Source organism: Rutidosis leptorrhynchoides, unplaced genomic scaffold, assembly GCF_046630445.1.
Source record: "Rutidosis leptorrhynchoides isolate AG116_Rl617_1_P2 unplaced genomic scaffold, CSIRO_AGI_Rlap_v1 contig161, whole genome shotgun sequence".
Taxonomy (NCBI): domain Eukaryota; kingdom Viridiplantae; phylum Streptophyta; class Magnoliopsida; order Asterales; family Asteraceae; genus Rutidosis; species Rutidosis leptorrhynchoides.
Window position 1 is genome coordinate 15210 of NW_027266411.1, and position 72089 is coordinate 87298.

General features: G+C 34.8%; 3 protein-coding genes across 3 annotated transcripts; all 3 read right to left on the reverse strand.

Moving 5' to 3' along the window:
• Positions 1-25945: 25945 nt before the first annotated feature.
• LOC139881471 (uncharacterized) lies at positions 25946-26557 on the reverse strand. The gene has a single exon (XM_071865941.1). The coding sequence runs from the start codon at positions 26555-26557 to the stop codon at positions 25946-25948; it is 612 nt and encodes a 203-aa protein (XP_071722042.1).
• A 732-nt stretch (positions 26558-27289) lies between these two features.
• Positions 27290-27859, reverse strand: LOC139881472 (uncharacterized mitochondrial protein AtMg00310-like). The gene has a single exon (XM_071865943.1). It carries the CDS (start codon positions 27857-27859, stop codon positions 27290-27292), a length of 570 nt encoding a protein of 189 aa, XP_071722044.1.
• A 2836-nt stretch (positions 27860-30695) lies between these two features.
• Positions 30696-31337, reverse strand: LOC139881473 (uncharacterized). Its single transcript, XM_071865944.1, has one exon. The coding sequence runs from the start codon at positions 31335-31337 to the stop codon at positions 30696-30698; it is 642 nt and encodes a 213-aa protein (XP_071722045.1).
• Between the last annotated feature and the right edge of the window lie 40752 nt (positions 31338-72089).

A 72089-nucleotide genomic window follows, 5' to 3' on the forward strand; every position in this document is an offset into this window, starting at 1 on the left:
ACCGCGTTGTCCATCACGCCTCTCTAACTATTGTGTCGACAGGCCCTAGGTCTTAGGCTGTCTAGAGAACACAGCCCTGGATTTAGCACTTAAGGTATACTTCCACTATTAGATGAGACAATTAAGGAGAAAGTCTCGTTCGGTGATAATTCCAAAATTCTTACCAAAAGCAAAGGTATAATTCCGACTCGTTTTAAAGAATGGTGCACATCAGCTTACTACTAATGTTTATTATGTTCCAAAAATGTCAAGTAATATCTCGAGTTTGGGATAATACTAGAGAAAGGCTATATTGTTTGCATGAAAGCTTTGTTCTAAGAGATCAAAATAATAAACTAATTGCAAATGCGAAGATGTCGAAGAACAAGATTTTTATTCTCAATATAAAAAATGAAATGACTTGATGTTTTGAAGGCATCCATGATGAAGGAATTTGAAATGACGTATAATGATCTCATAAATTATTATTTTGGCATAAAAGTGAAGCAAAGTGCAAGTGGGATTCTTATTTCCCAAAAAGGTTATGCAGAAAGCATACTTGAAAAATGAGATGCAAACACCATGAGTGCCAAAACTTAGTACACGGGGACATTTAAGTGTCAAAAAGTCCAAAAGATACAATTAAATGCCAAAATCAGAGAAAAAAATGAATACTTAAATGTCAACGGCAAGAAATTCGATCAAATTGTTGACATGGCATTTTTTCGGCAAGATAAATGCAAAACAACGTCGTTTTTGGTGTTGATGTGGCTGAATCAGTCCAAAGTCGTTTTTGGTGCCAATGTTGTCTTAAAATTTAATATTAATATAAATATTAATTAAAATAAATTTAAAGAAGAAAAGATCTATAGCAGCATTCAACAAGGGCTTGCATGGCCCTCGTTGCCATTGACGACAATGGGGCAAGGTTTGGCCAAGATCACTAGCCCCTAGGCAATGGCTAGTGACCTTGGCCGACCACCGGCGACCTCAGTCGACCATCCCCAATGTCGGTGGCAAGGGTTAAGACCCTCATTGAACGTGTTTGCCATTTTATATTATTATATTATCTTTATTTTTATTTAAATAATTTAGTTTTTAACTTATTTTTAATTAATATTAAATTCATAAATTTAGGACTAAAACGATTTCGTTTTGCACCTTCATTGTAGAGTTGGCTTTCGATGAGCCGCGTAGACCACATATATCATTAAAAAAAAAAAAATTCCACGTCAAATTTCTTGCTACTCTCGCCAGACTTAACACTAAAGTGTCTTAATTTTCAAAAAAAAGTGGTAATTAAGTGTGTTCATACCTGATTTTTAGTCGACACGTCATTAAATTTCTCGACCAAAAAGTGTCATTTTTCATTTCTTTCTTTTCATTGTCGTTTTTAAGGAGTTTTTAGCTCATTTCAAGAAAAACCAGAATAGTCAAATGGTTAACTTTCGGGTTGACTTTTTACCCAAAAAAAAAATTCACTTAACTTTAATTTCACTTTTTTCAAATCAATTTCTTGAAAATTCAAAGATTTGACCAAAAAAATGACATTTTAGGAAAAGTCAACTAAATGATTGACTTTTGATCAAACTTTTGACCCAAAAAAATAAAAAATAAAAAATGCACAAATACATTTCTTTTAATGCCAATTTAACTTTTGTGTCAAAAAATTCACAAAATTCGATTAAGAACCTTGATTTTTCAATTTTTCAATTTTAGGTTCTAAATACAAAAAATTCACAAAATTCGATTAAGAACCTTGATTTTTCAATTTTTCAATTTTAGGTTCTAAATCGACAAAAAATAAAATTACTTTTATTCTAGTCATAATTAGGTGCAGTTTCTTTGTCGATATTCGGTTATGGGACTGTTTGAAATCTGCGTGCACGTCCAATTTCACAATTTATTGAATTGAAATGCGAATTGTCATTTTGAACCCTAATTAGGGGATCGAAATCAATTCTTCATGACTTCTGAACGGACGATTGCATTTCACTCATTTTTTTAGATAAGTCTAATTCCGGGGTCAATTTTGAGAGATTCACTCGGCACATTCTAGTTAGGAAAACTAGCTAAGATGCTTCAATTGATAGAATTTGACTTGGCCCATTCTAGACGGATGTAATTGAAATAATTGAGCTTCAATTTGGCCAATTGAGGTTCAATTAAAAATATGAGTTTAGCTTGTGACCTCACTTCAATAGGAATTCGATGGATTTAAATATTTTGTGCATAAATAGTCGATTTGAGATAGCCCAATTGCATCTCATTTGATCCGATTCATGTAGAAATATTTGATTTTGTTTAAATTGGGTAAAACCAGAAAAATCATAACAAAATTCAAACAAAAATTCAACCAGGTCAACCCAATGTTGACCATTGTTGACCGTCGTTGACCATATTTGACAAGTGTTGACCGGCAAATTTCTCTAGGTCATTTGTTGGCCGGAAACCACCCTCAGCTAACCCACTTCATGGTCAATGCATTTATGCCCTTAATTTTCAAGTTTCAAAATTTTCCCCAGAATTATGAAATTTGCAAATTTGCCCCCCAAGTTTGATTAAATTACAAAAGGACCCCAACTAATCCCTTACCTCAAGATTAGATCATCACCATCCATTGAGAATGCCTCATGACCATTCAATTTAGACATGTGATGGATTTGGGTGTCATCATAGAGCTATTAAATTTATTAAGAAGAAATATAGCATCATAACCCTTGGATCGATCCAAGGGCTAAGATGGCCTCTCTCATGCACATATAAATATCATTTTCCTTCGAAAAAATTTGAGAGGGGACATTTTTTTCAGATTTGTTTTCTCTCACTAAAAACACCTCTCCCCATCCACATTCTCCCTCTCATCTTTGCACGTAATTTTTTTTCCTTTGGTGCACCACCCCTCGCCGGCATTCAACCTCTCGCCGGCGATCTCTCTGGCGCTGCCAACCACCACAACGTTCCTCTGCCCTTCCTCGAGTTCCAAGTAGTCGCCGGTGGTCTTTTGGTGCCCAATCTAATGGCTGTTTTGTCCAGCAGCAAATTAGAGCAAATTTGGCATTGTCTTCAGCATCTCTAGCGATCTCAGTCCCTCTAAGACAGTCATTGACATTCCCAGGTGTCACGGTGGCTCGGTGATAGTACACAGGAGTTTGTTTCATGCGAAAACATTAAGAGGTAAGCTCTTTGGCCTCGAGCTCAATGAAGCAAGGTCTCAATAGGAGATCGGGGCTAGAGTTCATCTTAAGGATTGATTTGTGAGGTCTATGATGACTTGATGATATTTAGGATATATTGGGAAGGAAGTAGATAGGCTGCGATGATGATAATATGTTTGATTGCTTGGATATCATTGTTCTGCAATTTTGGATCCATGCCGGATCTCTTTGTGCATATGCTTGGAAACAAGCTAGTAGATGTGCTTTTTTGTGCTCGATGCTTTTGTGAGAGTCAAAGATGACTTGATTACCTTTCCAATGAGCTATAGCACATCCCGATATGATGTCGTTTGCTATCTGAAATCTGTTCCGTTTGGATTTCTAATTTTTATATATTTTTTTTATAATTGATTTTTGGGTTGAGTTTTGGAATAACTTTTCTTCATTAAAGTTTCTCGTCCAAGTGTTGTGCATGTCTTGTATTTTTTTTTTTCAAAATTTTTAGACATGTTTAGCTAGGTCAAAATTGCTTAAATCTGAACATAGGTCAGTCTATCTTGCATTTGTCGGAGATTTGTTTTGATGAAATTGAGTCCATAAATGCACATATTTGGTCACAAATCCTTCATAAAAGTTGAAATACATGATATATATATATATTATATATGTTCAATTGATGCATGACATTGGCAAAGTGAGTTAATTGTGTGCACTAAAATAAAAGGTACTGTAGCAACATGTGCTGGACATATAGTTTGTTTGTTTTTCCATTTTTGCCATGACTCATCATCGTAATTGAGTTTTGACATCTTAATGAGAAATCTTCATCATCGTATGCTCTGTATGTGAGATTTTTGGTAGGATTTATGCATGTTTTGAGGATGGCTAAAATCATGTTTGTTCTGTAAACTTAATGCTGAAATAAAACATTGTCATATACACACTTTTCCATGCTTGTTTGAGTCATCTTGGATCAAATCTTATGATCATGCCTCCTTGATGCTTGAACTACATGTTGCAAGGTTTCAATACATGTTTAAGTCATGTCATTTGAGTTGCATCTTGCACATTAAATTTGTCTTACAAAAAGTGTTCATCACACTTTGAATTCTCAAGCATACCATTAGGAATCATGAATCATCTCATAATTTCATTTAAATTGTAAGACATTTTGCATACCGATTTAGGATTAGATGACTATCCAAACTTTCCGTCGCATCCAATCCTATGTCCCATGTGATTTTTTCATGCTGTTTGTGCATTCTTTGAGTAATTTTAAGGTTTTCTAATAAATGATTATGTTCTGTTTTCTTTGTTACTGATGCGCACACTTTTAGAGATCTCAATTTTAGGATACCAAATTGACATAGTTTGGACTTGAGCTCTGCTAGGAAGACATAGGACACACTAAGAAGTTTCTAATGCCATTGCTTTCATGCCATTTGCTTATCGTTTAGACTATTTTCCATTTTTTTCAAAGCCAAAATACAATCCAGACAAGGGATCAAATTCGGACCCTTGTTCCAACCCATGTTAGGACAGACCGTTGATATTTTTGTTTCATTTTTTTTATTTGGAATTTGAACTTGACATCTTAATGAAACTCTCTTGTTATCATGTGATGACATGATCATCCTTTCTCGAATCATTTGGAAAGATAGTTATATTACCAGATGCATATTCTTAGTTGTTTTAGAAAGTATTAAACAAGAATTACTCGTGAGTCGTCCATACGAATGTCAATTCCAACAACCAGAAAATATCCACAACGATATTTATAGTTTATCATTTGATAATGAAATAGTGAACTGCGAATAGTAACGATACCAATTAAAAGAAATAAGTTCTTGTACATTGATAATGTTAACCATTACAGAATCAACCATCTAAATAATTACAAAAGCTAATTAATTACCTAAAAGTGAATATAACTGGTAATAGTGCCTACAGTTGGAGAAAGATACTGCAAGTTAGGCCTATTCTTAAGCCTCATGTTGGATGCTCGATTGGTAATGGCCAATAAGCGTGCCTTTGGCACGATAACTGACACTCATATGGCTGTCTCTTCTGATCAGTATCCTAAAAGAATAGCCTATGATGCTGGTCTAAGCCTCCATGCAAAGGTTAGCGAGATGTCCGCGACTCTGATTGGGCATGGTCTCATACCAAATGAGAACCTGATGGGAATTTAAGCTGCTATTTGAGATACTCATCCTAATCACCTAGCCGAGTTCCATGTCACGGAAAATGAATCCATAAATGGTTCGTTTTCTAATGTGACAATTCCAGGAAAATATGGCAGCAGATACTTGAATAGTGGGAGACAAATGCCCCCACTACGTTCCCGATTTCGTTATCTCGACTCACCGGCTCCTATACTAATGACAACAATTTGAAGAGTCTTTATTCTCAATAAAGATTACAAGCCACCAAAAACAAATGGAAAGAAAACATAGGCTTTATTCCCATTCCACTTTCTCTATCCCCGGCTGACAAACAAGGCTTGATGATTCATAGTTCAATTTACAAAAGTTTCAAGAATAGATATCATCCAACAAGTTTGCTGTATGAAATGTAAATAAACTCAGTTGCACTCATTGGATAAACCAAGTCAGATATTTGTGAAGAAACATTCAAACTAATGCATGTCATTTTATGCTCTTCCTTAAATCATGGATGCATGAGCTGGTGCAAAGTGATGGCTCTCTTTCTCAACTAATCAAAGCAATCCTCCCCTCAAGCAGATTTGCCTCTTGTAGGAGTCTCTTCATCACTCACTAAATGCATCATCTTTGTTCTCACTGCTTGACTGCAAGGATTTCTCCCCTCCAAGTTTGCCTTCTATAAAATAAAAATAATAATAATAATAATCAAATAATTATCATATGTAAGGAGCTCATTTTTTCTCTTAAGTTGTAAGATTTGCTTCAATGGAATAACCTTGTGCCCCTGATCCACTACAGAAGAAGTTTGTGAAGTTGTTGCGCGATTCCTCCAAAAAAAGTTTAATGGTGGTTTCTGAATTTGCGTTTTCAACACTGGTATAGTCAACACTTCTGCTAATTTCAGGTTGAGCATTCGGAAACTTCTCTGCATTAGAGATCTTAAATAACTTGGATGGAGGAATTTCTTCTTTCTTGGAAGACATATTTCTCTTCGATGAACCTTTTGCTTCAGTACTAGGACCTTGCTCCTAAATTGACACCCAAATGAAGTGTCACTAAATAAAAAATAACTAGTTCACATTTTTACTTATTTAGGGTTTTAATAACTCACTTGTATAGAATGATTCCTTGTTGTCTCCTTAGCAATGAAAGCCTCCATTATAAACTCAACAACCTCAATAGTTGAGCGAAACATCCTACTTAATTGTCCATGAAGATAGAACTGCAAAGATAGTAGATTTTGTTAGCTTCGTTAGCATCGGATAAATTCCCAAAAATCATCTGCAAAGCTATTACTCATGAAAAGGTGTAAAGAAAGTTACTACACTTAATAATAAAATAGGTGATAAAGTAAAAATAAGATTTTTTTCAATCCTTTATGCCAACATACATTGCTAGATAATTCATTTGATCTCCTTGCAATGTCTAAAAGATAACAAAGAACTCGAATATACAGTACTTCTTTCGAAACTTTGATACTATTAAGGAAAGTAGAATTAACAAAAGTTTTGAATATGCAATTACCAAATCTAATTTTCCATTTGCAAGTCGTCTACATTCAATATGCCACTCTTGAAGCCTCTCTTCAAATGAAGATTGATGCTGGATATTTTGCAACCAATAGTTAATAGTGGCATCACAAAAATGAATGAACTCTAAAGATTTATGCATATATAAATTGAGATATTGATGTGAATTTAAATGTAAAAACATAGAGAAGAAATTCTAGAAGACACCTTGCTCGAGTCTGTCCCAATTTAACAATCTGAGGGTAGTACGAAAGATACAATCTCTTCCCCAACTAGTGTGCTTTTAGCCCTAGTTTTGGCTTTGGATGAAGATGGATTTGATTGTGCCTAGGATTTAATCATATGTCATTTATCAATCAATATTCACTCCAACTCGGAAATGTTGTCAAAATCTTCACAATGCATATGTGAACAATGTATAAAAAATCATCGAAATAAAAATTACCTTGATATTCAAGGCATTTATCCCGCCATAGTCCGGTATACAATACGATATTTGATCCGGGTCAAGGACCTCATCTGAACTTTTTCTTAATTGTGAAGCAACTTCCTATGATCAAGAATCATCGATATTATACCTTATTATCAGAGAATGAAATATTTATGACTTATAGTCAAAGTCAAACAATTGTGAACATATGTACTATATTTATACATAGATCATGTAGTTGTAGCTTTTTGCAATGAAATCAAGTTGCGCACTTCATGTATACATTCGGGTTTATCAAATATACTTCAAAAATCAAGATGGAGTCATGTGCACCACAATGCTATGCTATGTCAATCTTTTTGTGAAGACTTCAGCATTCAAAAACTAAGTATTGAAAATTATTGCATTTGTGTCATAGTCTATCTCACAAAATATCAAAGAACAAAATAAACCTTACAAGATATTTATATCCAAAAAATAACTTTATAGAAAGTTATAACTTACATTGACTATTGCTCTAAGAGAAGTATAAACTCCGTCATGTTCTCCTCCTTGATTTCGAATGCCTTGTTTCTTTGAACCACATGCTTCATTCGATCCAATCATAACATGAGACTTGTTTATAGTGGAGACTGACCAATTAACCTGTAAGGATGAAAGAGGTAGAAAAGTATAGGATATGAGTAAAAAAATTATCAAAGCATATACAACTATGTTAGTCATTAAATGCTACCCAATGATTCAAAATGGAAAAAAAATATATGCTGCAAAATAGGATCTTGAACTATATTCATTATATTACCCTAATAATAGGATTCTCACTATTTGAGCATTATCATGTAATTGTAATTATGCATTTAGATATCTTTCTATATGATGGGACTAAATCTCTATGCACTAGAAGAATATACACTAATGTTCAAGGTTCTAGTTTGACTGTACACATTAGTAATGTATATGGAACTCATTTCCTTTAACCAGTATTATTCTTTCTATATTAATAATGTTTACCATGACAAACTTTATTGTGCGATTAATTACAAAATCTAATAAAGATTTGGCATTTCAAAGAACTGTCATTTGTGTTATTGTCCAACGAATAACGAATAACATTCATTAATCGAACTATGTAAAGGGTTGTACATTCAAACCACCAAAACCTAGAACAAGATTATCTATCCTTCCAATGTATATAAGCAAAAGCAACCTATTGGCCATTTTAATTCTATCATATGCAAAATCATATTCTGGTATACATGCATTTTATAAATCTGCATACTCATAAAAAAATATGGACGCACCAAAGACATATGAACGTATTGATATTGATACATATAAATATATATGTAATTTTTTTTGTCAATAAAAGATTTAAACATTTTTTAATCATTTTATACTATAAAGAAATTGAAAAATTGTCCAAAATGTCTCAAATCCAATGGTCGATTCAATCATAAACCTTTAAATTTTACCAATTTAGTCAGAAAATATTTGGACAATATGCTAATGTAATTTTTCCAATCAATTTTAAGTAGAAATCGCAAACATGGACACCGCCATCTTATGTGACTCAGCCAATACTGACGTAAACAACTCTTTCGATTCTTTAAAAAAATTTCTACAATTTTCTTTTTTTTCCTTTTTCTTTTCTTTTCTTTTTTCCTTCACTAGCTAATTGGGGCCCCGGCAACATCAAATGGGCAAGGATCGTGATGCCCTTGCCTATGGCTAACAAACCCGCCAAGTAGAAATTCAATGAAGGAAAAAAAAAAAGAACAAAAAAGCAAAAATCATCCACATAAACAATTTTGCAAATCCTCAAAAGATTTAGGACTAAATTGAAAAAATTGAAAAGTTTATAACTGAACTAGCCATCATATAATAGGTTTAGGACTTTTTGGACAATTTTTCAAAATAAAATTCAACCAAAAATTAATCGTAGAATAAATATTTAGATTTGCATGCACTTAAAAAATAGAATTAGATTCTAACTTGATAGAAGTTAAGTTTGTAGAATCAATTCACAGATCTAAATGATGGAGTTGTGGTCAATCAAATCTTAACTCTATCATAAACCAAATGAGGTTGCTTGAGAGCATAGGAATTATTTTTTAATTATCTATTTTCAATCATAAAATTTGGTTTATTTTCCATAAAAAAAAATCCATTTCTTTGAATTTGAAAAACGAATACCTGGTCAATAACCTAGTACAAAGGTCAATTGAGACATACCTCAATCATTTTCAATTGATCTGCACTTGTCTTTGGAGATGATACCCCAGATAATCCATCATGGAACTTCTCTTGCGGTGAGGTTGGTGGGGTTGAAATTCTAGGGTCTTCCATTTGAAAGAGAGGAGACAGTAGATGTAGAGAATAAAATGGTCAATATTTCAAAGAACGCAGTTAAATAGAGCCAAACAATTTTGCCTATTTACTATGTTCAACTAGTACATTTACATCAATGCAATCTCATGAAATTTAATTTACCTAAATTGGCAGTCAAAAAGATCATAAAAGCTAAATTGAATATGACCCTACTAAATTATAACCTTTTTCATAAATGCAAAGCCAAATATAATCATTAGGTACACGAACCTACGTCATGTGTATTGCTTTTTACAAAGGAAACTTCAAATGAGTTGGGGCAAGTGAAAATTGGAAAAACATATCCACTTTCGTGACTTTTAATTGATTTATGGAAAATACGATTATTTGAAATTATTTAGGTGGCTTTTGCGGTAGAGAGAGAGAGAGAGAGAGAGAGAGAGAGCCAAAGGAATTTTAGGAATGTAAAACTAGCACCAGTTGATGTGTGATTAGAAATACTATAATCAGAATTAACATTTAAGAGATTACCAAATTTTATGGATGTAAGTGGTCAAATGTAAAGAGGTCTCAGGACACGCATTGATCCTTATCTCTTATGCATTTCAAATTCAAACCTCGAATGCTCATTAGACTAAAGAATTAAACGCCAGATTTTGCATTTTTGACTTCCATGAATGGCCTTGGCCTTTTGTAGGGATCATTAAAACCGTAATCAGATCACATTAACTACAACGAACGATGAATTTAGCCCGATCGTTTCAAATATCTAGCTGCATCTTATTAGCAAATGAACTCCATTTTCGGTGCGACGAAAGGAGCATACCCTTACTCCTACGAGTTTGGAATAAAATTTTATTATATGCTTGATAAGAGTGAAGGAGATCACATGTTCGCTTGAAAAGCTAGTATGTATCTTGTTAATATTGGGATAATTGTCTAAAAATTCCTAAACCTAGGCCTTGTTTGGTTCAGCATTTCTAAGGGGCTTTGAGCCCCCAAAGCCCCTTGGAAATATTTTTGGTGTTTGGTTCAACATTTGGAGGTCTCCTTGGCCAAATGCTTGCCTTTGAAATGTTGAAAGCCTAGAGCAGGTGGGGACCTTCTACTTCCTCTGGCTAGCCGGCGAGGCTCACCCCCGCTGGCCGGAGGTGAGGGTCGAAGAGGTCAACTTCACTGGCCACTAGCAAGGGTGAGGCCTCGCCAAATCTGGCGAGGTCAGCCTTGCTAGCCACTGGCTAGGGCGAGGCCTCGCCAGATTCGATGAGCTTGGCCCTCGCCAAGTTTGGGCGAGGCTGTCGTCGCAAAGGGCTGCGACGGAGGCGTGGAGGGAGAGGATGAGGAGGAGGAGGCGGTGGAGTAGCTACGGAGACGCAAAGAGGGACCTCGCCTTGGTTGGGTGACGCCCTACCGGATCTGGTGAGGCTTGGCCCTCGCCAGATCCGGTAGGGCAGCACCCCTCTTCACATCTCCACAGCCACTCCGCCACCTCATCCTCCTCCTCCTCATCCTCTCCCTCCCCACCTCTGCCGCAGCCCTTGGTGATGGCAACCTTGCCCAACCTTGGCAAGGGCTGAGCTCGCCGGATCTAGCGGGGCCTCGCCCTCGCCAGATCTAGCGGGACCTTGCCCTCGTTGGCCCTTGCCTCCGACCGGCAGGGGTGAGCCTCACCAGCCCTCGCCTTTGGCTGGTGCCGGCCAGCCAGAGGAAGAAGAATGTGAGAAAAGAAAAAAGAAAACAAGAAGAATTAAAAAATTGAAAAATATATATTAAAAATTTTGAAAAACAAAAATATTTAAAAATATTTAAAAATTGCCAAATTCGTGTTTGCCGGCCAGTTTGTCCCCCACTGGGCGTCCACGTTAGCATCGACAGGCCAATTTTGGCCGAATGAACTGAATTGGCACGGTTATAAAAGGTTTAGGACTAAATTGGCCAAAAAAATTATGACTAAATTGGCACAATTGCAATTGATTTAGGACTTTTTGGTAATTCTACCCATGATCATTCTTTCTCAATTCATTTGAAAGATAGTTATATTGCCATATCTATATTCTTTTTTGTTTGTTGGTAAAAGGTAATAATTATAATGAGGAAAGGCTAGATGCATATTCTTAGTTGTTTTAGAAAGTATTAAACAAGAATGACTCGTGAAGTTGTCCATACGAGTGTCAATTCCAAAAAGTCAAAAAATATCCATGACGATATTTTTAGTTTATCATTTGATAATGAAATAGTGAACTGCGAAAAGTAACGATACCAATTAAAAGAAATAAGTTCCTTGTACATTGATAATGTTAACCATACAGAATCAACCATCTAAATAATTACAAAAGCTAATTAATTACCTAGAAGTGAATATAACTGGTAATAGTGCCTACGGTTGGAGAAAGATATTGCAAGTTAGGCCTCTTCTTAAGCCTCATGTTGGATGCTTGATTGGTAATGGCCAATAAGCGTGCCTTTGGCACGATAACTGACTCATATGGATGTCTCTTATGATCAGTATCCTAAAAGAATAGCCTATGATGGTGGTCTAAGCCTCCATGCCAAGGTTAGCGAGATGTCCGCGGCTCTTATTGGGCATGGTCTCGTACCAAATGAGAACCTGATGGGAATTTAAGCTGTTATTTGAGATACTCAACCTAATCACCTAGCCGAGTTCTATGTCACAGAAAATGAATCCATAAATGGTTTGTTTTCTAATGTGACAATTCTAGGAAAATATGGCAGCGGATACTTGAATAGTGGGAGATAAATGCCCCCATTACGTTCCCAATTTCGTTATTTCGACTCACCAGCTCCTATACTGATGACAACAATTTGAAGAGTCTTTAATCGCAATAAAGATTATAAGCCACCAAAAACAACTGGAAAGAAAACATAGGCTTTATTCCCATTCCACTTTCTCTATCCTTGGCTGACAAGCAAGGCTTGATGATTCATAGTTCAATTTACAAAAGTTTCAAGAACATATATTATCCAACAAGTTTGTTATATGAAATGTAAATAAACTTAGTTGCACTAATTGGATAAACCAAGTCAGATATTTGTGAAGAAACATTCGAACTAATGCATGTCATTTTATGCTCTTCCTTAAATCATGGATGCATGAGATGGTGCAAAGTGATGGCTCTCTTTCTCAACTAATGAAAGCAATCCTCCCCTCAAGCAGATTTGCCTCTTGGTAGGAGTCTCTTCATCACTAAATGCATCATCTTTGTTCTCACTACTTGACTTCAAGGATTTCTCCCCTCCAAGTTCGCTTTCTATAAAAAAAAAAATCAAATAATGAAATAATTAGCATATATAAGGAGCTCATTTTTTCTCTTAAGTTGTAAGATTTGCTTCAATGGAATAACCTTGTGCCCCTAATCCACTACAAAAGAAGTTTGTGAGGTTGTTGTGCGATTCCTCCAAAAAACATTTAATGTTGGTTTCTGAGTTTGTGTTTTCAACACTGGTATAGTCAACACTTCTGCTAGTGTCAAGTTGAGCATTCGGAAACTTCTCTGCATTAAAGATCTTAAATAACTTGGATGGAGGAATTTCTTCTTTCTTGGAAGACATTTCTCTTCGATGAACCTTTTGATGCAGTACTCGGACCTTGCTCTTGAATTGGCACCCAAATGAAGTGTCACTAATAAAAAATAACTAGTTCACATTTTTACTTATTTAGGGTTTTGATAACTCACTTGTACAGAATGATTCCCTTATGTCTCGTTAGCAATGAAAGCCTCCATTATAAACTCAACAACCTCAATAGTTGAGCGAAACATCCTACTTGACTATCCATGATGATAGAACTGCAAAGATAGTAGATTTTGTTAGCTTCATTATCGGATAAATTCCCAAAATCATGGGCAAAGCTATTACTCATCAAAAGGTGTAAAGAAAGTTTGAGTACACTTAATAATCAAATAGGTGATAAAGTGAAAGTAAGATATTTCTCAATCCTTTATGCCAACATACATTGCTAGATAATTCATTTGATCTCCTTGCAATGTCTAAAAGATAACAAATCACTCGAATATACAGTACTTCTTTCGAAACTTTGATACTATTAAGGAAATTAGAATCAACAAAAGTTTTGAATATGCAATTACCAAATCTAATTTTCCATTTGCACATTCAATATGCCACTCTTGAAGCCTCTCTTCACATGAAGATTGATGTTGGATATTTTGCAACCAATAGTTAATAGCAACATCACAAAAATGAATGAACTCTAAAAAATATAGATATATAAATTGAGATATTGATGTGAATTTAAATGTAAAAAAATAGAGAAGAAATTCTAGAAGCCACCTTGCTCGAGTCTGTCCCAATTTGACAATCTAGGGGTAGTACAAAATATACAATCTCTTCCCTAACTAGCGTGCTTTTAGCCCTAGTTTTGGCTTTGGCTAAAGATGGACTTGATTGTGCCTAGGATTTAATCATATGTCATTTATCAATCAATATTCACTCCAACTCAGAAATGTTGTTCAAATCTTCACAATGCATATGTGAGCAATGTATAAAAAAATCATCGAAATAAAAATTACCTCGATATTCGATGCATTTATCCCGCGATAATGTTTTGGTATACAATACGATATCGAATCCGGATCAAGCACCTCATCTGAATTTTTTCTCAATTGTGAAGCAACTTCCTACAATCACGAATCATCAGTATTATACCTTATTATTAGAGAATGGAATATTATGACTTATAGTCAAAATCAAACAATTGTGAACATATGCACTATATTTATACATAGATCATTGTAGTTGTAACTTTTTCCAAATGAATCTAGTTGCACACTTCATATATACATCCAAGTTTATCAAATATACTTCAAAAATCAAGATGAAGGAGGCATGTGCATCACAAGGCTATACTATGTCAATCTTTTTGTGAAGACTTCCGCATTCAAAACTAAGTATTGAACCTCATAAAAGAAAATTGAAAAAGCCATACTCTATAATAGAAAAAAAAATTGCATTTGTGTCATAGTCTATCTCACAAATATCAAAGAACAAAATAAACCTTACAAGATATTCATATCCAAAAAATAACTTTATAGAAAGTTATAACTTACATTGACTATTGCTCTAAGTGATGTATACACTCGGTCAGGTTCTCCTCCTTGATTCGGAATGTCTTGTTTCTTTGAACCACATGCTTCATTCGATCCAATCATAACACGAGACTTGTTTATAGTGGAGACTAACCAATTAACCTAAAAGGATGAAAGAGGTAGAAAAGTACAGGATATGAGTAAAAAAATTATCAAGGCATATACAACTATGTTAATCATTAAATGCTACCCAATGATTCGAAACGGAAAAAAATAGGATCTTGAACTATATTCATTATATTACCCTAATATAGGATTCTCACTATTTGAGCATTATCGTGTAATTGCAATTATGCATTTAGATATCTTTCTATATGATGAGACTAAATTTCTATGCACTAGAAGATAGACACTAATGTTCAAGGTGCTGGTTTGACTGAACACATTATCAATGTTTATGGAACTCATTTCCTTTAACCGGTATTATTCCTTCTATATTAATAATGTTTACCATGACAAATTTTACGATGTGATTAATTACAAAATCTAATAAAGATTTGGCATTTCAAAGAACTGTCATTTTGTTATTGTCCAACAAATAACGAATAACAGATAACGATTCATTAATTGAACTATTTAAAGGGTAGTACATTCTTCTTCTTTTTTTTTTGGTCGGTAAAGGGTAGTACATTCAAACCGCCAACCCTAGAACAAGATTATCTATCCTTCCAATGTATATAAGCAAAAGCAACCTATTGGCCATTTTAATTCTATCATCCGCAAAATCATATTCTGGTATACATGCATTTTATAAATCTGCATACTCATTAAAAAAAATATATATGGACGCACCAAAGACATATGAACATATTGATACATATAAATATATATTTAATTTTTTTTGTCAATAAAAGATTTGAACATTTTTTAGATAGTTTATACAATAACAAAATTGAAAAATTGTCCAAAAAGTCTCAAATCCAACGGTCGATTCAATCATAAACCTTTAAATTTTGCCAATTTAGTCAGAAACATTTTGACAATATGCTATGTAATTTTTGCAACCAATTTTAGGTAGAAATCACTGACATAAATAGCGCCATCCTACGTGACTCAGCTAATGCTGACGTAAAACAACTTTTGCAATTTTTTTTTTTTAATTTCTACAATTTTCTTTTCTTTTCTTTTTTCCTTCACTAGCTAATTAGGGGCCCAGCAACATCAAATAGGTGAGGATCATGATGCCCTTGCCTATGGCTAACAACCCCGTCAAGTAGAAATTCAATGAAAGAAGAAAAAAAAGAACAAAAAAGCAAAGGAAATTTCAAAAGAAATTCAGAAATTTTGAAATAAAAAGGAAAAAATCATCCACATAAACAATTTTTCGGCCAAAATTGGCCAGAAGGACTTGCAAATCTTCAAAATATTTAGGACTAAATTGAAAAAAATTGAAAAGTTTATAACTGAACTAGCCATCATATAATAGGTTTAGGACTTTTTGGACAACTTTTCAAAATAAAATTCAACCAAAAATTAATCGTTAGAATAAATATTTAGATTTGCATGCACTTGCAAAATAGAATTAGATTCTAACTTGATAGAAGTTAAGTTTATAGAATCAATTCATAGATCTAGATGATGGAGTTGTGGTCAATTAAATCTTAACTCTATCATAAACTAAATGAGGTTGCTTGAGAGCATAGGAATTTTTTTTTTTTTATCTATTATCAATCATAAAATTTGGTTTACTTTTCCATAAAAAAAAATCCATATTGTATTTGAAAACGAATACCTGGTCAATAACCTAGTACAAAGGTCAATTGAGACAAACCTGAATCATTTTCGATTGATCTGCACTTGTCTTTGGAGATGATACCCTAGATAATCCATCTTGGAATTGCTCTTGTGGTGAGGTAGGTGGGGTTGGCATTTTAGGGTCTTCCATTTGAAAGAGAGGAGACAATAGATGTAGAGAATAAAATGGTCAATATTTCAAAGAACGCAGTTAAATAGAGCCAAACAATTTTGCCTATTTATTCTGTTGCACTAGTACATGGACATCAATGCAATCTCATGAAATTTAATTTACTTAAGTTGGCAATCAAAAAGAGCTAATTAGCCTCTCATATTTTCTTAAAAGCTAAATTGAATCTAACCCTACTAAATTATAACCTTTTTCATAAATGCAAAGCCAATTATAATCATTAGGTACACTTACCTAACTTATGTGTATTGCTTATTACAAAGGAAACTTCAAATGAGTTGGGGCAAGTGAAACTTGGAAAAACATATCCACTTTCGTGACTTTTAATTGATTTATGGAAAATACGATTATTTGAAATTATTTAGGCACTTTTGCGGCAGAGAGAGAGAGAGAGAGAGAGAGAGAGAGAGAGAGAGAGAGAGAGAGAGAGCCAAAGGAATTTTAGGAATGTAAACTAGCACCAGTTGATGTGTGATTAGAAATACTATAATTAGAATTAACATTTAAGAGACTACCAAATTTTAGAGATGTAAGTGGTCAAATGTAAAGAGGTCTCAGGACACGCATTGATCCTTATCTCTTATGCATTTCAAATTCAAACCCCAAATGCTCATTAGACTAAAGCATTAAATGCTAGATTTTGCATTTTTTACTTCCTTTTAACAATTCAATTTGCCGTGTAAATTAAAAAGTAGAAAGAAATTAAGCTTTAATGCGGCCAAAATAAAAAATAAAAACCCTCTTCACTTGCCTGGGCCTCGCTCACCTCAGTTCGCTTGCCTTGCCACTCACCTCACGTGTTCGTTTTTATGGTTTGTTACTTTTTGCAAATGTGAAATTTCTTTTGTTACCTTATCTTATATTTGTATTTGATAGGTAATGATATTAATAGTTTGGTTACTTAATGTCGTATTTTTAATTAATATGTAATTTGCAATAATACATTTGTCTTTCAAGGAATACAAAAAATGAAACAAAAAATAATTGGTTAGTTTCGAGTTGACCTTGGAACTGGACCCAAGCTCAATAGGGTCGGTTCTTGATCCCAAAAACTAGGGACCAATATTAACAGGTTGATCCCTGGGTTAAGTGCTAGATCCACCCAATTCGGATCAAGCTTACCCCTATGCTTCATAGTTGACAAGTATGGCAGAGTTTGAAAAAAAGTATCGGCATTTTTCTTCAACCTAATGAAGGATACAGAAAAAGACAACACTGTTTCACCCACCCATATGAACTCTACGCTCTTTCATTTGGATTTTTATAGTTCATAATTACTACTCTTTACAAAGATCTCTCGTCCAAATGATGATTTTGTCATGAACGGACATAATTTCCAAAAGACGTCACTCGAGTAATTAGTAGAATGAAAACAAAGTGTTAAGGAACTTTATGAATTGCATCTTCAAATGCATCAGGTTGTCCTCATGCTATCCGACTACGGATTGAATAAGCAGACATGAAGTCCTGTTCTTCTCCAGAGAAAGCCATGTGGGCACCTCATTGCTGTATCGGCAAAAGCTGTGTCGTCTAGTCTTGATTCTGAAGCTCTCTTACTGTATTTTATGCTTTCTTAAGAACTTGATGAGCAGTTCCAAAAGGGAGCCTTCTTCTCTCTTTTCTCACATACAGATGCAGATTTTCTACATAACAATTGGACATACTCATCTGCTCATGGAAAGTTGATATATCTAGAGAATGAGGACAATGGGTGGCGATTTGAATAATTTTCAACCCCTGGTGTCACTTTCCTAATAGAAAATCTCCAACATCTGACTTCCCTAGAGCCCCCGGTAGCACTTGAACACAGTTTGACAACTCAAATTAATGGGAACTGACCGAGAAATATGACAGGCCGGAACAATTCTTAGTTGAAGGAGTTGCCTGGTCTTTGAGAGAAAAGTTGTGTTCTGGACCTGAAGGAACAGCACTAACATTTCCATGATTCATTTGTGTTTAAAAGTTGATTTTTTTCGCATGTCCTGCATTTCCTAGTTCTATCTACTGCTAAAGGTTGAGGATGCAAGTTTTAGTCTATTTGGAACTACCCTATGCTACAGGGACATAAAATGATGGGATTCTTCTTGTTGACCTTTTAAGGGGATGAACTAATTTTATTCATCTTCATTGGCAACCATCCTCTCGGTTCCCTCGGATACTCGAGAACAATCAGAAAAACATTTCTTTTTGCACTTTTGTTTCTCTCTTTTGACGTATATTAATCTGCTCATAATTTCGACCAAAACAAAAAAAGAATCTGTTCATAATGACGTGATTCCATAAAAAAGTGAGGCTATGGTTGACGGTGACTTCTAAACATATCATGTTCCTATCGATGTTGCTATCCCTCTGCACCAACCTTAAATTACCCTGAAATCATAACTTGGTTGAGGTAGACGCCAGCTATGAGAAACAAAAATTTGACCCTTAAGTCAACTAAAATAAATAGAAGATTTTCATCCTTTATTTATTGAAACGCAATTCATCATCAACATGATAGACATTATGGAGCGTGGACTTGCTGAGGTCCCTCTCAATTGAGGTAGGCAGATTTTCTTTCTTCCTTACATTCGGGTTTTCTTATATGAAAGTCCGCGTGGAACTAGTTTGCAGTCACCTAAAAACGAGTTCTTCAAGAGGACATAGAAGGATTTAATAAGGGAATCTGTGTTCCCATCTTGCTTTCAGCATTGCTGATAAACTTATATATGCATTGCAATGTTCCTCCGATGCCTCACGCGCATCGGAACCGAGCAATGACTTTTGGATGGACGAAATGCAAGAGATTGACACCTACCAAAGCATTCAAACACTTAAGCCACCAACATCCCTCGAGGCTTCTCGACGTCCAGCAGCACTGTACCGTGAGCACAGTTTTATGTTTGGGCTGCAAAGCTAGAGATCTCTCATGTCATAATTAACAAACAATGAGCATTTCTTGTCACAACCTTTATATTTACCTATTCTCGTATGCTGATCCAGCATAAACAATTAGAGAGTTTAAATTGATCATTTCCTGAAAACTTAGATAGTCTTCTTGAACGAGCGTTTATCTGGTAAGTGACATTGGTAAAGCTATTGTGAAGGCTATGAACATAAAAATGGAGAATATTGAAAAATGACCTTAAATCATTGCAAATGCTCGTGAATTGAAACTTTATTAAAATGCACTCTGATTTTCAATAAAAGTGTTGGGATCGCCGCTACCCTCAAATTGGGGCCAACGAACAGTTGATGTGAAAAATTGCAATATCTTCCTTGTTAAAACTCTATCGATACGTTTCTGAAGGCACCCAAAAAGCTTGTGACTACATCTCAGTGAATTTATCGCTTGATCCAAGAAAATCACAATTTTCTTGACACCCTAAAGGTCGGATGGTTGAAAGGCACAATATCCAGCAATCGAGTCCTACAGTTTCGAAAAATCGAGTGTGGCTGGAAAGCTTCTGCAAAACACGAACCTTTTTATACCCTTCGGTTATAATATCACTATATTGAAATCATATAAATTCATTTTTAGTTAGATTCACCGCCTCCTGCGTTGATTACCATGCCTGATAATTATTCTCAATACCTATTAAAGGTCGCCAGTAACAAAAGTAAAGAAAATAAAGGCTCGAGTACCATTCCACTTTCTCCATTCCCGGCAGCAAACAAACCTTGATGTTCGACCCAAAAAAGAAAAGGCTTGAGGTTTCATAGTTCAAACGACAAAAGTTTCGAAATCGCCCAACGATGCAGATGAAATGAACGAAAATAAACTCAGTATGCTTTCTTGGATTTCTAACATGAAATCAAATCAAATCTTCGAAAAGAAACATCTGAACTTGTGGATGTCATTTTAGGCTCTTCTCTTCAACTATGGATGCTTGAGTTGGATGTTGGTTTCTTTGACTGAGTCTTTTTACCACTAAATGCATCATCCTTGGTATCACTGGTGAACTTCAAATATTTCTTCCAATCTTCGCTTTCTATAAAGACAATCAAATAAATAAGCAGATATAAGAAACTCATGTTTATATTTATGCCGTAAGATTTGCTTCAGAAGGAAAAACCTGTTGCCTCCGAACTGCTACTGCAGATGTTCTTTAGGTTGTTGTCCAATTCCTCCGAAATAGGCTCGACAGTAATTTTCTTTGCACTAGAGATCTTTAATGACTTGGTTGGAGGAACTTTTTCTTTCTTATCAGAAGATCTCGTTCTCTTCAAAAAACCTTTCGCTGTAGAGGCAAGACCTTGCTCCTAAATTGTCACCCAAATGAAATCACACCCTAAGCATTAAGTAAATATAACTTTGTTTTGCATTTTATTTATTTAGGGTTTTTGTAACTCACCTGTAGAAAATTACTCCCTGGCATCTTCTTATCTGTCATTGCTTCCATTATATACTGGACAACCTCGACAGTTGAGTGGAACAATCTTTTTAATTGTCCATGACGATAGCTCTACAAAGATAATAGATTGAAGATATCTTGATTACCATCAGAAATTTCAAGATAGTCGTGTGCAAAGCTATTACTCATAAGAGGTAGTGAAAAGATTTCAATACACTCAATAATAAAATGCACGATAACGTAAAAACTAACTTTTTTATTAATCCTTTTGGATAACATATAAATTAATCAAATACACGTTACTTCTTTTTAATCATCAATTCATTAAGGAAAGCAGTAACAATGAATTTTTATTAATATATAATTACCATGTCTAATTTTCCATCTACTCATTGTCTGCATGCAATATGCCAACCTTGCAGCCTCTCTTCAAATGAAGACCGATGTTGGATGTTCTGCAATCAATAAATAATAATCGCATCATAAAAATGAAAATAATTAGACAATTAGATATATAGATTGAGATATTTATATGCATTTACGCAAAAACATAAAGAAGTTCAAGCAACCACCTTGTCCAATTCTGTGCCAATTAGACAATCCGGAGGGAGAAAGAAAGATATTATCTCTTCCCCTACTAATGTGCTTTTGCCTCGAGTTCTTGCTTTCTCCGATGAAGACAAGATTTGTCTGTGTTTAGGATATACTCATTTGTCATTTGTTGTGAGCATTGGTTACAAATTCTTACAAATAACAAGTGTGCATTAATATGAGTAAAATATGATATATTGATTATTGATCACCATGCACTTGAACTCAGAAATGTTTTGTTTCAAATCTTCAAGAATGCATATGCGAACAATGTACAAAGAAATTATTGAAATAATATTACCTTAAAGGTTGAGACATTTATCCCCATGTTATCTTGAGATAATGGATACGATATTGGATCCTTGTTGAGCAAATGATCTAAAATACTTCTTCTCAATTGAGATACAACTTTCTGCAATAAAAATTATCAATGCTAGTATATCTTATCATTAAGGCATGGACAATTCTGAATTATTGTCTAAATCAAAGAATTGGGAATATATGTATTCTATTCTCATACATAACTTGTGTAGCTATAACTTTTACAAATGAAGCTTTGGAGTGTCCTTCACAACTATATCAAGCTTATCAAATATGCTTCAAGAATCAAGATGAAGAAATTTTGAGTGCCTTGCAGTGTATTTTGTGGATCATTCTATCTCATGTGTTCTATCAATCTTTTCATGAAGATATTGGCATTCAAAAGCTAAGTGTTGAACCTCTTAGAAGTGAATTGGAAAACACCACACTCTATAATTGTAAAATTGCGTTTACGGCGTGGTCTATCTCCCGAAATATCACAAAACAATTACATCTACTACTTGTACCCAAAAAGACTTAAAAAAGTTAATTTACATTACATCCACTATCATTGTTACTAATGTAAACCATTCTATATAATTGTATAATTGAGTTAATGTCATGGACTACATCACAAAGTTTCAAAGGACAATATAAAACTCGCACTGAATATCTATATGTTAAAAAACTCAATAGAAAGTTAACTTACATGTACTACTGCCTCAAGTGATGCATATAGTTGATCTCTTGGTCCTTGATTAGGAATGTCAAGCTTTTCCGAACCACGTGATTCATTCGATCCCTTTGAAATAGGAGCGTTATCTGGAGCTAAGAGTGACCTATTGACCTACACGGATGAGAAAGATAGAGAAAGACAAAGCATGAGTAAAGCAAATAAATAAACATATACGATTATATTGAGCATTAAAAGCAGCCTAACAGTTCAAAGTGGTAAAACATATATGTCATGAAATAGGATCTTCAACTATATTCATTATGTCAAAGAAATCAAACATTTGTTAAACTATTATCAAGATGTTAAGCAACTCAAGCTTGACAGTTCAATAATAAAAGTAAAACCACTAAACCAATCACATTCGATAAAGTTTAAGAACCCGCTCCTTCTATCAAGAATTCAAACTCATTAGATACGGTAAAAATGATAAAGGACTAGATGAGTAGAAAGATATAGTGCCATATTCTGAAAGAAAAAGAATATCAAATCATATTATGTGGAAAGCATGATTTTGTCCAAAATGATTCCATGGAACCTCTAGGTTTCGAGAGGAAGAAGAGAGAGAAAGAGAATATCAAGTACCTATACCTCATTCAAGAAATAACAACAGTGGCATAAAATGAAGAGAAACAACATCTCCAGAATGACAGGCACAAGAAAAGGGAAAATATATGAAGGAGCCACAGTTTCAAAGCATAACAAATGAATTGGAATGGTGGAAACTCATTTCACTTTATATGTAAAAGCTACACATTATTCTTTGATGCCAAATGATGGTAGATTTTCTTAATCATTGATCTTAAAGAATGTGCAAGTTCTCAATCAATTCTTTGGTCTCAGCTACAATATTTATTGCTTATCAACTTACAATATAGCGGTGAACTCTGCATAGTATGAATATCAATTAATGGAAATGAGTTCCGTATGTATTGATGATGTTTACCATTATAGCACTAACGGTATGATTACTTATAAAAGTTAATAACGGTTTTGCCATTTCAAACAACTGCCATTCGTTTTATTGTGTAACGAATAACGATTTATGCATTGATCAATGTAAAATGCAATACACCCAAACCTTCCAGCCACGGATATATTATCTATTCTTCCAATACATATTAGAAAAACCTATCGGCAATTTCAATTTTGTCATCCTTAAAAATCATATTCTTGTACACATACATATACAATCTATATACCCATAAAACAAATCTGGATACAAAAAAAAAAAAAATTGTTAACATATAAATTGAAATAATTATAAATGTAATTTGTTCTTTGTCAACAAAATATTTAGAATAGTTTAGAAATTTTTCATGGTAAAATTCAACTAGCAATTACTTGTTAGCTTCACTAAGTGTACAAACAATTAGATCTGCACGCCTTAGATAAGAAAATTAGATTTTAACATGCCAGATGTCCTAATCTATATAAAATTTGTCAAATCAATGCACAAATCTAGATGATAGATCATTTGTACCAACTCAACTCTTAACCTCAATGTAAACCAAAAGAGAACCCGAGAGAGCATTGGAATTCTTTATCTTTCACCATTCATCACTTTTGATTTTTCTATTGCAAAAAATGCCTTAGAAAAAAAAAATCCATTTCTTTGTGGTTGAAGCACAAAATATATGGCCAATGACCCAGCACGAAGGTTGATCAAGACTTACCTCACTCATTTTTGGGGGATGAGCACCTGTTGAAGGAGATGAGAGCACAAGTTGAGAAGATTCGTCCTGCGATTTCTCTTTTGGAGAGGGAGGAAGAGTTTGCATCATAGGGTTTGCCGCTTCAAAGATCCCTTCGAGAGCTTACGCTTATTACAAGCCGAAAGATATGTGGTATGTCAATTGAAAGAGAGAAGATGGTGTCTAAAGAGAAGAAAATGGTGCATATTTGAAACAACACGGTGAAATAAAGCCAAATAATTTTGCCCATTTATTGTCTTCGACCGATATGTGTACATCATTGCAAGTCTCTTGTATTTTAATAACCTAGGTTGGTAATGAAAAGAGCTAATTAGCCTTCCAATTTTTTATTTTTTTTGTAAAAGCTAAAAAGAATCTAACACAATTAGAATATATATATTTTTCCATAAATGTAAAAAGCCCATAAAATCATTGAGTACTGAACCTTAGGTATGTTAATATTACAAAGGAAACTTGAAATAAGTTGTGGCAAGTGAAATTTAGAAAAAAAAAATGATGCACTTTTGTGCCTTTTTCTTCATCTAAAATATTGATAATGAAGTCAATAATATTCAATTCGACTGGGTTTGGAAGCAACATGGATCCACAATCTATTTATCGAAGAAAGTAAATGAAATTATTGTATATATAACTTGTATACTTAATGCCATAGCTTATCATAATCCATTGTAACAAAGCTTTAATTAAAAAAAAAAAGGACATTTGCTAAATATCGTCTCAATATTGAGCATTCAAGTTATGTGCAGTAACGATGCACTGAAACTTTTAATGATTTGCGCAATATACAATTACCTAAGACTAGTAGAGGATTCTGCTTTTGTACTAAAAAAGGAAAATAATGAATTCCAATCTAACTTAAGGAATGTTAGCTAGCACCAATACCATTTAGGCGGACAACTTATATGTCATATAGGATGATGTGTGATTATAAATACTATAAACAGGATAACAATCAAGGGATTAAGAATTTTATAGATGTACCTATTAAAATATAAATGGGTTTTAGGAAATGAATTGATCCTTATCTCTTAGGTAAATTCAATCCAAAAATTAAATGCTCATTACCCTATAGCATTAAATGCCAGATTTTGAGTATTAGACTACCATGAATGGGTTTTGTTTATTTTGAGGCATCATTTAATACAACCTGATTACATTAACCATATTGAATTATCGATTTAGCTTGATTATTTCATTTTCTTAGCCATAACATCTTATAATAAAATGCAAAATAACTCCTTCTGTAGCGCAAGAAAAGGAACAGGCGCTTGCTTCTGCAAGATCTGGCATATACATATCTAGAAATGCTAATAAGTGGCATGCTGTTAATATGTACCTAGGAGGAACAAATAGATTGTTATATGGACATTGTCAGTCAAATTAATTACTACAAATGTTTGCTAATCACCATATCCATGTACATCAGGTAAGGCTCCATCAATTGAATGACATGTGTAGCACCCAAAGTTACTTTACGTATGCGACCTTATGATCTAAATGCTAGATTTGTCATATCTAAATCAAGAGCTTAACAGTTCAATCACTCTTTGGGGATTGAATAAATAATCTTCAACTTTTTACAAAACAATCTTACTCATCTAGTTTTTTTTTTACGGAAAATACACTTATATATAGATTATAGAGGAAGATTACATCCTGCAGCCAAAGCGTCCGCGTATAGTAAATCCAATAGTTCAAGCATAAGAGAAAGTGTAAAATTTTGGGCCGGGTGAGCTAAGTGGGCTTTGGCAGCCCAGTCAGCCACCAGGTTAGCTGGACGACGACAGTGCCGTAGAGAGAGGAGGGAGAAGTTTGATAGCCAGAAAAGGGTTTCGTCAATCGCTGGCCACTGCTCCCATGGCGGTGGTCGAATACCGGTCACGATTTCAACAAGCTGAAGACAGTCAGTCTCAAGTTCGAGTGGAGCGTCTTGGAGTCCTCGATGATGAAGATGTTGGAGAGTCAGAGTCAACACCTGGAATTCTGATTTGAAAGGTGAGCATGCTGAAAAACGTCGGAATAAAATGTCTGTAATGCGACCTTGATCATCTCTACAAATATAGGCCATAGAACCTTCAAATTTTCCCTCTTGATAACTACCGTCGATATTACATTTCAGAACTCCCTTTGTCGGAGGTCCCCAAAGCTGGTCGAGTTGAACAGGGTCGAGGCCAGAGCTTGAGCGACGGGGTGCAGCAACAGAAAACTGATAGGCTGTGGTTTGTGCCAGGGCCGACTCCACTACCATAGAAGGATTTGGAGTCTGATTTCGAAAAATAAAATGACTTCTCTTCTTCCAGATCTGCCAAAATACGGTGGCAACAACCTCTAACCCTAGAGATGGATCAGGTAAGAGTACATATTTAGATAACCACCGCGTAATACTGGAAACTGAGGGTGTAGAGGAGAATAAAGCGAGCTGTGAGTGTGACCAAATTTTGCTTGTCCAAGGACATTGTATAAGTAGATGTTCAATTGTTTTAGGAACAGATTGGCGGCATATTGGGCAGAAGGGGTCTGGAACGATCCGACGGTTGAAGAGGTTAGCTCGGGTTGCAATAGCGTTCTGGTAGATGAAACAGAGGAAAGTACGAATTTTGGGAACTGTCTTCATCGACTAGATTTTTCGCTAAAGACTCTCAGTATTCCGGTAAGGAGTTGAACCATGTGACTCTTGTGGCTGGCTGCTTGACTATAAAATTGCATGGTAGTTGCTTTTAACAGTGTAGATACCAGTCGATGTAGCTGACCATATCAGTTTATCTTCTGAAAATAAGGGTCGGATAGGGAGTGATGTAGTTTCTTTAGCAACTTGTGCTTCAAAAAATTCGTGAATCACCGAAGTCTTCCAGGATTGGTTAGTCTGGTCAATGATTTCTGCCACTTTAACTAGTTCCGCTCTAGCTATAGGTCCGTAGATGATTCCCATAGGTAACCAGTGATCACCTCGAATTCGTATAGAAGCTCCATTCTCAACAGACTAGCAAAGATTTGGTAAAATAGTATCCTTGCCTTTCAGAATGCTTTGCCACCCCCAAGATGGCCTATTTCCTCGAACAGCCGATAGAAAATTAGAGGAGTGAAAATACAAACCCCTAAACAGAGTTCCCCATAACGAGTCAGGATTAGTTAACATTCGCCAAGCCCGTTTTCCCAAAAGTGCCTTATTTAAAGTCAGCAAATCACGGAATCCCATTCCCCCTTGTATCTTTTGATCTTTCAAGACATCCCATTTCTTCCAATACACACCTCCCTTATTCTGATTAGTTCGCCACCAAAATCTAGCTATGCACTTTTCAATAGAAGAACAAATAGAAATAGGCAGTTGAAATATCATCATCGCATACTGTGGAATAGCCTGAATAACATATTTAATTAGGATTTCCTTACCCCCCTTAGAAATGAGCTGCTCCTTCCATCCCTCAAGCTTAGCATTAACTCGTGCAATTATCCATGAGAACACCTCTTTCCTTGATCTGCCCCAGTCTGATGGAAGGCCTAGATATGTTCCAGTCCTTTGTAAAATTGGGATCCGAAGTTCCTCAGCCATATTCTGCTGTAAAGAAATAGGACAGTTCTTGGAAAAAATGAGACCCGATTTATTGCGGTTAATCAGCTAACCAGTAACCACACAATATAAGTTCAAAAGATTTGCTAAATTGTGACATTCTGAAGTAGTGTCAGCTAAAAAGAAGATGGCGTCGTCAACAAAAAATAAGTGTGATAATGTAGGACACCATCTATTCAAACGAAGGCCTTTGAGTTGTCCTAAACTGATAGCTTAGGTAATTAAAGAGGATAAAACATTAGCCACAAGGATAAATAGATAAGGTGAGATGGGATCACCCTGTCTCAGCCCTCGAGTTGGAAAGAAATAGTTTAAGATTTCTCCATTGAACTTCACACCGAGGGATGAAGTGGTGACGCATAGCATAATCCAACCTACCCACCTTGGATGAAAACCTAGTTTAAGGAGATAATCTCGTAAGAAATCCCATTCAACCCTGTCATAGGCTTTTTTTTCATGTCTGTTTTCAGAATAGCATTGAAACTTCTAGTAGTTTGGTGTGTGCGAAAGTGATGAAGAACTTCTTGGACAATAAGGATATTGTCTTGGATCTGGCGGCCTTGAACAAATGTTGATTGTTCCTTAGAAATGAGAATAGGCAATAAGGGTTTGAGGCAATTAGCGAGCACTTTGGATATAACTTTGCATGCGAAGTTACACAAGCTGATGGGCTGGAATTGGTCCAGTGTTTCAGGTTGAGATGTTTTGGGAATGAGGGTGAGAATAGTCTGATTTAGACCTGGAGGCATTTCCTCATATAGCATAAAATTTTGGACTAATTCAAACAGGCTATCTTGAATTGTTTCCCAATGCTCTTGATAAAATAGGCTAGTTAAGCCATCTGGTCCCAGAGCTTTGGTAGCTGCCATTTGGAAAGTAGCTTGGCGAACTTCCTCAAGAGTAAGAGTGGCTGTCACTTGATGGTTCATCTCGGGTGTAACAACTGTCGTGCATTGGTCCAGAAGCGGGTGGTAGTTACAATAACCCTCTGAAGTATAGAGTTGAGAAAAATAGGAGAGTGTCATATTCTGGAAGGCTAGGATATCACGTATCTAGTGCTGATTTTCATCTTGTAACATAGTAATGCGATTCCGTTGTCGGTGCTGAATAGTTGATGCATGAAAGAATTGAGTATTTTTATCGCCTAAATTAAGCCATTTAATTCAAGAATGTAAAGCCCAATATTGTTCCTCTTGTTTCCAAGCTTGTCGTATTTCTTCTTTCAAACGTGATACATGTACCTTGTCAATTGGGGAAGTTTGATTGATAAGATGCTTTAATTTGTCCTGCAGGATCACAAATTTTTGTTGACCATTTGAAAACTTGCAACGGCTCCATCTTTGAAGGGCTGCTGTCACATTCCTCACTTGCCGACTAAAATCAGCGTGTTCTAAGTCAGCTGAAGTCCATGCTTTCGAAATAATATGCCTGCATTCAGGATCTTCATTCCAAAAAGCTTCGAATACAAAAGGCCTACTCAGTTTGTGAATAATTGGTGATGTATTAAGCACAAGGGGACAGTGGTCAGAACCCACTGGTGGGAGGGCAACAACTTCTGCTGTAGGAAACAATAAACGCCAGTCCATCGAGCAAACCATTTGATCAAGTTTGGCCTTTACCAGCTCCTCTCCTGCTCTATTATTTAATCAGGTGAATTTACAACCTTTGCCTTCTAACTCAATAAAAGCACAATAATCTAACATAGTTCGAAACGATTGCATTCGTTGCAACAAGGCAGGTCTTTTACCGATCTTTTCCCAAGGGTAGAGGACTTCGTTAAAATCACCAGCACAGAGCCAAGGAAAGTTATTTTGGGAATGAATGTGGCGAAGATCATCCCATACCACCCAGCGCTGTTGAAATTCTGTAGGAGCGTGAAGAAAGGTAATGCGAATAGTCTTACTTTGCAGGCCAAACTTACAAGTCATGTCTAACCAGTATTTTGTGGCTGTGATCACCTGTAAAGAGATGGGATCATTCCAGAAAGCTGCTAAACCTCCCGCCAGACCAACTGGATCAAGTATATAGGATTGAGAAAAGGTGAGAATTCTCTACACTTGCTTCAGCTTAGCTGCTCAATTTTTAGTTTCCGTAAGAAGTATTATATCGGGCTTTTCAACGATCATCATGACCCTAAGGGTGCAAACTGTCAAGGGATTGCCCAAACCCTGACAATTCCAATAGATAAGCTTCATTTGTCAACAGGTGGCTGTTTAGGGCCAGCCACCAGAGCCCGAACTTCATTCTCATTTGCTAGGAAAACAGGAGCATCCATTAAGTGTAGGTCAGGAGGTTCCACAATGAAAACACTATTGGATTCATATGGATTATATCTTCACTGTTTTTTGGCCGAGCCTAGAAGAGGTTTCAACCGAGGATTATTCTGCTTCATTGATGTTTTGCAGTCCATAGGCGAGGATTGAACTCCCTTTAGCTTTTGGTCAGCAGGTACAAGGGCTGTACTATGCATAACCAGTGGGAGTTGGGATGGTGAAGAAGGTATAGTAGACTCAGAACGGTAACCTTCGAACTCCTTGTTTGGATTTTCACCCATAATTGTAGATGGAGGAGGCAACAATTGAGCCGTAGTTACCTGTGCAGGGGGAGTTTCAGGAATAATTTCTTCTGCTTGCTTTGATGAATCTAGTGGGGCATAAAAGAGTTTCCAGTAAGGACTATGCATTTTGACCTCGGCTCGGAGCCATGGCCCATAGGCCATCTTTTCTCATCCCTCATGTTTATCTTTAGTGTAGGGAACATCCTTGCAGTACATCGCGTAATGCCCGAGCTTGCCATAGGAGAAGCAGAAATGAGAAAGTCATTCATATCGGAAATCTAGCCAAAAAGGCTTGCCCTGTATTCGTATTAATTTCCCTATGACAAGAGGTGTATGCACGTTAAGTTGAACACGAACTCTTCCTACTTTAGACAGTTGGCCTTCCTTTGAATCCGTCTTCACGTCTTTAATCTCACCAAGTTGTTGTACAGCTTTTATTAACATACGCTCTGAAGACCATTCTAAAGGTAATCCAATGACTTGGACACAAAATTCACAGGTTGAGAAATCATAATAGTATAGGGGGGTATTGGGAATCCAGGGTTTGAAAATAACCAAGTGGCCGGAAAAAAGCCAATGTCCTCCATCAAGAACTTTGAAATTAACATACGCTCTTTGCATATCTGCGTTGGTCTTAAACTTTGCAATGTAGAAACCTGTCTCACTTTGTGTTATATCTACAGAATCTATATGCCATGCTTTCTGGAGCTTGGTTTGAAGTGCTGGAAGATTGATAGATGGGTCGGACAAAATTTTGGCAACTAGTGTTAAACGGCATTCCTCTACCGTGTCAGTGGGTGGAGCTTCATCCCAATCTTCAATAATTTGTTCAGTAGTGAGACGACTCAGGCTAGAACAGAGAGCAACTAGACGTGAAGATTGGGCCAGTTCATTCGAAGCCATGTCGAATGGAACCACTTCCAGTGAAGCGAAAAATAGAAATAGAGACCACGACGAGGATAGCAGATGGAGAGTAACAACAATTCAATACCATTCATGACAATCACCAAGAAGGATAGACATGCGGAAGCTAACCACTGACAATTGGCGCAGAATTTCGCATATGCAACATGGTTTTGAGTCCGACGGAAGTGAACGATGAGCCCGATGTAGGAAGAGTTCAAGCCATGCAGTCAGTCACAGGTGGGAAGGGAGAAAACATAACCAGAATTGTAGATTCTGGATTAGTTGCCAAGTCGAGAAAACTGATGTACAAGGTGGGTTAAAGTACTGTAGAGAACTGATGTTTTTTTTTAGATACCTAAAAATTCCAATAACTCGTGTGCCAATCAATGTATCACATCGGTTTAATTAGTCTAAGGGTATTGACGGGCCTGTTCCATTAGGGTTCCCACTTATACTTGACCCTTGTAGGACATGAATGTATATGTTTTTTTGTGATTCAATCTGAGGCTCCCCTCGCATAAAATCCAAGCTTAAAAAACGGGTGGAGTTGATTTTTTTTTTTTTCTGTTGCATAGTCATCCTAAATTATCTCGGCCCAAATTTTAGCATGGTTAATGCATATTTAGCTACACCGCACCATGGACCAATTTATGTGCTGAATTTTCACTTAGGAAACATACCATTTTAAGGAGTCTTCACAAACCCGCATAGATCCATGCCATTTTAAGGAATTTTTATAAACCCGCGTTGATCCATTCCCACTATACAGCGTTGTCCATCATGCCTCTCTAACTATTGTGTCAACAGGCCCTAGGTCTTAGGCTGTCTAGAGAACACAGCCCCGGATTTAGCACTTAAGGTATACTTCCACTATTAGATGAGACAATTAAGGAGAAAGTCTCGTTCGGTGATAATTCCAAAATTCTTATCAAAGGCAAAAGTATAATTCTGACTCGTTTTAAAGAATGGTGCACATCAACTTACTACTAATGTTTATTATGTACCAAAAATGTCAAGTAATATCTCGAGTTTGGGATAATACTAGAGAAAGGCTATATTGTTTGCATGAAAGCTTTGTTCTAAGAGATCAAAATAATAAACTAATTGCAAATGCGAAGATGTCGAAGAACAAGATTTTTATTCTCAATATAAAAAATGAAACGACTTGATGTTTTGAAGGCATCCATGATGAAGGAATTTGAAATGACGTATAATGATCTCATAAATTATTAATTTGGCATAAAAGTGAAGCAAAGTGCAAGTGGGATTCTTATTTCCCAAAAAGGTTATGCAGAAAGCATACTTGAAAAATGAGATGCAAACACCATGAGTGCCAAAACTTAGTACACGGGGACATTTAAGTGTCAAAAAGTCCAAAAGATACAATTAAATGCCAAAATCGGAGAAAAAAATGAATACTTAAATTTCAACGGCAAGAAATTCTAATCAGATTATTGACATGGCATTTTTTCGGCAAGATAAATGCAAAACGACGTCGTTTTTGGTGTTGATGTGGCTGAATCAGTCCAAAGTCGTTTGTGGTGCCAATGTTGTCTTAAAATTTAATATTAATATAAATATTAATTAAAATAAATTTAAAGAAGAAAAGATCTACAGCAGCATTCAACAAGGGCTTGCATGGCCCTCGTTGCCATTGACGACAATGGGGCAAGGTTTGGCCAGGATCACCAGCCCCTAGGCAATGGCTAGTGACCTTGGCCGACCACCGGCGACCTCGGTCGACCATCCCCAATGTCGGTGGCAAGGATTAAGACCCTCATTGAACGTGTTTGCCATTTTATATTATTATATTATCTTTATTTTTATTTAAATAATTTAGTTTTTAACTTATTTTTAATTAATATTAAATTCATAAATTTAGGAGTAAAACGATTTCGTTTTGCACCTTCATTGTAGAGTTGGCTTTTGATGAGCCACGTAGACCACATATATAATTAAAAAAGAAAATTCCACATCAAATTTCTTGCTACTCTCGCCGGACTTAACACTAAAGTGTCTTAATTTTCAAAAAAAAGTGGTACTTAAGTGTGTTGATACCTGATTTTTAGTCGACGCGTCATTAAATTTCTCGACCAAAAAGTGTCATTTTTCATTTATTTCTTTTCATTGTCGTTTTTAAGTAGTTTTTAGCTCATTTTCAAGAAAAACCATAACAGTCAAATGGTTAACTTTCAGGTTGACTTTTTACCCAAAAAAAAAATTCACTTAACTTTAATTTCACTTTTTTCAAATCAATTTCTTGAAAATTCAAAGATTTGACAAAAAAAACGACATTTTAGGAAAAGTCAACTAAATGATTGACTTTTTTATCAAACTTTTGACCAAAAAATAAAAAAAAAATGCACAAATACATTTCTTTTAATGCCAATTTGACTTTTGTGTCAAAAAATTCACAAAATTCGATTAGGAACCTTGATTTTTGAATTTTTCAATTTTAGGTTCTAAATCGACAAAAAATAAAATTACTTTTATTCTAGTCATAATTAGGTGCAGTTTCTTTGTCGATATTTGGTTTTGGGACTGTTTGAAATCTGCGTGCACATCCAATTTCACAATTTATTGAATTGAAATGCGAATTGTCGTTTTGAACCCTAATTAGGGGACCGAAATCAATTCTTCATGACTTGTGAACGGACGATTGCATTTCACTCATTTTTTTAGATAAGTCTAATTCCGGGGTCAATTTTGAGAGATTCACTTGGCACATTCTAGTTTGGTCGATTTGACTTATTCAAAGGTTAGGAAAACTAGCTAAGATGCTTCAATTGATAGAATTTGACTTGGCCCATTCTAGACTAGGATGTAATTGAAATAATTGAGCTTCAATTTGGCCAATTGAGGTTCAATTAAAAATATGAGTTTAGCTTGTGACCTCACTTCAATAGGCATTCGATGCATTTAAATATTTTGTGCATAAATAGTCGATTTGAGATAGCCCAATTGCATCTCATTTGATCCGATTCATGTAGAAATATTTGATTTTGTTTAAATTCGGTAAAACCAGAAAAATCATAATAAAATTCAAACAAAAATTCAACCCGGTCAACCCAATGTTGACCATCGTTGACCATATTTGACAAGTGTTGACCGGCAAATTTCTCTAGGTCATTTTTTGGCCGGAAACCACCCGCAGCTAACCCACTTCATGGTCCATGCATTTATGCCCTTAATTTTCAAGTTTTGAAATTTTCCCCAGATTTATGAAATTTGCAAATTTGCCCCCCAAGTTTGATTATATTACAAAAGGACCCCAACTAATCCCTTACCTCAAGATTAGATCATCACCGTCCATTGAGAATGCCTCATGACCATTCAATTTAGACATGTGATGGATTTGGGTGTCATCATAGAGCTATTAAATTTATTAAGAAGAAATATAGCATCATAACCCTTGGATCGATCCAAGGGCTAAGATGGCCTCTCTCATGCACATATAAATATAAATTTCCTTTGAAAAAATTTGAGAGGGGGCATTTTTTTCAGATCTGTTTTCTCTCACGAAAAACTCTCTCTCCCCCATCGACTTTCTCCCTCTCATCTTTGCATGCAATTTTTTTTCCTTTGGTGCACCACCCCTCGCCGGCATTCAACCTCTCGCCGACGATCTCTCTGGCACTGCCAACCACCACAACGTTCCTCTACCCTTCCTCGAGTTCCAAGTAGTCGCCGTTGGTCTTTTGGTGCCCAGTCTAATGGCTGTTTTGTCCAGCAACAAATTAAAGCAAATTTGGCATTGTCTTCAGCATCTCTAGCGATCTTAGTCCCTCTAAGACAGTCATTGACATTCCCAGGTGTCACGGTGGCTCGGTGATAGTACACAGGAGTTCGTTTCATGCAAAAAACATTAAGAGGTAAGCTCTTTGGCCTCGAGCTCAATGAAGCAAGGTCTCAATAGGAGATTGAGGCTAGAGTTCATCTTAAATCTGTTCCGTTTGGATTTCTAATTTTTATATTTTTTTTTTATTGACTTTTGGGTTGAGTTTTGGCATAACTTTTCTTCATTAAAGTTTCTCGTACAGGTGTTGTGCATGTCTTGTATTTTTTTTTCAAAATTTTTAGACATGTTTAGCTAGGTCAAAATTGCCTAAATCTGAACATAGGTCAATCTATCTTGCATTTGTCGGAGATTTGTTTTGATGAAATTGAGTCCATAAATGCACATATTTGGTCACAAATCCTTCATAAAATTTGAAATACATGATATATATATATATATTATATATATATATATTATATGTTCAATTGACGCATGACATTGGGAAAGTGAGTTAATTGTGTGCACTAAAATAAAAGGTACTGTAGCAACATGTGTTGGACATATAGTTTGTTTGTTTTTCCATTTTTGCCATGACTCATCATCTTAATTGAGTTTTGACATCTTAATGAGAAATCTTCATCATCGTATGCTCTGTTTGTGAGATTTTTGGTAGGATTTATGCATGTTTTGAGGATGGCTAAAATCATGTTTGTTCTGTAAACTTAATGCTGAAATAAAACATTGTCATATACACACTTTTCCATGCTTGTTTGAGTCATCTTGGATCAAATCTTATGATCATGCCTCCTTGATGATTGAACTACATGTTGCAAGGTTTGCATACATGTTTAAGTCATGTCATTTGAGTTGCATCTTGCACATTAAATTTGTCTCACAAAAAGTGTTCATCACACTTAGAATTCTCAAGCATACCATTAGGAATCATGAATCATCTCATAATGTCATTTAAATTGTAAGACATTTTGCATACCGATTTAGGATTAGATGACTATCCAAACTTTCCATCGCATCCAATCCTATGTCCCATGTGATTTTTTCATGCCGTTTGTGCATTCTTTGAGTAATTTTAAGGTTTTCTAATAAATGATTATGTTTTGTTTTCTTTGTTACTGATGCGCACACTTTTAGAGATCTCAATTTTAGGATACCAAATTGACATAGTTTGGACTTGAGCTCTTCTAGGAAGACATAGGACACACTAAGAAGTTTCTAATGCCATTGCTTTCATGCCATTTGCTTATCGTTTCGACTATTTTCCATTTTTTTTTCAAAGCCAAAATACAATCCAGACAAGGGATCAAATTCGGACCCTTGTTCTAACCCATGTTAGGATAGACCGTTGATATTTTTGTTTCATTTTTTTTTTATTTGGAATTTGAACTTGACCTCTTAATGAAACTCTCTTGTTATCATGTGATGACATGATCATTCTTTCTCGAATCATTTGAAAGATAGTTATATTACCAGATGAATATTCTTTGTTGTTTTAGAAAGTATTAAACAAGAATTACTCGTGAGTCGTCCATACGAATGTCAATTCCAAAAGAAATAAGTTCTTGTACATTGATAATGTTAACCATTACAGAATCAACCATCTAAATAATTACAAAAGCTAATTAATTACCTAAAAGTGAATATAACTGGTAATAGTGCCTACAGTTGGAGAAAGATACTGCAAGTTAGGCCTCTTCTTAAGCCTCATGTTGGATGCTCGATTGGTAATGGCCAATAAGCGTGCCTTTGGCACGATAACTGACACTCATATGGTTGTCTCTTCTTATCAGTATCCTAAAAGAATAGCCTATGATGCTGGTCTAAGCCTCCATGCAAAGGTTAGCGAGATGTCCGCGACTCTAATTGGGCATGGTCTCGTACCAAATGAGAACCTAATGGGAATTTAAGCTGCTATTTGAGATACTCATCCTAATCACCTAGCCGAGTTCTATGTCACAGAAAATGAATCCATAAATGGTTCGTTTTCTAATGTGACAATTCCAGGAAAATATGGCAGCAGATACTTGAATAGTGGGAGACAAATGCCCCCATTACGTTCCCGATTTCGTTATCTCGACTCACTGGCTCCTATACTGATGACAACAATTTGAAGAGTCTTTATTCTCAATAAAGATTACAAGCCACCAAAAACAAATGGAAAGAAAACATAGGCTTTATTCCCATTCCACTTTCTCTATCCCCGGTTGACAAACAAGGCATGATGATTCATAGTTCAATTTACAAAAGTTTCAAGAATAGATATCATCCAACAAGTTTGCTGTATGAAATGTAAATAAACTCAGTTGCACTGATTGGATAAACCAAGTCAGATATTTGTGAAGAAACATTCGAACTAATGCATGTCATTTTATTCTCTTCCTTAAATCATGGATGCATGAGCTGGTGCAAAGTGATGGCTCTCTTTCTCAACTAATCAAAGCAATCCTCCCCTCAAGCAGATTTGCCTCTTGTAGGAGTCTCTTCATCACTCACTAAATGCGTCATCTTTGTTCTCACTGCTTGACTGCAAGGATTTCTCCCCTCCAAGTTCGCTTTCTATAAAAAAAAATATAAAAAAAATAATCAAATAATTATCATATGTAAGGAGCTCATATTTTCTCTTAAGTTGTAAGATTTGCTTCAATGGAATAACCTTGTGCCCCTGATCCACTACAAAAGAAGTTTGTGAAGTTGTTGCGCGATTCCTCCAAAAAACGTTTAATGGTGGTTTCTGAATTTGCGTTTTCAACACTGGTATAGTCAACACTTCTGCTAATTTCAGGTTGAGCATTCGGAAACTTCTCTGCATTAGAGATCTTAAATAACTTGGATGGAGGAATTTCTTCTTTCTTGGAAGACATATTTCTCTTCGATGAACCTTTTGCTTCAGTACTAGGACCTTGCTCCTAAATTGGCACCCAAATGAAGTGTCACTAAATAAAAAATAACTTGTTCACATTTTTACTTATTTAGGGTTTTAATAACTCACTTGTATAGAATGATCCTTTATGTCTCCTTAGCAATGAAAGCCTCCATTATAAACTCAACAACCTCAATAGTTGAGCGAAACATCCTACTTAATTGTCCATGACGATAGAACTGCAAAGATAGTAGATTTCGTTAGCTTCGTTAGCATCGGATAAATTCCCAAAAATCATCTGCAAAGCTATTACTCATCAAAAGGTGTAAAGAATGTTACTACACTTAATAATAAAATAGGTGATAAAGTAAAAATAGATTTTTTTCAATCCTTTATGCCAACATACATTGCTAGATAATTCATTTGATCTCCTTGCAATGTCTAAAAGATAACAAAGCACTCGAATATACAGTACTTCTTTCGAAACTTTGATACTATTAAGGAAAGTAGAATTAACAAAAGTTTTGAATATGCAGTTACCAAATCTAATTTTCCATTTGCAGGTCGTCTACATTCAATATGCCACTCTTGAAGCCTCTCTTCAAATGAAGATTGATGTTGGATATTTTGCAACCAATAGTTAATAGTGGCATCACAAAAATGAATGAACTCTAAAGATTTATACATATATAAATTGAGATATTTATGTGAATTTAAATGTAAAAACATAGAGAAGAAATTCTAGAAGACACCTTGCTCGAGTCTGTCCCAATTTAACAATCTGGGGGTAGTACGAAAGATACAATCTCTTCCCCAACTAGTGTGCTTTTATCCCTAGTTTTGGCTTTGGATGAAGATGGATTTGATTGTGCCTAGGATTTAATCATATGTCATTTATCAATCAATATTCACTCCAACTCGGAAATGTTGTCCAAATCTTCACAATCCATATGTGAACAATGTATAAAAAATCATCGAAATAAAAATTACCTTGATATTCAAGGCATTTATCCCGCCATAGTCCGGTATACAATACGATTTTTGATCCGGGTCAAGGACCTCATCTGAACTTTTTCTCAATTGTGAAGCAACTTCCTACGATCAAGAATCATCGGTATTATACCTTATTATCAAAGAATGAAATATTTATGACTTATAGTCAAAGTCAAACAATTGTGAACATATGTACTATATTTATACATAGATCATGTAGTTGTAGCTTTTTGCAAATGAAATCAAGTTGCGCACTTCATGTATACATTCGGGTTTATCAAATATACTTCAAAAATCAAGATGGAGTCATGTGCATCACAATGCTATGCTATGTCAATCTTTTTGTGAAGACTTCAGCATTCAAAAACTAAGTATTGAAAATTATTGCATTTGTGTCATAGTCTATCTCACAAAATATCAAAGAACAAAATAAACCTGACAAGATATTTATATCCAAAAAATAACTTTATAGAAAGTTATAACTTACATTGACTATTGCTCTAAGAGATGTATAAACTTGGTCATGTTCTCCTCCTTGATTGCAAATGCCTTGTTTCTTTGAACCACATGCTTCATTCGATCCAATCATAACATGAGACTTGTTTATAGTGGAGACTGACCAATTAACCTGTAAGGATGAAAGAGGTAGAAAAGTATAGGATATGAGTAAAAAAATTATCAAAGCATATACAACTATGTTAGTCATTAAATGCTACCCAATGATTCAAAAGGGAAAAAAAATATATGCTGCAAAATAGGATCTTGAACTATATTCATTATATTACCCTAATATAGGATTCTCACTATTTGAGCATTATCATGTAATTGTAATTATGCATTTAGATATCTTTCTATATGATGGGACTAAATCTCTATGCACTAGAAGAATAGACACTAATGTTCAAGGTTCTAGTTTGACTGTACACATTAGTAATGTATATGGAACTCATTTCCTTTAACCAGTATTATTCCTTCTATATTAATAATGTTTACCATGACAAATTTTATTGTGCGATTAATTACAAAATCTAATAAAGATTTGGCATTTCAAAGAACTGTCATTTGTGTTATTGTCCAACGAATAACGAATAACATTCATTAATCGAACTATGTAAAGGGTTGTACATTCAAACCACCAAAACCTAGAACAAGATTATCTATCCTTCCAATGTATATAAGCAAAAGCAACCTATTGGCCATTTTAATTCTATCATATGCACAATCATATTCCGGTATACATGCATTTTATAAATCTGCATACTCATAAAAAAAATATGGACGCACCAAAGACATATGAACATATTGATATTGATACATGTAAATATATATGTAATTTTTTTTTTGTCAATAAAAGATTTAAACATTTTTTAATCATTTTATACTATAAAGAAATTGAAAAATTGTCCAAAATGTCTCAATTCCAGTGGTCGATTCAATCATAAACCTTTAAATTTTACCAATTTAGTCAGAAATATTTGGACAATATGCTAATGTAATTTTTCCAATCAATTTTAAGTAGAAATCGCAAACATGGACACCGCCATCTTATGTGACTCAGCCAATACTGACGTAAACAACTCTTGCGATTCTTTAAAAAAATTTCTACAATTTTCTTTTTTTTTTCCTTTTTTCTTTGCTTTTCTTTTTTCCTTCACTAGCTATTTGGGGCCCCGGCAACATCAAATAGGCAAGGATCGTGATGCCCTTGCCTATGGCTAACAAACCCGCCAAGTAGAAATTCAATGAAGGAAAAAAAAAAAGAACAAAAAAGCAAAGGAAAAATTTTAAAAAAAATCAGAATTTTTAAAATGAAAAGGAAAAAATCATCCACATAAACAATTTTGCAAATCCTCAAAAAGATTTAGGACTAAATTGAAAAAATTGAAAAGTTTATAACTGAACTAGCCATCATATAATAGGTTTAGGACTTTTTGGACAATTTTTCAAAATAAAATTCAACCAAAAATTAATCGTTAGAATAAATATTTAGATTTGCATGCACTTAAAAAATAGAATTAGATTCTAACTTGATAGAAGTTAAGTTTGTAGAATCAATTCACAGATCTAGATGATGGAGTTGTGGTCAATCAAATCTTAACTCTATCATAAACCAAATGAGGTTGCTTGAGAGCATAGGAATTATTTTTTTATTATCTATTATCAATCATAAAATTTGGTTTATTTTTCATTAAAAAAATCCATTTCTTTGTATTTGAAAAACGAATACCTGGTCAATAACGTAGTACAAAGGTCAATTGGGACATACCTCAATCATTTTCGATTGATCTGCACTTGTCTTTGGAGATGATACCCCAGATAATCCATCTTGGAATTTCTCTTGCGGTGAGGTTGGTGGGGTTGAAATTTTAGGGTCTTCCATTTGAAAGAGAGGAGACAGTAGATGTAGAGAATAAAATGGTCAATATTTCAAAGAACGCGGTTAAATAGAGCCAAACAATTTTGCCTATTTATTATGTTCAACTAGTACATTTACATCAATGCAATCTCATGAAATTTAATTTACCTAAATTGGCGGTCAAAAAGATCTTAAAAGCTAAATTGAATCTGACCCTACTAAATTATAACCTTTTTCATAAATGCAAAGCCAAATATAATCATTAGGTACACGAACCTACGTTATGTGTATTGCTTATTACAAAGGAAACTTCAAATGAGTTTTGTGACATCCTGAAATTCGACCCCATTTCGATAAAGTGAAATGTGCATTTCGTCGACGTGCCTATGGTCCTTTTTCTCTGAGCTGATCACTCACGAGTTAGCTAACCTATTGGGTGAAGCCGTTAAGGGATATAACCGCGGTAAAATCCCTAAAAGCTACCTAATTGGTTGGATTGGACTAAAATCGCGTCCGGTCGATTTTAATCATGAAATTTAATTCGGTTTTGGGAATCGAATATTCGGACGTGTCACAATTCATTTTTAGGACCGTCTCATCGTCTATCAATTAATTGCTGAGTTCGAAATTTCAAGAAAGAAATTATCGGAGGAAAAATCGAAGACCGGAAGAAAATAGAAAGGGAAATGGAAATAGAAAAGAAAAATTAGAATAGTATTATTCTTTTTCTTTTCTTTTTCTTTCTCTCTCTCTTTTCTCTCTTTTCTCTCTCCTCTCCCCTTTCCCCCTTCGTGCGAGCATCCCCACCAACCGAATGCCCCTTGCCAATTTTAAATTGGCTTCTCTTTCTTTTGTTTCTACTTTTGACTAGTCAAAAAGAAAACCCTTCTTCTTATCCCTTCTTTCTCTCTTCTTCTCTCTCCTCTCTCCTCCCCCATTTTCCCCCACGTGACCGAACCAACTCCTTTCTTCTTCCCCTCCTGTTCGTGAGAACCAGAAGCCGAACCGAAGACGACAGAAGCGGAGCAGCTCACCGCACCGTCACAGCTCGCCACCGCACCGCCGCCCGTGCACGCCGCGCACGCCCCCGCGTCCGCCGCCGCCCCTTCGCACCTCGTCGTCTCCGCCGTGCGCCGTTCAGGCCGTTTGGCCTCTGCTCAGCCTTCGTTCCACCCCGTCCGGCCACCTCCGGCCGCCGTTTGAAGCCGCCGGACCTCCACCGGCCTTCCCCCGCGCCTTGCCGCCCTTGCCGTGGTTGTAGGTTGCTGTTTGTGTGTTTTTCCAGCCATTCCAGCAGACCCACGAAATGGGTTTCCAGCTGGTTCAAGGCCGTTTTGGGCCGTTTCCCGGCCCCGAACCCGAGCGGTGCTTTGGGAAGAATCGTTCCTCGCGTTGCCGCCGTCGGATTGATCCGATTTGCGTGCGATTTGGTGAGTAAGCTCACTAATCCAGGATTAGTGGCTAATTATGCTTTAAGCTGGTTTATATTTAATTAATTATGTTTAGGTTGTTAGATTAGAATAAATTAGCAATTATTAGTCAATTGTGATGTGATTTAGATAAATTGATTGTGTAATTAGCAAGTAGACGTGGTCTACTAATTATTGGAAGTGCCTCGGGATTTTTCCCGACCCTTAGTGGGCTCCAATTAGGCTTTTCGGGCCTAAGTGGATATTTTTGTATTTAAATATTAATTTTCGGAATTAAATTAAATAATTATTTATTTTCCAAAAATTCAACTGAGGTGGCTCGGGACCGGAATATTGTGCTGATGACCGTGGTGAAGTCCGTTTATGTAATCGGGCTTTATTTTGAGCTAAATTGAATTTTTAATAATAATTAATTAATTTTCGAAATTAATAAATAAATTAATTATTTTTCGGAAATTAAGATTTTGATGGCCGACGACCAAAATCTCGTGCTGATCGTCGTGGCGCAGTCCGTTTATTTATTTGAGCTCCACGTTGTATGGAATTGAATAAATTGTGATATTTTAGGGATTTACCCTAAATTGATTGGAATTGATTGAGATTGAATTGTAGATTGGTAAATGGCCAAGTATGTTATTCAGCATTTATAATGCTTTGTTGAGTTGATTTAATTATTTGATTGAGAAATCGTTGAGCATTGGTTGTCGGTATTGAAAGAAGATTGGTAACCACTTGAAAGAGGACACGTGGGCTCGGTGAATTGGAATATCACCTGGAAAATGCACGTGAGTTCAGTGGTTGAATATGTCACCTTGGCGAAGAGGTCGCCTGAGAGAATGCACGTGGCTCGGAGACTCGGTATGTCGTCCTGGAGAATGCACGTGGCTCGGTGACAGAGTTTGGCATCTAAAAGGGCACGTGGCTCGGTGATCTGATGCGTCACTTTGGTAAGTGAGTACCTTAGAGAATGCACGTGGGCCCAGGCATCTAAAAGGACACGTGGCTCGGTGATCTGATGCGTCACTTTGGTAAGCGAGTACCTTAGAGAATGCACGTGGGTCCAGTATTCGGAATGGCATCTAAAAGGGCACGTGGCTCGGTGATCTGATGCGTCACTTTGGTAAGCGAGTACCTTAGAGAATGCACGTGGGCCCGGGCATCGTAAAAGGACACGTGGCTCGGTGGCTTGATGTACCACCTTGGCGAAGAGGTCGCCTTAGAGAATGCACGTGGATCCGAGGTTTGAGGCACGTGGCTCGGAGACTTGGAAGGTCGTCCTGGAGAATGCACGTGGCCTAGCTTTTAAATATCCCACAGTGGGGATTGATTTATTTGGCATGTAATCGACTAGGTCGATTTGATCGATGCTTCGATCGGTCATATGATTGCTTGGGTGCCTATTATGAATTGTACTGACTTGCAGGTGAGATCTGAGGCCAAGGTAAGTCCTCTGCCCTGTGCGTGTTTAGGCAGCCTTTAGTATAATAGTTTTCTAATCGGGCTTAGTGGGGTAGAACTCGCTGAGACGTAGTCTCATCCCAGTTTGGGGAAACCATTTCAGGACCCCGATAAAGAGCTGAGGAGGAGGAATCCGAGAAGGAGAACTCGGAGGTGAGATCTGAAGAAAATGATTTTTGGAAGAAGAAGACATTTATGAGAGGGGCCTTGAGTACGGCCTAGTTCATCTAAGTTTCTGTCTTCTTTTTGAGATCTCCGTTTTGATGTGAATAGTTGTGAAAGGGTTTATGGTTTGTATAAAAGTTTGGTTATAAATTTCAATATGAAAAATATGGCCCTGCTTTTCTATCCCATCGTTTTATTGTCTGGGGATTTTAACTGCTTCCGCATGTGCTTAAAAATTGAAAGGGTTGGCGATACATTGTCCTGGGATATCGCATATTAAAATCGACCAAGGTAGAAGGATGTGTGCGTGCCCGAGGATCGGGGCGTGACAAGTTTGGGCAAGTGAAACTTGGAAAAACATATCCACTTTCTTGACTTTTAATTGATTTATGGAAAATACGATTATTTGAAATTATTTAGGCGCTTTTGCGGCAGAGAGAGAGAGAGAGAGAGAGCCAAAGGAATTTTAGGAATGTAAACTAGCACCAGTTCATGTGTGATTAGAAATACTGTAATCAGAATTAACATTTAAGAGATTACCAAATTTTATGGATGTAAGTGGTCAAATGTAAAGAGGTCTCAGGACACGCATTGATCCTTATCTCTTATGCATTTCAAATTCAAACCTCGAATGCTCATTAGACTAAAGAATTAAATGCCAGATTTTGCATTTTTGACTTCCATGAATGGCCTTGGCCTTTTGTAGGGATCATTAAAACCGTAATCAGATCACATTAACTACAACGAACGATGAATTTAGCCCAATCGTTTCAAATATCTAGCAGCATCTTATTAGCAAATGAACTCCATTTTCGGTGCGACGAAAGGAACATACCCTTACTCCTACAAGTTTGGAATAAAATTTTATTATAGGCTTGATAAGAGTGAAGGAGATCACATGTTCGCTTGAAAAGCTAGTTTGTATCTTGTTAATATTGGGATAATTGTCTAAAAAGTCCTAAACCTAGGCCCTGTTTGGTTCAGCATTTCTAAGGGGCTTTGAGCCCCCAAAGCCCCTTGGAAATTTTTTTGGTGTTTAGTTCAACATTTGGAGGTCTCCTTGGCCAAATACTTGGCTTTGAAATGTTGAAAGCCTAGAGCAGGTGGGGACCTTCTACTTCCTCTGGCTGGCCGGCGAGGCTCACCTCAGCTGGCCGGAGGCGAGGGTCAAAGAGGTCAACCTCACTGGCCACTAGCAAGGGTGAGGCCTCGCCAAATCTGGCGAGGTCAGCCTCGCTAGCCACTAGCAAGGGGCAAGCCTTGCCAGCCCTCGCCTTTGGCTGGTGCCGGCCAGCCAGAGGAAGAAGAATGTGAGAAAAGAAAAAAGAAAAAAAGAAGAATTAAAAAATTGAAAAATATATATTAAAAAATTCGAAAAACAAAAATATTTAAAATATTTAAAAATTGCCAAATTCGTGTTCGCCAGCCAGTTGTCCCCCACCGGCGTCCACGTTAGCACCGACCGGCCAATTTTGGCCGAATGAACTGAATTGGCACGGTTATAAAAGGTTTAGGACTAAATTGGCCAAAAAAAATTATGACTAAATTAGCACAATTGCAATTGATTTAGGACTTTTTGGTAATTCTGCCCATGATCATTCATTCTCAATTCATTTGAAAGATAGTTATATTGCCATATCTATATTCTTTTTTGTTTGTTGGTAAAAGGTAATAACTATAAGGAGGAAAGGCTAGATGCATATTCTTAGTTGTTTTAGAAAGTATTAAACAAGAATGACTCATGAAGTTGTCCATATGAATGTCAATTCCAAAAAGTCAAAAAATATCCACGACGATATTTTTAGTTTATCATTTGATAATGAAATAGTGAGCTACGAAAAGTAACGATACCAATTAAAAGAAATAAGTTCCTTGTACATTGATAATGTTAATCATACAGAATCAACCATCTAAATAATTACAAAAGCTAATTAATTACCTAGAAGTGAATATAACTGGTAATAGTGCCTACGGTTGGCGAAAGATACTGCAAGTTAGGCCTCTTCTTAAGCCTCATGTTGGATGCTCGATTGGTAATGGCCAATAAGTGTGCCTTTGGCACGATAACTGACTCATATGGCTGTCTCTTCTTATCAGTATCCTAAAAGAATAGCCTATGATGCTGGTCTAAGACTCCATGCCAAGGTTAGCGAGATGTCCGCAGCTCTTATTGGGCATGGTCTCGTACCAAATGAGAACCTGATGGGAATTTAAGCTGTTATTTGAGATACTGAACCTAATCACCTAGCCGAGTTCAATGTCACAGAAAATGAATCCATAAATGGTTTGTTTTCTAATGCGATAATTCCAGGAAACTATGGCAGCGGATACTTGAATAGTGGGAGATAAATACCCCCATACGTTCCCAATTTCGTTATTTCGACTCACCAGCTCCTATACTGATGAAAAAAATTTAAAGAGTCTTTAATCGCAATAAAGATTATAAGCCACCAAAAACAACTTGAAAGAAAACATAGGCTTTATTCTCATTCCACTTTCTCTATCCTCGGCTGACAAACAAGGCTTGATGATTCATAGTTCAATTTACAAAAGTTTCAAGAACATATATCATCCAACAAGTTTGTTGTATGAAATGTAAATAAACTTAGTTGCACTGATTCGATAAACCAAGTCAGATATTTGTGAAGAAACATTCAAACTAATGCATGTCATTTTATGCTCTTCCTTAAATCATGGATGCATGAGCTGGTGCAAAGTGATGGCTCCCTTTCTCAACTAATCAAAGCAATCCTCCCCTCAAGCAGATTTGCCTCTTGTAGGAGTCTCTTCATCACTAAATGCATCATCTTTGTTCTCACGGCTTGACTTCAAGGATTTCTCCCCTCCAAGTTCGCTTTCAATAAAAAAAATCAAATAATCAAATAATTAACATATATAAGGAGCTCATTTTTTTCTTAAGTTGTAAGATTTGCTTCAAAGGAATAACCTTGCGCCCCTGATCCACTACAGAAGAAGTTTGTGAGGTTGTTGTGCGATTCCTCCAAAAAACATTTAATGTTGGTTTCTGAGTTTGTGTTTTCAACACTGGTATAGTCAACACTTCTGCTAGATTCAAGTTGAGCATTCGGAAACTTCTCTGCATTAAAGATCATAAATAACTTGGATGGAGGAATTTCTTCTTTCTTCGAAGACATATTTCTCTTCGATGAACCTTTTGATGCAGTACTAGGACCTTGCTCTTGAATTGGCACCCAAATGAAGTGTCACTAAATAAAAAATAACTAGTTCACATTTTACTTATTTAGAGTTTTGATAACTCACTTGTACAGAATGATTCCCTGATGTCCTTAGCAATGAAAGCCTCCATTATAAACTCAACAACCTCAATAGTTGAGCGAAACATCCTACTTGACTGTCCATGATGATAGAACTGCAAAGATAGTAGATTTTGTTAGCTTCATTATCGAATAAATTCCCAAAAATCATGGGCAAAGCTATTACTCATCAAAAGGTGTAAAGAAAGTTTGAGTACACTTAATAATCAAATAGGTGATAAAGTAAAAGTAAGATATTTCTCAATCCTTTATGCCAACATACATTGCTAGATAATTCATTTGATCTCCTTGCAATGTCTAAAAGATAACAAATCACTCGAATATACAGTACTTCTTTCGAAACTTTGATACTATTAAGGAAATCAGAATCAACAAAAGTTTTGAATATGCAATTACCAAATCTAATTTTCCATTTGCACATTCAATATGCCACTCTTGAAGCCTCTCTTCACATGAAGATTGATGTTGGATATTCTGCAACCAATAGTTAATAGCAACATCACAAAAATGAATGAACTCTAAAAAATATAGATATATAAATTGAGATATTGATGTGAATTTAAATGTAAAAAAATTGAGAAGAAATTCTAGAAGCCACCTTGCTCGAGTCTGTCCCAATTTGACAATCTAGGGGTAGTACAAAAGATACAATCTCTTCCCCAACTAGCGTGCTTTTAGCCCTAGTTTTGGCTTTGGCTAAAGATGGACTTGATTGTGCCTAGGATTTAATCATATGTCATTTATCAATCAATATTCACTCCAACTCAGAAATGTTGTTCAAATCTTCACAATGCATATGTGAACAATGTATAAAAAAATCATCGAAATAAAAATTACCTCGATATTCGATGCATTTATCCCGCCATAATGTTTTGGTATACAATATGATATCGGATCCGGATCAACCACCTCATCTGAATTTTTTCTCAATTATGAAGCAACTTCCTACAATCACGAATCATCAGTATTATACCTAATTATTAGAGAATGGAATATTTATGACTTATAGTCAAAATCAAACAATTGTGAACATATGCACTATATTTATACATAGATCATGTATTTGTAACTTTTTCTAAATGAAATCTAGTTGCACACTTCATATATACATCCAAGTTTATCCAATATACTTCAAAAATCAAGATGAATGAGGCATGTGCATCACAATGCTATACTATGTCAATCTTTTTGTGAAGACTTCCGCATTCAAAAACTAAGTATTGAACCTCATAAAAGAAAAATTGAAAAAGCCATACTCTATAATAGAAAAAAAATTGCATTTGTGTCATAGTCTATCTCACGAAATATCAAAGAACAAAATAAACTTTACAAGATATTCATATCCAAAAAATAACTTTATAGAAAGTTATAACTTACATTGACTATTGCTCTAAGTGATGTATACACGAGACTTGTTTATAGTGGAGACTAACCAATTAACCTACAAGGATGAAAGAGGTAGAAAAGTACAGGATATGAGTAAACAAATTATCAAAGCATATACAACTATGTTAATCATTAAATGCTACCAAACGATTCGAAATGGAAAAAAATAGGATCTTGAACTATATTCATTATATTACCCTAATATAGGATTCTCACTATTTGAGCATTATCATGTAATTGCAAATATGCATTTAGATATCTTTCTATATGATGAGACTAAATTTCTATGCACTAGAAGAATAGACACTAATGTTCAAGGTGCTGGTTTGACTGAACACATTATTAATGTTTATGGAACTCATTTCCTTTAACCGGTATTATTCCTTCTATATTAATAATGTTTACCATGACAAATTTTACGATGTGATTAATTACAAAATCTACTAAAGATTTGGCATTTCAAAGAACTGTCATTTTTGTTATTGTCCAACAAATAACGAATAACAGATAACGATTCATTAATTGAACTATTTAAAGGGTAGTACATTCTTTTTTTTCTTTTTTTTTTGGGTCGGTAAAGGGTAGTACATTCAAACCGCCAACCCTAGAACAAGATTATCTATCCTTCCAATGTATATAAGCAAAAGCAACCTATTGGCCATTTTAATTCTATCATCCGCAAAATCATATTCCGGTATACATGCATTTTATAAATCTGCATACTCATTAAAAATATATATATATATGGACGCACCAAAGACATATGAGTATATATTTAATTTTTTTGTCAATAAAAGATTTGAACATTTTTTAGATAGTTTATACACTAACAAAATTGAAAAATTGTCCAAAAAGTCTCAAATCCAACGGTCGATTCAATCATAAACCTTTAAATTTTGCCAATTTAGTCAGAAACATTTTGACAATATGCTATTGTAATTTTTGCAATCAATTTTAGGTAGAAATCACTGACATAAATACAGTCATCCTACGTGACTCAGCTAATGCTGACGTAAACAACTTTTGCAATTTTTTTTTTTAATTTCTACATTTTTCTTTTCTTTGCTTTTTTCCTTCACTAGCTAATTTGGGGCCCGGCAACATCAAATAGGCGAGGATCATGATGCCCTTGCCTATGGCTAACAACCCCGTCAAGTAGAAATTCAATGAAGGAAGAAAAAAAGAGAACAAAAAAGCAAAGGAAATTTCAGAAAGAAATTCAGAAATTTTGAAATAAAAAGGAAAAATCACCCACATAAACAATTTTCGGCCAAAATTGGCCAGAAGAACTTGCAAATCTTCAAAAAATTTAGGACTAAATTGAAAAAAATTGAAAAGTTTATAACTGAACTAGCCATCATATAATAGGTTTAGGACTTTTTGGACAATTTTTCAAAATAAAATTCAACCAAAAATTAATCGTTAGAATAAATATTTAGATTTGCATGCACTTGAAAAATAGAATTAGATTCTAACTTGATAGAAGTTAAGGTTATAGAATCAATTCATAGATCTAGATGATGGAGTTGTGGTCAATTAAATCTTAACTCTATCATAAACTAAATGAGGTTGCTTGAGAGCATAGGAATTATTTTATTATTATCTATTATCAATCATAAAATTTGGTTTACTTTTCCATAAATAAATAAAAAAAATCCATTTCTTTGTATTTGAAAACGAATACCTGGTCAATAACCTAGTACAAAGGTCAATTGAGTTATACCTCAATCATTTTCGATTGATCTGCACTTGTCTTTGGAGATGATACCCCAGATAATCCATCTTGGAATTGCTCTTGCGGTGAGGTAGGTGGGGTTGGCATTTTAGGGTCTTCCATTTGAAAGAGAGGAGACAATAGATGTAGAGAATAAAATGGTCAATATTTTAAATAACGCAGTTCAATAGAGCCAAACAATTTTGCCTATTTATTCTGTTGCACTAGTACATGGACATCAATGCAATCTCATGAAATTTAATTTACTTAAGTTGGTAGTCAAAAAGAGCTAATTAGCCTCTCATATTCGCATAAAAGCTAAATTGAATCTAACCCTACTAAATTATAACCTTTTTCATAAATGCAAAGCCAAGTATAATCATTAGGTACACTTACATAACTTACAATTCTGAATTATTGTCTAAATCAAAGAATTGGGAATATATGTATTCTATTCATACATAACTTGTGTAGCTATAACTTTTTACAAATGAAGCTTTGGAGTGTCCTTCACAACTATATCAAGCTTATCAAATATGCTTCAAGAATCAAGATGAAGAAATTTTGAGTGCCTTGCAGTGTATTTTGTGGATCATTCTATCTCGTGTTCTATCAATCTTTTCATGAAGTTATTGGCATTCAAAAGCTAAGTGTTGAACCTCTTAGAAGTGAATTGGAAAACACCATACTCTATAATTGTAAAATTGCGTTTATGTCGTAGTCTATCTCCCGAAATATCACAAAACAATTACATCTACTACTTGTATCCAAAAAGACTTAACAAAAAGTTAATTTACATTACATCCACTATCATTGTTACTAATGTAAACCATTCTATATAATTGTATAATTGAGTTCATGTCATGGACTACATCACAAAGTTTCAAAAGACAATATAAAACTCGCACTGAATATCTATATGTTAAAAAACTCAATAGAAAGTTAACTTACATGTACTACTGCCTTAAGTGATGCATATAGTTGATCTCTTGGTCCTTGATTAGGAATGTCAAGCTTTTCCGAACCACGTGATTCATTCGATCCCTTTGAAATAGGAGCGTTATCTGGAGCTGAGAGTGACCTATTGACCTACACGGATGAGAAAGATAGAGAAAGACAAAGCATGAGTAAAGCAAATAAATAAACATATACGATTATATTGAGCATTAAAAGCAGCCTAACAGTTCAAAGTGGTAAAACATATATGTCATGAAATAGGATCTTCAACTATATTCATTATCTCAAAGAAATCAAACATTTGTTAAACTATTATCAAGATGTTAAGCAACTCATGCTTGACAGTTCAATAATAAAAGTAAAACCACTAAACCAACCACATTCGATAAAGTTTAAGAACCCACTCCTTCTATCAAGAATTCAAACTCATTAGATACGGTAAAAATGATAAAGGACTAGATGAGTAGAAAGATATAGTGCCATATTCTGAAAGAAAAAGAATATCAAATCATATTATGTGGAAAGCATGATTTTGTCCAAAATGATTCCATGGAACCTCTAGGTTTCGAGAGGAAGAAGAGAGAGAGAGAGAGAATATCAAGTACCTATAACTCATTCAAGAAATAACAACAGTTGCATAAAATGAAGAGAAACAACATCTCCAGATTGACAGGCACAAGAAAAGGGAAAATATATGAGGGAGCCACAGTTTCAAAGCATAACAAATGAATTGGAATGGTGGAAACTCATTTCACTTTATATGTAAAAGCTTATCACCTTCTTCTCTCGTTCGATTTGGAAATTTGTTCATTCTCTAAATAGTTATACTTTAGCTACACATTATTCTTTGATGCCTGATGATGGTAGATTTTCTTAATCATTGATCTTAAGGAATGTGCAAGTTCTCAATCAATTCTTTGGTCTCAGCTACAATATTTATTGCTTATCAACTTACAATATAGCGGCAAACTCTGCATAGTATGAATATCAATTAAGGGAAATGAGTTCCGTACGTATTGATGATGTTTACCGTTATAGTACTAACGGTATGATTACTTATAAAAGTTAATAACGGTTTTGCCATTTCAAACAACTACCATTCATTTTATCGTGTAACGAATAACGATTTATGCATTGATCAATGTAAAATGCAATACACCCAAACCTTCCAGCCACGAATATATTATCTATTCTTCCAATACATATTAGAAAACCTATTGGCAATTTCAATTTTGTCATCCTTAAAAAGCATATTCTTGTACACATACATGTACAATCTGTATACCCATAAAATAGATCTGGATACAAAAAAAAAAAAATGTTAACTTATATATTGAAATAACTATAAATGTAATTCGTTATTTGTCAACAAAATATTTAGAATAGTTTAGACATTTTTCATGGTAAAATTCAACCAACAATTACTCGTTAGTTTCACTAAGTGTACAAACAATTAAATCTGCATGCCTTAGATAAGAAAATTAGATTTTAACATGATAGATGTCCTAATCTATATAAAATTTGTCAAATCAATGCACAGATCTAGATGATAGATCATTTGTATTAACTCAACTCTTAACCTCAATGTAAACCAAAAGAGAACCCGTGAGAGCATTGGAATTCTTTATCTTTCACCATTCGTCACTTTTGATTTTTCTATTGCGAAAAATGCCTTAGAAAAAAAAATCCATTTCTTTGTGGTTGAAGCACAAAATATATGGCCAATGACCCAGCACGAAGGTTGATCGAGACTTACCTCGCTCATTTTTGGGGGAGGAGCACCTGTTGAAGGAGATGACAGCACAAGTTGAGAAGATTCGTCCTGCGATTTCTCTTTTGGAGAGGGAGGAAGAGTTTGCATCATAGGGTTTGCCGCTTCAAAGATCCCTTCGAGAGCTTACGCTTATTACAAGCCGAAAGATATGTGGTATGTCAATTGAAAGAGAGAAGATGGTGTCTAAAGAGAAGAAAATGGTGCATATTTGAAACAACACGGTGAAATAAAGCCAACTAATTTTGCCCATTTTTTGTCTTGGACCGATACGCGTACATCATTGCAAGTCTCTTGTATTTTAATAACTTAGGTTGGTAATGAAAAGAGCTAATTAGCCTTCCATTTTTTTTGTAAAAGCTAAAAAGACTCTTACACAATTAGAATATATATATTTTTCCATACATGTAAAAAGCCCATAAAATCATTGAGTACTGAACCTTAGGTATGTTAATATTACAAAGGAAACTTGAAATAAGTTGTGGCAAGTGAAATTTAGAAAAACAAATGATGCACTTTTGTGCCTTTTTCTTCTTCTAAAATATTGATAATGAAGTCAATAATATTCAATTCGACTGGGTTTGGAAGCAACATGGATGCACGATCTATTTGTTGAAGAAAGTAAATAAAATTATTGTATATAGAACTTGTATACTTAATGCCATAGCTTATCGTAATCCATTGTAACAAAGCTTGAATTAAAAAGAAGAAAAAAAAGGACATTTGCTAAATATCGTCTCAATATTGAGCGTTCAAGTTATGATGCAGTAACGATGCACTGAAACTTTTAATTGATTTGCGCAATATACAATTACCTAAGACTAGTAGAGGATTCTGCTTTTATACTAAAAAAGGAAAATAATGAATTCCAATCAAACTTAAGGAATGTTAGCTAGCACCAATACCATTTAGGCGGACAACTTATTTGTCAAATAGGATGATGTGTGATTATAAATACTATAAACAGGATAACAATCAAGGGATTAACAATTTTATAGATGTACCTATTAAAATATAAATGGGTTTTAGGAAATTAATTGATCCTTATCTGTTAGGTAAATTCAATCCAGAAATTAAATGCTCATTACCCTATAGCATTAAATGCCAGATTTTGAGTATTAGACTACCTGAATGGGTTTTGTTTATTTTGAGGCATCATTTAATACAACCTGATTACATTAACCATATTGAATTATCGATTTAGCTTGATTATTTCATTCACTTAGCCATAACATCTTATAATAAAATGCAAATAACTCCTTCTGTAGCGCAAGAAAAGGAACAGGCGCTTGCTTCTGCAAGATCTGGCATATACATATCTAGAAATGCTAATAAGTGGCATGCTGTTAATATGTACCTAGGAGGAACAAATAGATTGTTATATGGACATTTTCAGTCAAATTAATTACTACAAATGTTTGCTAATCACCATATCCATGTACATCAGGTAAGGCTCCATCAATTGAATGACATGTGTAGCACCCAAAGTTACTTTACGTATGCGACCTTATGATCTAAATGCGGGATTTGTCATATCTAAATCAAGAGTTTAACAATTCAATCACTCTTTGGGGATTGAATAAATAATCTTCAACTTTTTACAAAAAAATCTTACTCATCTAGTTAGATACCTAAAAAATCCAATAACTCGTGTGCCGATCCATGTATCACATCGGTTTAATTAGTCTAAGGGTATTGACGGGCCTGTTCCATTAGGGTTCCCACTTATACTTGACCCTTGTAGGACATGAATGTATATGTTTTTTTGTGATTCAATCTGAGGCTCCCCTCGCATAAAATCCGAGCTTAAAAAACGGGTGGAGTTGATTTTTTTGTTTTCTGTTGCATAGTCATCCTAAATTATCTTGGCCCAAATTTTAACAAGGTTAATGCATATTTAGCTACACCGCACCATAGACCAATTTATGTGCTGAATTTTCACTTAGGAAACATACCATTTTAAGGAGTCTTCACAAACCCGCATAGATCCATGCCATTTTAAGGAATTTTTATAAACAAATGTGCAGGCACAAAAGACATATAAATATATACATGCATATAAATTTATAAGTTGCCAAAAATAAAAGGAAAAAGAATAAATATAGTACTTCTCTACTTTCTTCATTACTGGCTGACAAAAAAGGCCTAATGTCTGATTCCTCATTCTCACTACTTGGCTTCAAATATTTCTTTCGTTCTTCACTTTCTTTAAAGACAATCAAATAAATAAATTAGATATTAAGAGCTCATGTTTATATTTAAGCTATAAAGTTTGTTTCAAAAGAAAAAACCTTGTGCCACCCATCCGCTACCACAAATATTGTTGAGATTGTTATACGATTCCTCCAAAAAAATGTTCAATGGCGATTTTCTCTACAACAAATATTTTGAACGACTTGCATGGAGGAAATGTTTCTTTCTTTCCAGAAGATCTCTTTCTTTTCCATGAACCTTTCTTTGCAGTAGCAAGACCTTACTCCTAAATTATCACCCCGATGAAGTTACACACTAAGCGCAAAGTAAAAAAAACTTTAATTCACATTTACTTAATTAGAGTTTTTATAACTTACATGTAGAGAATTACTCCAAATCAAAACCTCCATTATAAACTCAACAATCTCGACAGTAGAATGAAACATCCTTCTTGACTGTCCATGATGATAATTTTATAAAGATAATAGATTTTGATTGTCTTCATTACCATCTGACAATTTTAATCATGTGCAAAGCTTTACTCATCCATAATTTTAAAAAAATTTCATTGCACTTAATAATAAAATAGCCAATAAGGTGAAACTAAGTTTTTATTACTCCTTTCGGCTAATATACATCACTATGATCCATTTCATCTTCTTGTAATATTTATAGAAATCAAATTAGTTGAATTTGCGTTACTTCTTTCAAATTGTCGATCTTATTAAGGAAAACAGTAGCAATGAAGTTTCTTGAATATACAGTTACCATGTCCAATTTTTTTATTTGCACGTTGCTTGCATGCAATATGCTACCCTCAGAGCCTCTCTTCCAATGAAGATTGATGGTGGATGTTCTACAATCAATAAATAATAGTCACACCATATAAGTGAAAACTATTAGACAATTAGATGTACATAATGCAATATTTATTTGCATTCAACATAAAAGCAAAAAGAAGAAATTCAAGAAGCCACATTATCCAAGTCTGCTAGACAATTTTGGGGGAATATGAAAGATATTGTTTCTTCCCCTAGAAGTGTAGTTTTGGCCCTTAGTCTTGACTTCCACTGATAAAGATGGGTTTGTCTCTGCTTAAAATTTGATAATTTGTCATTTGTAGTAAGCATTGGTTACAAATTCTTACTTATAAAAATTATGCATTAATAAGAATAAAAGATGAAATTTTGACTGTTAATCACCATACACTTTAACTCAAGAAATGTTTTCCAGAATGCATATGTGGACAATGTACAAACAAATCATTGAAAAAATATTACCTTAAAGTTTGAGGCATTTCTCCTTGCATTATTTTGAGGTAATCGATATAATATTGGATCCAAGTCTAGCATACGATCTAAAATACTTTTTCATAATTGAAAAACAAGTTTTTGCAATCGCAAATTATCAATGCTAATATACCTTATAATTAAAGCATGGATTATTCTAAATTATTGTCAAAATCAAAATAATTAGGAATATATGTATTCTATTTATATATCACTTACGTAGTGTAACACCTTATAGATGAAGTTTAGTAGTACTTTATATATACATTCAAGCTTATTAAATATGCTTCAAGAATCGAAACAAAGAAATCGAGTGCCTCACAATGCAATTTTGTGGATCATTCATCTTATGTGTTTCTATCAATCTTCTCATGAAAATACCAAAATCCGAAAACTAAGGGTTGAACCTCACAAAAGTGAATTAATCTATAATGGTAAAATTTTATTTATGTCATGATCTATATCGCAAAATATTACAGAACAATTACATCAATTATATCTATCGAGGTAAACTTGACAAAGAGTTAATTTGCATTACATTGACTATCATTCTTAGTGATGTAAACTATACTATACAATGGTAAATTGAGTTTATGTCATGATCTACCTCACCAAGTTTCAAATGACATAAAACTGGTATTGGCTTTATATGTCTTAAGAAACATAATAGCAAGTTAACTTACAATTACTTGTGCATTAAGTGATGTATACAATCGATCATGATGTCCTTCATTAGGAATGTCTAGCTTCTTCAAACCACACGGTTCATTCACTGCCGTTAAAACATGAGAGTTGTCTAGAGTTGAGGGTGACCTATTGATCTAAAAAGATGAAAGAGAGAGAGAAGGAAAGACATGGGTAAAGAGAATAATTATACATAGACGATCATATTCATCATTAAATGCTTCCAACTGATTAGAAAAAGAGAAAACATGTATGCCACCAAATAGGATCTTCAACTATATTCATGATATTAAAGAAATGAACATTTTGTACATATTGATAGTGCTCACCATAATAACATTAACGGTTTGATTACCTATAAAAGTTAATAATTATTTTACCATTTCATACAACCGCCGTTAGTTTTATTGTCCAACAAATAACTATTCATGCATTGATCTATGTAAAAAGCAATACATCCAAACCCCTCAACCCTCGAACAATGTTATCTCTATTTCCAATGTTTATTAGAAACCTATAAGCAATTTAAATTTTGTCGTCCTCGAAATCATATTCTTGTACCCATACATTTATTATTCTACATGCCAATTCATACAAAAAAGATATAAACATATATAAATACATATATATGTAATTTGTTATTTGTCAACAAAAGATTTAAGAATATTTCAGACATATTATACAATGTAAAATTCAATCAACAATAATTCATTAGTTTCACAAAGTGTATAAACAATTAAATCTACACGCACTTAGACAACAAAAATATATTTTCACATGATGGATGTTCCAATTTGTATAACATTTGTAGAATCAGTATGTAGATCTAAATGATGGATCATTTCAGTAATGCAACCCTTAACCCTAATGTAAACCAAACAAGAACCCTAGAGAGCATTAAATGTTTATCTTGTCTTTCATCAGTTATCACTTTTGATTTTTTTTTAAAGATAACCTGTAGAAAATCCATTTCTTTGTACCTTTTTTCGGGTCAAATTTTTTGTACTTGAATTGCAAAATACATGGCTGGTAACCCTGCATGAAGCATGAAGGTCAATCGAGACTTACCTCACTCATTTTCAAAGGACCTACACTTCTCTAGGGAGAAGATTACACAGGCTAAGACAATTCATCATGCACCTCTCTTAGTGAGAGAGGAAGGTTAGGGTTTGCCATTTCAAAGGTCACTTTGAGAGCTGATACTTATCTCAAGGCAAAAGATGTGTGGTACACTAATTGAAATGGAGAAGATGGTATATAAAGGGAGGAAAAATTGTGGATGTTCAAAACAACACGGTGAAGTAAACCCAAACAATTTTGCACATTTATTATCTTACACTGATAAAAGTATATCATTGCAGGTCTCATGTATTTTAATAACCTAAGTTGGTAATCAACGAGCCAATTAGCCTTCCATCTTTCCATAAAAGCTAAATAGAATATACCTTTCTAGAATAATCTTTTTGATAAATGTAAAAAATCCACAAAAATGTTGAGTACATGAACCTTAAGTATCTTGATTATTGCAAAGGAAACTTAAAATGAGTTGGTGAAATTTGGAAAAACATATAAATGCATTTTTGTGACTTTTTTCCCCTAAAATATTGATAATGAAGTTTATCAAATTAACTTCAGCTATGTTTGAAAGCAATGTCTATCACATTCTATTTATCGAAGAAAATTAAGAAAATAAATGTAAATGGAATTGCATACTTAATACCAAAAAATTTTAACTTAGCTTTTTGTAATCAATTGTATCCATGCTAGAATAATTTAAAAAAAAAAACAAAGTGGATATTTGCTAAATATTATCTCAATATTAAGCGATCAAATTGATGCAGCAAGGATGCACCAAAACTTTTAATTGATTTTACAATATACAATTATCTATAATTAATAGAGAATTTTGCTTTTATAGTAAAAAAAGAACACCAACAATTTTTAGATGGACAATTAATTTATATGCTAAATAGGTTGATGTGTGATTAGATATACTATAAGCAGGATAAGAATCAAGAGACTAACAAATATATGGATATAACCATTCAAATGTGAGGTTTTAGGACATGAATTGATTTTTATCTCTTGGGTATATCCTATTCCAAAATTAAATGCTCCTTACGCTAAAGCATTAGATGCCAAATTTTGAGTATTTGACTTTCATGTATGGCTTTTGCTTCTTGAAGCATCAATAAATACAACCCAATTACATTTAACCATATTGAAACGATCAATTTAACTTAATTTTTTCATTCACTTAGCCAAGACATCTTATCATAAAATGCAAATAACCCTTTTTTCAGTGCAAAAAAGGGAACAAACCCTTAACTTTTGCAAGGTCAAACATATACATTGCTTGAAATGCTAATAAGTAGATATGTTGCTAATATCTACCTAGGAGGAACGTATGGTACACAATATGTAAACCTTTTGGTCAAATTAATCACTATGAGTGCATGTTAAGTGCTTCATCCATGTACATCGAGTAAAGCTCCATCAATTGAACTCATGGCATTAGCAATTTTTGAGGTATTATTAAGACATAATTTGATCACATTAACTATGGATAAAGACCCTACAAGTATGATTTGAATGTTATAATTTTCATACAAAGTTCGCTTTGATTCCATAACCTTTCAATAATCACTTAAATATCATAACTTAAAAAAAAAAAAAAAACCATCACCTCAAGTGTCAACAAATCCAACTTTTGAAACTCGTTATGAGCTTTTTCTTAAAGTCATCATAATCACATAATTGATTACTATGTCATGGCACCGAAGTTAGCGTCATACGATATTTTTGCCCTTGTAATATTCTTATCCCCATTAAATATAATATAAAATAGCCATAACATCTTATTGTCAAATGCAAATGCAATGCTTAGTTCAAGAAAAGGAACTTACTCTTACTTCTCTTATGTCGGACATACACATTTCTTGAAATGCTAATAAGTAGGTTTATTGTTAATATTCACTTTGAAGAAACATGGAAAATGCCATGTTGGATCTCTAGCAAATCTCACCGTTGAAACTTAAGTGTTCATTTTTTCTTCAATTTTGGCACTTAAGTACACATTTTGGAAGTTTTGACACTTATGTGTCCAACCATGCCAAGTTTTAGCACTTAAGGTACACTTCCACTATTAGATGAGACAATTAAGGAGAAAGTCTCGTTCAGTGATAATTCCAAAATTCTTATCAAAGACAAAGGTATAATTCTGACTCGTTTTAAAGAATGGTGCACATCAATTTACTACTAATGTTTATTATGTACCAAAAATGTCAAGTAATATCTCGAGTTTGGGATAATACTACAGAAAGGCTATATTGTTTGCATGAAAGCTTTGTTCTGAGAGATCAAAATAATAAACTAATTGCAAATGCGAAGATGTCGAAGAACAAGATTTTTATTCTCAATATAAAAAATGAAATGACTTGATGTTTTGAAGGCATCCATGATGAAGGAATTTGAAATGACGTATAATGATCTCATAAATTATTATTTTGGCATAAAAGTGAAGCAAAGTGCAAGTGGGATTCTTATTCAAAAAGGTTATGCAGAAAGCATACTTGAAAAATGAGATGCAAACACCATGAGTGCCAAAACTTAGTACATGGGGACATTTAAGTGTCAAAAAGTCCAAAAGATACAATTAAATGCCAAAATTGGAGAAAAAATGAATACTTAAATGTCAACGGCAAGAAATTCCGATCAAATTGTTGACATGGCATTTTTTCGGCAAGATAAATGCAAAACGACATCGTTTTTGGTGTTGATGTGGCTAAATCAGTCCAAAGCAACGTCATTTTGGTGCCAATGTTGTCTTAAAATTTAATATTAATATAAATATTAACTAAAATAAATTTAAAGAAGAAAAGATCTACAGCAGCATTCAACAAGGGCTTGCATGGCCCTCGTTGCCATTGACGACAATGGGGCAAGGTTTGGCCAGGATCACCAGCCCCTAGGCAATGGCTAGTGACCTTGGCCGACCACCGGCGACCTTGGTCGACCATCCCCCAATGTCGGTGGCAAGGGTTAAGACCCTCATTGAACGTGTTTGCCATTTTATATTATTATATTATCTTTATTTTTATTTAAATAATTTTGTTTTTAACTTATTTTTAATTAATATTAAGTTCATAAATTTTGGAGTAAAACGATTTCATTTTGCACCTTCATTGTAGAGTTGGCTTTCGATGAGCCGCGTAGACCACATATATTATTAAAAAAAAAAAAATCAACGTCAAATTTCTTGCTACTCTCGACGGACTTAACACTAAAGTGTCTTAATTTTCAAAAAAAAGTGGTACTTAAGTGTGTTGATACCTGATTTTTAGTCGACGCGTCATTAAAAAGTAAAAAATCGAGATTTAGATTTTTGATCATGATGAAGCCCTATCTCTCCACCAAAAAGTGTCATTTTTCATTTCTTTCTTTTCATTGTTGTTTATAAGTAGTTTTTAGCTCATTTTCAAGAAAAACCATAACAGTCAAATGGTTAACTTTCGAGTTGACTTTTTACCAAAAAAAAAATTTCACTTAACTTTAATTTCAATTTTTTCAAATCAATTTCTTGAAAATTCAAAGATTTGACCAAAAAATCGACATTTTAGAAAAAGTCAACTAAATGATTGACTTTTGGTCAAACTTTTGACCCAAAAAAATAAATAATAAAAAATGCACAAATACATTTCTTTAAATGCCAATTTGACTTTTGTGTCAAAAAATTCAACAAATTCGATTAAGAACCTTGATTTTTGAATTTTTCAGTTTTAGGTTTTAAATCGACAAAAAATAAAATTACTTTAATTCTAGTCATAATTAGGTGTAGTTTCTTTTTCGATATTCAGTTTTGGGACTGTTTGAAATCTGCGTGCACATCCAATTTCACGATTTATTGAATTGAAATGCGAATTGTCGTTTTGAGCCCTAATTAGGGGACCGAAATCAATTCTTCATGACTTATGAACGGACAATTGCATTTCACTCATTTTTTTTAGATAAGTCCAATTCCGGGGTCAATTTTGAGAGATTCACTTGGGCACATTCTAGTTTGGTCGATTTGACTTATTCAAAGGTTAGGAAAACTAGCTACGATGCTTCAATTGATATAATTTGACTTGGCCCACTCTATACTAGGATGTAATTGAAATAATTGAGCTTCAATTTGGCCAATTGAGGTTCAATAAAAAATATGAGTTTAGCTTGACCTCACTTCAATAGGAATTTGATGGATTTAAATATTTTGTGCATAAATAGTCGATTTGAGATAGCCCAATTGCATCTCATTTGATCCGATTCATGTAGAAATATTTGATTTTGTTTAAATTGGGTAAAACCAGAAAAATCATAATAAAATTCAAACAAAAATTCAATCTGGTCAACCCAATGTTGACCATCGTTGACCAGATTTGACAAGTGTTGACCGGAAAATTTCTCTAGGTCATTTTTTGGCCGGAAACCACCCTTAGCTAACCCACTTCATGGTCAATGCATTTATGCCCTTAATTTTCAAGTTTCGAAATTTTCCCCAGATTTATGAAATTTGCAAATTTGCCCCCCAAGTTTGATTAAATTACAAAAGGACCCCATCACTGTCCATTGAATGCCTCATGACCATTCAATTTAGACATGTGATGGATTTGGGTGTCATCGTAGAGCAATTAAATTTATTAAGAAGAAATATAGCATCATAACCCTTGGATCGATCCAAGGGCTAAGATGGCCTCTCTCATGCACATATAAATATCATTTTCCTCTGAAAAAATTTGAGGGGGGGCATTTTTTTCAGATTTGTTTTCTCTCACTAAAAACTCTCTCTCCCCATCAACTTTCTCCCTCTCATCTTTGCACACATTTTTTTCCTTTGGCGCACCACCCCTCACCGGCATTCAACCTCTCGCCGGCGATCTCTCGGCGTTGCCAACCACCACAACGTTCCTCTGCCCTTCCTCGAGTTCCAAGTAGTCGCCGGTGGTCTTTTGGTGCCCAATCTAATGGTTGTTTTGTCCAGCAGCAAATTAGAGCAAATTTGGCATTGTCTTCAGCATCTCCAGCGATCTCAGTCCCTCTAAGACAATTATTGACATTCCTAGGTGTCATGGTGGCTCGGTGATAGTTCACGGGAGTTCGTTTCATGCGAAAACATTAAGAGGTAAGCTCTTTGGCCTCGAGCTCAATGAAGCAAGGTCTCAATAGGAGATCGGGGCTAGAGTTCATCTTAAGGATTGATTTGTGAGGTCTATGATGACTTGATGATATTTAGGATATATTGGGAAGGAAGTAGATAGGCTGTGATGATGATAATATGTTTGATTGCTTGGATATCATTGTTCTGCAATTTTGGATCCATGCCGGATCTCTTTGTGCATATGCTTGGAAACGAGCTAGTAGATGTGCTTTTTTGTGCTCGATGCCTTTGTGAGAGTCAAAGATGACTTGATTAGCTTTCCAATGGGCTATAGCACATCCCGATCTGATGTCGTTTGCTATCTGAAATCTATTCCGTTTGGATTTCTAATTTTTCTATTTTTTTTTTATTATTGACTTTTGGGTTGAGTTTTGGAATAACTTTTCTTCATTAAAGCTTCTCGTGCAGGTGTTGTGCATGTCCTGTATTTTTTTTTTCAAAATTTTTAGACATGTTTAGCTAGGTCAAAATTACCTAAATCTGAACATAGGTCAGTCTGTCTTGCATTTGTCGGAGATTTGTTTTGATGAAATTGAGTCCATAAATGCACATATTTGGTCACAAATCCTTCATAAAAGTTGAAATACATCATATATATATATATATATATATATATATATCTATGTTCAATTGATGCATGACATTGGCAAAGTGAGTTAATTGTGTGCACTAAAATAAAAGGTACTGTAGCAACATGTGCTGGACATATAGTTTGTTTGTTTTTCCATTTTTGCCATGACTCATCATCTTAATTGAGTTTCGACATCTTAATGAGAAATCTTCATCATCGTATGCTCTGTATGTGAGATTTTTGGTAGGATTTATGCATGTTTTGAGGATGGTTAAAATCATGTTTGTTTTCTAAACTTAATGCTGAAACAAAACATTGTCATATACACACTTTTCCATGCTTGTTTGAGTCATCTAGGGATCAAATCTTATGATCATGCCTCCTTGATGATTGAACTGCATGTTGCAAGGTTTGCATACATGTTTAAGTGATGTCATTTGAGTTGCATCTTGCACATTAAATTTGTCTCACAAAAAGTGTTCATCACACTTAGAATTCTCATGCCTACCATTAGGAATCATGAATCATCTCATAATGTCATTTAAATTGTAAGACATTTTGCATAATGATTTAGGATTAGATGACTATCCAAACTTTCCGTCGCATCCAATCCTATGACCCATGTGATTTTTTTCATGCCGTTTGTGCATTCTTTGAGTAATTTTAAGGTTTTCTAATAAATGATTATGTTCTGTTTTCTTTGTTACTGATGCGCACACTTTTAGAGATCAGAATTTTAGGATACCAAATTGACCTAGTTTGGACTTGAGCTCTTCTAGGAAGACATAGGACACACTAAGAAGTTTCTAATGCCATTTCTTGCATGCCATTTGCTTATCGTTTCGACTATTTTCCATTTTTTCCAAAGCCAAAATACAATCCAGACAAGGGATCAAATTCGGACCCTTGTTCTAACCCATGTTTGGACAGACCGTTGATATTTTTGTTTCATTTTTTTTATTTGGAATTTGAACTTGACGTCTTAATGAAACTTTCTTGTTATCATGTTAACTATCATGTGTGTAAATTTGATGATTTTTAGACATGTTTTGATAGAAAAAATCCTTATGACATTAGCTAAATGTCCAGGTGTTTTGACAAATTTCTGATGTGTTGTTGCTTGTTTGATTTTTGTAAAATCATGTGTAGATTGTTTAAGAATTTTTTTTCATGAAAGTTGTTCATCATCGTGTCGTGCATGTTAGGGGATTTTTTCATTGCAAATTGTCATTAGTTATTGCCTAATTTTGTTGTCCTTACACCATTGTTCTGAAATTTCTTGATATAAACATGATTGTGATTGTTTAGTTATACATTTTAGGCTAGTTTGTGCATAAATTTAGAACATGCCATCTTCATGAAAATTGTTCTAAATTTTTTTATCTTTGTTTTTAAACAATCGGCATTTTCAAATTGCATCTTTCAAAAAATGCTTTGGTACATGTGATGTTTCTCAAAAACGATTTCTAAAAAAATTATTCTCCAAATCTTGATTTAGCTTAAGGAAAAATCATGGTTTTGACCATATTCAAAATGTCTATGATGCTTGTGAGTGCATTTATGCAAGCCTTAGGCTAGTCTTTGCAATTGAATGTGTTCCATAGCCTAGACATTCCTTAATCCTAAATATCTTAAAATCTTTTTGAAAATCTTGATTTGACATCATGAAAGTCACAGTTTGAATTGTATTCAAAATGCATGCGATGCTTGTGAGTGCATTTATGCGAGCCTCAAGCTAGCCTTGACAATTGAAGACTTTCATAGCTGAGGCATCACTTTATCTCAAAAATTTTCATGAATGATTTCAAGATATGTTTTTTGAAATATCACATGTACCCCTCATACATATAATTTAATAATGTGCTAGAAATTGCATATGTTTGTGATTAGTGCACGCCATTGGTAATAAGTGACCCACCGACAGTTCACTTTCTTACTTGATTGGTTGAGAAACAAGCTTCAAAAGATCTGCATGCATGTTTAAATTTTTGCAATGCATGTGACTTTTAGATGAATGGTAGGGTCGATGTATGATATCGGGAGAAAACCTTGAGATGACATAGCTCGCTTAATTATGAGACTTATAAGCATTATTGGCCATGCGAGAATACAATTGGTCAACAATTGCTATAAGTCACACAAAAATGGATTGGGTAGGTGTCTTAATGGGACCCTCACATGAAAGACAAAGGCTGACCTTGAGGCCCCAAAATTTGACTTTCGTATTGCACTTCCTTTGAATGATTGATCTCGACATGATGTCTTTTATTTATTTATTTATTGTTTTGATGTGTATACTTGTTTCTTTCCATTGTATCCACCTAGTTATAAGTTTTTCTTAGATTAGGTTTAGATTAGGACCCTGAAGATGGAGAAAGTGTAAAGACGGTGGAGGTCGATGTCCATTCCGACCATTGTCATGTACTATTCATTTCCCTGACATATGTCTCGAGTTCCATTTGTTGTATAAAGCCCGACGAGTTGTGGGTTTTATCTTTTTCTCTCATCTTTTTCAATTGTATTTCTCTTTTATATTTTCTATGATTGCATGGTAGATTTACTGCTTTCATTGATTGTTTACTTACTGTCCCATAATTTCAATTCCATTGATTGCTTTCTTTTCTTGTTTTTCTAGAAATAGAATAGAATAAAAATGACTAACCATGCACGATCGCTTAGTTTAGGACAAACGTTCCTAAAAATGAAAAAATAAATGCATGGACATGTTAGGAAAATACAACATACTGTTTAGGTACCGAAAGGGTGCTAATAGAAATATTAGTGTAACCCAAGTCTCGAAACCTAGATATTTGGTTGCATAGGAATCGAGGGACATTCCCAACCCTCTATTGGGTTTTCTAGCCGAACCCCAAAATGAAGCTAGTGGCGACTCCCATTTTATTTTTAGGTTGTCATAAATAACTAGACCGTGTAAATAAACCTGTCATGTGGGGTACGAGTTTTAATGAAACTCACCATGGTTTAACATATTCGATATGGGAGTACCCTAAATGATGAAGTAATGCCATCCTTATGGGCGAGGCATACTCTCGAGAGGGCTACCATGGTAAAGGTACCATTAAATTCAATATCCACACCCGACCCCTTCCTCTAAGGTGTGTCACCTATGTGGGTATGGATCGCGACACTCCGCTATCACGTGGGGTATGAGCTTGTGAGAGCTCACGAACTCGTGGAAGGAACTCACGAGAGGCATGATCCGAAAGGCGAGGTGATAACGTCTTTTGGAACACAAGCCGTGAGGAAACTCTTGTGATCAAGTATCCCTAAACCCGACCTTTCCCCATTTTCTCTCTTCATGATGGTGAGGGATTCGAGAGCGGTCAGATCGGGTTGCGACAAAGTGCACATTTTGAAACTTTTGGCACTAAAATATCCACTCATGCCAAGTTTTGGCATTCCTGGTGTACTTTTTCCCTTGAAAAATTCAACATGAAGAATTGTATAGTAGTCAATACACAATGGAGTGCAAAGCCAAGCTTTCAAAGTTTAATGATAGTGTTGATGTTGATTCAACATACAACAAAAGCTTAAGATATTTGTCATCTCATCTTAAAGCTACAAAAAGGGATAAGTGCAGCGAAAGTCCTAAAACTTGTCACGAGAATGCATTTGAGTCCTAAAACTTGCAAAAAAGTGCAAATAAGTCCTAAAACTTGTCAAAACGTTTCATTTGAGTCCTAAAATCGATGCCGTTAGTTTTATTAACGGAAAATGCTAACGTGGTATTTTAAATTATTTTTTATTTTCCAGCTGGCTTTTTAAAATAATTTTGTATTCAATTTAAAAAAAATATTTAAAAACTAAAATTCAATTTTTAAAAAACTATTGAAAAAAGAAAATGGCAGGATTCGCCGGCCGCCCATTGCCGGAGGGGCCGGCAACGGTCGTCGGCCGCCCCCCAACTAGGGCTCGGGCTCGCTGGCCCTAGGTAAGGGCCGGCGACCCTCCCTGGCGTGGGCGAGGGCATCTAGATCTACGCACGACGGACCTCACAAGGGGCCGGTGAGCCCTCGCTCGGAATTATGGACGGTTCGACTCAACAAGTCGGGATGGCTATTTTCCAAGGTTTCCTAGGATTCTAGGGTAACATTTCTTGTCATACAATCTTCCAATTATTGGTAGCTTCGAGTACACTATGAGGTATGAAGAAATCACCTTGTATGAAAAGATATAGTTAAGATGTGATGACATGATCACATCACACCAATTCTCCAATTTAGGACATTTTTTAACACACAACTTACGTATGTATCTCAACAATAACAGCATAGAATAAAGAGAAAAAATATTCATTGATGAGTCCACAAATAAAAAGCTGCTTTTTTCCTATTTTTGACAACTCAACAGAGAATAAATTCTCATGCTTTAATGAATATACAAATGTATAGGAGATACTATTAATTTCCCTGGTCTTCTTTGGTGGTTTCCATAAGGATTAAACAAACCATGGATTTTACTCAAAAATAAAATGTATCAAAATAATCATTGACTACATATACATGATCATTCTTTCTCGATTCATTTGAAAGATAGTTATATTACCAGATGCATATTCTTAGTTGTTTTAGAAAGTATTAAACAAGAATTACTCGTGAGTCGTCCATACGAGAATGTCAATTCCAAAAGCCAGAAAATATCCACGACGATATTTATAGTTTATCATTTCATAATGAAATAGTGAACTGCGATTAGTAACGATACCAATTAAAAGAAATAAGTTCTTGTACATTGATAATGTTAACCATTACAGAATCAACCATCTAAATAATTACAAAAGCTAATTAATTACCTAAAAGTGAATATAACTGGTAATAGTGCCTACAGTTGGAGAAAGATACTGCAAGTTAGGCCTCTTCTTAAGCCTCATGTGGGATGCTGGATTTGTAATGGCCAATAAGCATGCCTTTGGCACGATAACTGACACTCATATGCCTGTCTCTTCTGACTAGTATCCTAAAAGAATAGCCTATGATGCTGGTCTAAGCCTCCATGCCAAGGTTAGCGATATGTCCGCGACTCTGATTGGGCATGGTTCGTACCAAATGAGAACCTGATGGGAATTTAAGCTGTTATTTGAGATACTCAACCTAATCACCTAGCCGAGTTCTATGTCACAAAAAATGAATCCAGAAATGGTTTGTTTTCTAATGTGACAATTCCAGGAAAATATGGCAGCAAATACTTGAATAGTGGGAGACAAATTCCCCCATTATGTTCCCGATTTCGTTATCTCGACTCACCGGCTCCTATATTGATGACAACAATTTGAAGAGTCTTTATTCTCAATAAAGATTACAAGCCACCAAAAACAAATGGAAATAAAACATAGGCTTTATTCCCATTCCACTTTCTCTATCCCCGGCTGACAAACGAGGCTTGATGTTTCATAGTTCAATTTACAAAAGTTTCAAGAACAGATATCATCCAACACGTTTGCTTTATGAAATGTAAATAAACTCAGTTGCACTGATTGGATAAACCAAGTCAGATATTTGTGAAGAAACATTCGAACTAATGCATGTCATTTTATGCCCTTCGTTAAATCATGGATGCATGAGCTGGTGCAAAGTGATAGCTGTCTTTCTCAACTAATCAAAGCAATCTTCCCCTCAACCAGATTTGCCTCTTGTAGGAGTCTATTCATCACTCACTAAATGCATCATCTTTGTTCTCACTGCTTGACTGCAAGGATTTCTCCCCTCCAAGTTCGCTCTCTATAAAAAATAAAAATAAATAATAATCAAATAATTAGCATATGTAAGGAGCTCATTTTTTCTCTTAAGTTGTAAGATTTGCTTCAATGGAATAACCTTGTGCCCCTGATCCACTACAGAAGAAGTTTGTGAAGTTGTTGTGCGATTCCTCCAAAAAACGTTTAGTGGTGGTTTTTGAATTTGCGTTTTCAACACTGGTATAGTCAACACTTCTACTAATTTCAGGTTGAGCATTCAGAAACTTCTCTGCATTAGAGATCTTAAATAACTTGGATGGAGGAATTTCTTCTTTCTTGGAAGACATATTTCTCTTCGATGAACCTTTTGCTTTAATACTAGGACCTTGCTCCTAAATTGGCACCCAAATGAAGTGTCACTAAATAAAAAATAACTAGTTCACATTTGTACTTATTTAGGGTTTTAATAACTCACTTGTACAGAATGATTCCTTGATGTCTCCTTAGCAATGAAAGCCTCCATTATAAACTCAACAACCTCAATAGTTGAGCGAAACATCCTACTTAATTGTCCATGACGATAGAACTGCAAAGATAGTAGATTTCGTTAGCTTCGTTAGCATCGGATAAATTCCCAAAAATCATCTACAAAGCTATTACTCATCAAAAGGTGTAAAGGAAGTTACTACACTTAATAATAAAATAGGTGATAAAGTAAAAATAAGATTTTTTTCAATCCTTTATGCCAACATACATTGCTAGATAATTCATTTGATCTCCTTGCAATGTCTAAAAGATAACAAATCACTCGAATATACAGTACTTCTTTCGAAACTTTGATACTATTAAGGAAAGCAGAATCAACAAAAGTTTTGAATATGCAATTACCAAATCTAATTTTCCATTTGCACGTCGTCTACATTCAATATGCCACTCTTGAAGCCTCTCTTCAAATGAAGATTGATGTTGGATATTTTGCAACCAATAGTTAATAGTGGCATCACAAAAATGAATGAACTCTAAAGATTTATACATATATAAATTGAGATATTGATGTGAATTTAAATGTAAAAACATAGAGAAGAAATTCTAGAAGACACCTTGCTCGAGTCTGTCCCAATTTAACAATCTGGGGGTAGTACGAAAGATACAATCTCTTCCCCAACTAGTGTGCTTTTATCCCTAGTTTTGGCTTTGGATGAAGATGGATTTGATTGTGCCTAGGATTTAATCATATGTCATTTATCAATCAATATTCACTCCAACTCGGAAATGTTGTCCAAATCTTCACAATCCATATGTGAACAATGTATAAAAAATCATCGAAATAAAAATTACCTTGATATTCAAGGCATTTATCCCGCCATAGTCCGGTATACAATACGATTTTTGATCCGGGTCAAGGACCTCATCTGAACTTTTTCTCAATTGTGAAGCAATTCCTACGATCAAGAATCATCGGTATTATACCTTATTATCAAAGAATGAAATATTTATGACTTATAGTCAAAGTCAAACAATTGTGAACATATGTACTATATTTATACATAGATCATGTAGTTGTAACTTTTTGCAAATGAAATCAAGTTGCGCACTTCATGTATACATTCGGGTTTATCAAATATACTTCAAAAATCAAGATGGAGTCATGTGCATCACAATGCTATGCTATGTCAATCTTTTTGTGAAGACTTCAGCATTCAAAAACTAAGTATTGAAAATTATTGCAATTGTGTCATAGTCTATCTCACAAAATATCAAAGAACAAAATAAACCTGACAAGATATTTATATCCAAAAAATAACTTTATAGAAAGTTATAACTTACATTGACTATTGCTCTAAGAGATGTATAAACTCGGTCATGTTCTCCTCCTTGATTTTGAATGCCTTGTTTCTTTGAACCACATGCTTCATTCGATCCAATCATAACATGAGACTTG

Bases quoted from the DNA above. Each gene is read 5' to 3' on its own strand.
- LOC139881471 (XM_071865941.1), bottom strand. From the start codon at position 26,557: ATGGTAGTGGAGTCGGCCCTGGCACAAACCACAGCCTATCAGTTTTCT.
- LOC139881472 (XM_071865943.1), bottom strand. From the start codon at position 27,859: ATGGCTGAGGAACTTCGGATCCCAATTTTACAAAGGACTGGAACATAT.
- LOC139881473 (XM_071865944.1), bottom strand. From the start codon at position 31,337: ATGGCTTCGAATGAACTGGCCCAATCTTCACGTCTAGTTGCTCTCTGT.